Here is a 72089-nt window from a genome sequence, read left to right as displayed (position 1 = left end):
GGATAGTAGGCTGTTTCCAATACGGGGCCTGTATGAAGAGTGCTTCTCTGAACATTTGTAAGTTGCTCACTGTCTACGTGTGTGAGGGTCTCTCTACATTAAATGCTTAAGAGTGGATTTGAATGGGGTTGAGGGTATGAGCATGTTTTGACTTCATTCAAGTTTGCAAAATTGTATTCCAACCCTCTGTTAGCTTTTTTCAAAGTGTTATGGGTATTATATCCTAATTGCCTTTCTTTCTGAGCAATAACATAACAAGGCATAAATTCTTGGGTCATGCTCTTTTTCCTTAGGAACTTGCTATATACCTCGCTCTGAATACTGTGGTAGAAAAGTCTGAAGCTAATTTCTATTATCTTTTTTTATCTCTCATGGGTGCCTGATTATTTTACTTATTCGTTTGTTTGTCTAGCTTGCCTATACTAAAGGAAGATACAGGAATCTTTTTCTTTTGTTTGAAGCTTACAAACTCAATTCACTTTGTATCCACTGCTGCTGGAACATGTGTTCCTATTCCGTATAAGTAATGATACAAGGCATGGGATGATAACGTATTTCTCCAATTTTCTACTGCCTGAGCCAGAAGCCTGAGGGATACCAGCCATACTGGGTCACAAAATTATGTTGAATTACATTCTCCCAAAATTCATGTTCTTTCCGGGACCTTAGAATATGACTTTATTAGGAAATAGGGTCATTGTGGGTGTAATTAGTTAAGAAGAGGTCATACTGGAGGAGGGTGGGCCCTTAGTCCAATATGGCTGGCGTCCTTCTAAGAAGAAGAGTAGAGACACAGAGCCAAACACATATAGAGGAGAGTACCGTATGAATACGGAAGCAGAGATTAGATGATACATCACAAGCCAAGGAACTCTAAGGATTGCCAACAACTAGCAGAAGCCAAGAGAGAGGCATCGAACAGGTCCGTCTCTAGCACCTTCAGAAGGAACCAATCCTTCTGACATGTTGATCCTGGACTTTGAGCCTCCAGAACTGTGAGACGAGAAATTCCTGGTGTTCAAGCCACTCAGTGTGGTACTTTGCTAGGGCAGCCCGAGCAGATGAGTACGGTCATGTTACTCTAATTTCAGGGATTGGCATATCCCAGCATATGCAGTGGTTTCAAGTCCATTGCAAGGGCTGGATTCCTTATGGTTCCTCTGCACTCCAGCTATAGTCCATTGGGCCCCAACCCTACATCTGTGGGGCTCCCATCCTTGGCAAGCCTTGGACAACCAGTTTTGTAGACTACTTTGGGAAAATCCTTTTAGATCTACAGGGGAAGGCATCTGTCCTCGTGTTCTCCCTCACTCTGGTGCAACTTTCATTGCATGTGGTGGGTACTTTTTATATATTTTTAAATGTTTGTTTATTTGTTTGTTTGTTTATTTAGAGCATGAGAAAGCTGGGGAGGGGCAGAGACAGAGGGAAAAAGAGAGAGAATCCCAAGCAGGCTTTGTGTTGTCAGCACAGAAGCCAACGCAGTGTGTGATCCCATGAACTGTGACATCGTGACCTGAGCTGAAACCAAGAGGTGGACGCTTAACCGACTGAGCCGCGAAAGCGCCCTTGAGTATTTTTTAAAATATATATATTTTGGCTTGGGTCCTAGGTGATTCTGTTTTCATGGAAAACAGCATTTCTTTTGTGTCCCCACCCCCTTCCCTTATTTTGGTTTATTTAGGGGGAAAGAAAGAGGCAGTATTATCGTTACTTTGTCATCTTATAACTGCCTCCCCCTGACAGATTTTAGGTGGAAAGTTGCATCTGGAAAATTTTTCAACACGATCAAGAAGATGGGCATTTTAGGATGACTATTTCCGTCGTGGCTTTTTATTCTCTTTGTATTACTTGGCTTAGATTTACAGAAAAATAGCCAAGGTTTTATTCCCAGAATACACATCATCTGACTGATTGGGCATGAAGAGACAATTCAGCAACATACCCCCGGCAGAGGACGCCATCCTGGAATCGTGTTCTCACTGTTGGATAGCCTTGGGTGCACAAAAATCTGAGTGATTCCAGAAACCCTACAAATGTGCTGCAAAGTGACCAGCTTTCTTGTTTTCTAAAAACAAAAACAGAACCCAGTCCTCTTAATTGAAAAGTCAGAGGGTCAAAAACTCAATTTTCAAGGAGTTAAACAATATTTGGCTGTGTAGCAAAGCAGAATACTTGAACGTGGTCCTTGGTGACAGATCCTATGGGTCCCCAGAAGTGTGTCAGCAGAGGAAAGATGAGATGACAATAAAGGGCACAGTTTGCATTGGGCACCTTTTAACCCTTTCCCCCTTCTGTCAATGAGTAGTTATTAACAGGTAAGAGTTGAGAGGCTACAATTACTAATTGAGAGGCTTTGAAATAATCCACCCATTTTGAAGGTGCAGTGTAGGGAGGTATTTCATGAATCATTCAAGGTACAGCGAATGTAGAGCAATTGTTTCCAATTATCCACTAGATCCTGGAGTCACTGTCTGCCATGTTGGACTTATTAAGTGTTAACATCTTTCCCCAGAACAGCCTGTTCAGGTTTTGATTTTGTTTTGTTTTGTTTGTTGTGTTTTGGGCACCCTTGTCAGTCTAATTTTGAATTCTGCTGTGTCTTGTTTAAACTAACCTGGCTAAAACTGATCTTGGTGCTTAGAATCAAGGGGGACGGTGCTTTTGCTACCCATAAAGGCTTCCCTGTAACATCTCGTATTCACTTTGAGGGATTTGGGGAAGATTATTGGAAGTGATTTCCAGCACAGTGTCACTTTTCCTTATCTAAGCTGAATTTCTTTCCTCGGCCATCTCTGTGACTTATTTCTGCCATCCTCACAATTTTTCCTAGCCTTGACAGACTGCGTAATTATTTTTTATCAGCACATTTTACACTTCCATGTTGTTAATAAATATATGGAAGAAAATTAGCACCAGAGGATGAACTGTAATCATATTCTTAAGGCAGTAACTATTAACTTTGTCTGAGGCTGAGGAATGACCATTGATTTCTCTTCTTTAGTTTCTCTCTCTTAACCAGCTCTACAAATCCATAATGGGATTTTATATTTTGCCTTAAGTACTTACCAAGTTAACCCAAAAAGTCACTAAAGTTTTTGGGAAGCCCAAATGGATTTTGTGCACTCATTTTTCCCTTATCTACCTAATTTTAAAAGATGCCTTGAGGAAATTCTCTAACCTAAACCACCACGATCTCCTTAATACAGAGATAGGTATGTCTTTATTGTAGAGAACCTATTTTTTGCAGGACATTACAGCATCACAGCTATTAGCCCTACATTCCTAGCCCATCTCTGGTTGCTGAAGAAGCCCAGGCAGAGGGAGGGAAAGACTACCTTGTCATAGGTTTGCAAGATGGTAGCTGATGTATTTCTATATCCTGAGCTAAAGACGCAGAAGAGTGGATTAATATACATCACAGTTTCCCCAAAGATACTTAGAGATAAACTCAGCCCAGGGCCTTTAGAAAGTTGGATTTACTGTACGTTAAAAAAGGGTTTCTGGGGGCGCCTGAGTGGCGCAGTCGGTTAAGCGTCCGACTTCAGCCAGGTCACGATCTCGCGGTCCGTGAGTTCGAGCCCCGCGTCGGGCTCTGGGCTGATGGCTCGGAGCCTGGAGCCTGTTTCCGATTCTGTGTCTCCCTCGCTCTCTGCCCCTCCCCCGTTCATGCTCTGTCTCTCTCTGTCCCAAAAATAAATAAAAAACGTTGAAAAAAAAATTAAAAAAAAAAAGGGTTTCTGGAAAAATCCTGTCTATGTAATTTTAAATTATGCAGCCTCATGTCTGTATTTCTTTAATCTTTGTCACTTTTTATGTCAAGGCATCCCAAACATGGGTCTCTGGGTTTAGAAAAGGAAGTACGTAGTCTGGAAACAATCTTGGCATGGCTTTATAACTAGTAACATCTCTTTCTAGGCACCCAAATGAATTTGAATTGGAACCAAAAGACATTTCCAGTGAGAGATCAACACAGGGACAGATACAAATGTGTGGCTTGCTGATCTTGGTAAACAGCAGGGAACGGGAAAATTGGTTTCGATGAAATAAGCAACCCTTAGACCTTCTCTCAAGGCGTTCCCTTGAATCCCGCTTCTCCCTGGTTTCTGAAAGAATCGGACAATAGGCATTTCCCGCACCTCTTATGTAGGGGCATGCCAAGAAAACCCAACCATTCTGATTCCCATTTTCTCCGACCCACAGAGCCTCGCAGCATTCCTGATAGAAGCAGTTCCCCTCTCATTTGTCAGCTCTGTGAGACGGCCCTGAATTCTTAACCCCGGTTTTACTACAGAACACGACAGAGCTGATACGCTCCCCTCTTCACAGAACCTCAAGGCTTAGGAGAGGTCTGTCACGTAACTGTGCAAGACTCTTCTCTAGCAGGTGGAACAGCAATACAACTGAAGCGGTGCTCTTGTTCACCCACCCATCTTTATTCCCTTGGATCTATGGAAACCTCTTTAGAAAATTGCTCTGTGGATCCTCATGGCTTCTCTGAGGTCAGAATATGAGAACCATTACTTTTACCTTATTCAGGGAATACAGCCGGTTTAGGAAGATGGAGGAATTTATTCTTTTTTTTTTTTTTTTCCAACGTTTATTTATTTTTGGGACAGAGAGAGACAGAGCATGAACGGGGGAGGGGCAGAGAGAGAGGGAGACACAGAATCGGAAACAGGCTCCAGGCTCCGAGCCATCAGCCCAGAGCCTGACGCGGGGCTCGAACTCCCGGACCGCGAGATCGTGACCTGGCTGAAGTCGGACGCTTAACTGACTGCGCCACCCAGGCGCCCCTGGAGGAATTTATTCTGCAAGCCACTGCAGATATGCAGTGAGGAGTAGAACCGTGTCTTCTGAGCTGAGTTACAGTAATCTGTCCCATGGGTCTTCCTGGATTTCCTTCAAAAGCTGTCTGTTGTGAATGCGCCTCTGTTCTGTAACAGTTCTAGAACTGGAATAATTCTAGAATCCATTGCAGTGCATAGAGGGTTCAGATAGATGACGGAAAGACGAATGGAGATTGCTATTGAACGTTTGTGCTCCCCTCCCAATCCGCAGGGCGAAGCTTTAATCCCCAGTGGGTTGGCATTTGGAGGGGGAGACTTGGGGAGGTTGTTAGAAACCCTCACGAATGAGATTAGTACCCTTATAAGGGGATTAAGGGACTGGAGTTTTTTTTTTTTTTTTCTTTTCTCTCTGCCATGTGAGAATACAATAGGAAGGCAGCTCTCTGCAAACCAGAAAGGCGGGGGGGGGGGGGGGGTCTCACCAGACACCCAGTCCCCCAGTGCCTTGGGCTTGAACTTCCCAGCCTCTGGAACTCTGAGAACTGAATGTTTGCTGTCTAAGCCACCAAAACCATGGTACAGGATTTGTGTTATAGAAGCCTAAGCTGACCAAGACAGAGATCTTCAGTAAAACCTGTACAAATCTTATTTCTGGAAAAGTGGGTGGTGCGTCTTTAGTATCTACTTTATTTCTTTTGTGCACAATTTTCACCAAAAAGATTTTTTTTTTACAAGTTCTTGTCTGAGCCTTAGCCATTCAGCGCTCCCTTATGACTATATTATGGGCTGTGTATGTTCATTTTTATAATCAGATATGTTCTTAGGGACTCGGGGATACATATCAGAGAGAAATAACCATTCCTGTCTTGGCTTCAAGATCACTAGAGAGATTGCTCTCTCTCCCCTCTCGTCTCACTCTCGCTCTGTCTCTAATTATGCAACTAATGGACATCAATCCAGTATATATAGTTAAATAGCACATGAACTCACTCAAATTATGACTAATCCTGCAAAGCACCCGCCCTCCGTTATGATAGTTTTGTTAGATAAGATTAGAACTTTGACAAATGCAGATGATTTCTGGCATAGAGTTGACAATAAATATTTGTTGCCTCAATAAAAAAGACATTCATTTTAGATTGCCTAGTAAGCATATGTGGAGTTTTCTGATCTCCTCTGCTTATTCTCTATACTTCCTCATTCCGAAAATATACAAGATAGACCAGTGGAAGTGTGATTTTTCGATGTATGTTGATAACAGGAAAGGGCTACTATTTAGTGAATGCTGTTTCAAAGACACTAAAATTGATGTCGAGAACTTTACATTATTACATTGGCTTTACAAATTGCTAAGTTTATACTATTGTTTACATTTTAAATATGAGGACTATGGTTGGAAACTGCTTGAGGAATTACAGAGAAGACGTCACAGGAACGAGAACCAAGCCTGGGTTGGTTTCCGTCCAGAGTCTGAGCTCTTCTCATTTTGCTGTTCTGTCTCCATTTGTCAAATCCCAACACCTCAGGTGTGTGTTCGTGTTGACAATAATGGTGGAAAAGGGGGAGAGTGAAAGAGGAGAAAGAATAGCTTTTCCTGACTCTATGGTTTTCCCCTGACATGGCCCATGATGACAGGAGACACAGCAAGTGCCCTGTGTCCTTATTTACATTACGCCCCCAAGCACTTGGCAGATGGACTTCTTTCATGTTTGTTACTGTGCTTCGTGAACGTATCCTAGGGAACCTTATCTCGAATGATGGTCTGAATACATGTAACGGATGACACCCATCTAGTTTTAAGTCTCCTACTTGCCTGTCATATGGTACTTTTGCTCATGCATTGGTGTGTGGTTTTATACATTTACACTTAGAAAGTTTTTGTCTGATGGTTTTTCTCTCCCTGTGGTTATAGCAAGATCTGTCATGTCATGTCTTTCTGAGCCATTGGTGATTTATTATGTCTGTATTGTTTGGGATTTTCTAAAACTGTTCAGACAACCTTACTAGGGTTGCAATGCGAGCGCTGCCTCTTATGTTTTCGCTGTCACTCTTTCTCTCAAGGGGGAGGCACAGAGTTGGGTGTGTGACAGGATGAGGGGGGGGAGGTGCACTTCGTCTCTGTAAAGTTTCAGCTCATAAGGAAGGAGAACTGCTTTAATTAATGTGTCTCCTAGGAAATCTGAGCTAGAGTGGGACAAGCTCATCACAATCAGAGATGTCCCCTACCTAATTAGTGAAATATGAAAGCAGAATTGCTTAAGTCAACCAATCTCACGTTCATAATCAAATGTGCACCCCGAATTTGCATGCGTTCTGACCCAGCCTCTCTACTCTTAATTTATTCCAGGGTCTGGGTGAAAATTACTTCAAAAACAGTTGTCCTCCTCAAGAAATATGCAAGGAGATCGGGTGCCACCTTGGTTAGCTGAGCAGCTTTGTGTTATCATGGGTGTCATCTTTTTCCCCAGCATCATTCCAAGATGCTTTTTATCAAAGTTCATTTGTTCATTTTCTTTTTTAAATGTTTATTTGGTTTTGAGAAAGACAATGTGAGCAGGGGAGGGGCAGAGAGAGAGGGAGACACAGAATTCGAAGTAGGCTCCAGTCTCTGAGCTGTCAGCCCACAGCCTGACATGGGGCTTGAACTCACAAACTATGAGCCAAAGTCAGGAGGTCAACACCTGAGCCGAAGTCAGAAGCTCAACCGACTGAACTTTGGTCTTTAAGGCAAAAGCTGGGCCTTACAGATTTAATAAATCGTGTTTTTTTTTAATTTTTTTTCAACGTTTATTTATTTTTGGGACAGAGAGAGACAGAGCATGAACGGGGGAGGGGCAGAGAGAGAGGGAGACACAGAATCGGAAACAGGCTCCAGGCTCTGAGCCATCAGCCCAGAGCCTGACGCGGGGCTCGAACTCCCGGACCGCGAGATCGTGACCTGGCTGAAGTCGGACGCTTAACCGACTGTGCCACCCAGGCGCCCCTAAATCGTGTTTAACATACAAATATGACAGAAGAAAATGTGAGTAATTCTTGTCCTGAATTTTTTTTTTACTTTTTGACAGCGTTTATTAAATGGCTTTCATTCATAACAGAAATATATAGTTTTGAGTAAAGCCTTAGTATTTTCCGCATGTTTACTCACTGAGCAATTTTTGTTAGAAAGGCAGATATCTCATGATAGTGTTGTCCTGAGAGATTTTGAAGGAAATGGCTTTCTTCCATGTCATACAGCTGCTCAAAATATGTCAAATTGCAATTTGACATTTCCTTTTGTGGTTCTAGAGGCAAGAAAAAAATGTGCTACAGGAACAAAATTTGGATATGTAATTTTGTGTAATAATTTATGGAGTCTACATTTGAGTCTCACGTAGAGTCAAATTTGATCTTCTTTATCCAACAGCTATTTATTAAGCACATGCTTTATGCTAGGTGCTACTCTAGGTGCCTGTAATTCAAGCGGGAATAGAAGCAAAATCTCTGTTCTCCAAAATTTCATTTACATTCTAATTGGGATGGAGGAACCCAGGCAACGAATCAAGAAAGTGTATCCTCTATCAGGTGGTAGTATGTAGGAGTCAAAACAAAGCAGAATAAGAGGCCTGGGGAACGCTGGCGGCTGTTATTGTAGACTAGTGATCAGGGATACTCGAGAAGACACCTAGAAACAGATGGGGGCCATTCTTAACTTATAGCCACTCAGTTTACAAATTAGAGGCCCATGTGTTCAGCAGCTCCTACCACCAAAAGTGGCCCCTGTCTCCTTTTTTACCAAAAGGCTAACCAAATCTCTCACCCTGGTGCCTTCCTAGCTCCTGAAGGCTAAGGTCATCTTCCTATACTTGAAATCGAGGCTGTTTCTGGGCATCTATTCCCTGTCTATCCAAATCTACATCTTTTACCAGATTCTGATGGATTTGCAACTCAGGACTTTGGCCCTAGGAGACAGCAGAGTTCATGTAAAACATTGTTCACTGCTCGGTCAGAGAGAGTAAAAGTCCCGGCTAAATTTCTGCTTTTCTTGGAGTCACTTATTCCCTGTAGCTTTATGTCGGTTTCATGTAGTTTTTGGCAAATGACTTAATTAATCACACAACTACAAACTCTTCTCGATGTTGCAGGGAATCTATCTGTTCAGTTGTTTATCTTAGAGTTTTCCAAAGTGGACTGATGGTTCTCTGGGCCTGATGTACGGGCTGTCCTCTTGAGTCTTCCTTGGATCTTCATCCGGGAAGTTCCTTGTGCCTCTCCGTTGTTCACGGAACCCTGTGTTTTCCTCTTTCGGTTTATTTCTTGTTTTGGTGAAGCACAACTTCTAGGAGCTTGCTAAGATCCTATGGATGAATGTGTTCTTATCGTCTCAAAATATCTTTATGCTGCACTCACACTTGATATGTGGATGAATTAGAGTTCTGGATTAGAAATAATTTCTACAGAAACTTGAAAGAATTTTTTCATTGTCTTTCAGCTTCCAGTGATGCTCTTGAGTTGTCAATTATTTTTCATAGCCCTGGTCTTTTTATAGGTGGCCTATTTTTTTTTCTGGAAATTTCTAGCATCTTTTCGTTTTTTCCCAGTGTGTATTTCCAAGTGATTTCAAAATTATAGGAACTGGTGAGGATATTTTTATTTAGCAAGCTGGACACTTGATGGTATTTCTCAAGGTAGGAACTAATATCTAAGACGTTTTACTATAACTCCCATCTTTTTTCTCTGCCATTTCTTTCTGAAATTCCCAATGTTTGGATATTGGACACTCTGGGTTGATCTTCTAATTTTATACCCTTTCATCTTGGCCATCTCTGAGTTCTTTTTTTCCATTTTTTGGGAGACTTTCTAGGCTTATGTGTCATACCTTCTATTGATATATTCTCTAAATTCCTGCCATTGTAATTCAATTTCTAAGGCTTCTTTCTTATTCACTGAATATTGTTTTTATAGTTTGCTGCTCTTATTTCATTGATTAATGTGTCCTTTTATCTCACTGAAAATATTTTTGGAAATAGTTTTCTCCGCTGCTGTTTGCATTAATTGTGCCTATTTATGCCAAATCCCTTTTATCTTGTTTGTTTTTGTCTCTCTTTGTCTTTCTTTCATTTTGTAGCTTCCTTCAAGTAGCTGTTGATTCCTGTTTGTACATTTGTATATAAACACAGGGCACTGAAAAAAATGTGATTGCTGATGAGTGGCTCTCACTCTAGGGAAATGGAACCAAAACCCAGCCTTTCCACTCGCAGTACCCCGGATGTTAATTTCTGACTCTTTTCAGAGCTTATCAGGTCCTTCAAACAGGAATCGTTCATCTTCTATCTGCAGAATATAAGCTTCTCTACTACTACTCGGGGAGCTACGTGTGGAAGGCATTGGGACCCTCATGGGTCCAGCCTTTTGTAAGACTACCTTTTCCAGGTCCTCTGCCAGGGTGGAGGGATAATGGGCTGCCTGTAGAATTTCATGTTAAATAGAGTTCCTTTAGTACACTGTAGGCTAAGCTCCATCATATCCTTGTATACAATGTTCCTGGTTAGACAGCAGATACTGACTGATCTAATACCCATTTCTGTGACCTGCTTTTTCCTCCTGAAGCTCTTAGAATGGTCTGTCCATGTCTGGTGTTCTGATGACAATGTGTGTGACTATAGTGATCCTCATTACGTTGGAGCTTCTCGTGGGTCTTTTCTTCCTGGCCATTCATGTCTTTCCACAGCTCTGAGAAATCTTTATTATGTCATTTCTTTCGTCTCTCCCTTTTTGCTTTCTCTGTTCTCTTTCTGAAATTCCTCTTAGTCAGATATTTTTATCTCCTGAAGTGATCAACTCTATCATTTCCCTTTACCTCCTATTTCTTTATTTCTCTTTTACTTTTCTTTGGTGCGAGAATGAGATTCTTTGTTTCATCAAACTAGTTTTCCTGCCGAGAAAACTGTCTTTCTTGTTTTCCTACCATATTTGCTTCTGTTTCTTTTTAATGCTGTCCTATGCTTGTTTTGCAAATTAATGCCTTCCTAATTTCACTGAGGCTAGGAATGAGAGGCCATCATTCCTTTAAAGTCTCTTCATGTTATGTTCCATGTCGCTTATCTTGTCTTTCTTCTTCCAGTCTCGTTCCCGCCTCAAGTTTCCTGTTCGTGCAATCCAACTGAGCAAGTGTGATGTTTACCACAATCCTTATGTTGTTCGTGGACCGGTAGCTGTCGATCAATCAGGGAAGTGACACTTAAGCTTTGAGACCCCTGAAGTCAGGTTGGATTTTGCTTTGAAAGCAACACCCATGCCTTTCGTTCTTTTTGTTTAGTGAGGAGTCGTCATTTTACAAAGAGATGTTGGCTGTCAGACATTCTACTGGCCAGGACAGTAGTGAGCGAGAAGATGACTCGTTGTTGTGTACCCTGGCTCTTAATGCATCTTCCTGTGCGCAAGCTTCATCTTCGGTCCCAACTTCTGTTCCTGGTGTTTAGGATGGTTTGGAACCGAGACTCTCCGGGGTTTTGAAGGAAGCTCTCTCTGCTGTTCTAGCTACTTCTACTTTTCTTATTTTTCCATGATTTTACTTATGCTAAAGTGATTGGCATACTTTTTTTTTAAAAAAATCATACATTCCCATTACCTTGATACTAATTCTTATTGAATTCTTTTGAATTTAAGTTACCATATGACTTATAAAAATATTTCCTATTAATGATGCTTATACAAATTTGGTGAATTTCTTTTCTTTCTTTTTTTTTCCATTTCCTTTCATTAGTCAGCATTTCTAATGCCATAATGACTAATATGGTACAGTGGACACCTTTTCTTATTTCTGATTTAAATATAACATTATTAGGGCCTCGCTGATAAGCCTGATGCTGGCTTCAAATAAATATTGTTGATCTAGCTAGTATCTACGTTGTAGTTATTTTGATTCCTAATGATAACATTTTCTAGGGAAAAATTATTATTGATTTAGTTATAGAGTCAGGAGGGAAAAAAACAGCTTCAACTGAATTCTAGAAGCCTATGTTAACTCCAATGGGAGATCTAAGGAAGGAGAAGGAAAGGAAACACTCATAGTGAAGGACCACTTGGCAGGTATCAATGGGGAGACGGGCCTCTGGTAGAGATATGCCGACTTGTTGATTCATCTATGGGATTCAACCGTTCACTGATCTCCCGGGGCTGACAAGCATAACTTGAAAATTAGGACACCATGTTTTGATCAGCTACAGACTAAATAAGGAACTGAAATCAGTTGCTTGAAAGAAATATGACTACAGGGCTTGCGTTTGATCAGCAATCTTCAAATTTTTAGGTGAATGCAAGTTATCTGTATAAAGTTCCCTGTTTGTTCTCCGTAAATTTTTTCTCAGAGAGTGACAATATTCTTTAAACCAGGATGATCAGACCTTGTTTTGTTAGTCGTTTAACCCCTAATTATCCTGAGAAGTCGGTTGCTTCAAGGGGGTTCTGGGGTTTCTTTCCTGGAGACCTGGATGTTTTCAGGCACCGAGAGATGTGATGCAGGTCAAACAGGGACCTCTGTTCAGTCCCAGTTACATTTTGGCATTTCCAGGCAGAGATATTGGATACCCAGGGTGAATAACCAAATATACTTCTTTTCCTCTTTTCTCAGGCCTTCTTGTATTCTTGCTTGGTTTCCTGTGACGACACTTTATTTCTTCTGTTATCATAACCATGCGACAGTCTATGACAGCCCTTCATTCTCTAAATCATGCTTATGCTGGATCTAACCTAGAAAGGGGAAGCCAGTTGGGATGCTAAAATAAATCATGCCAAGATATTATAGAAAACGTTTAGTCTTCTGGGCCCTGGTGAAATTGGTTTGATCTGGCTTAACCAAAAAAAGTGGTATTTACCACATTCTGGAAATGGGCCAGAATTGAGATTATTTTCAGCCTGGGGAAAGAGGGAAGACAACGAAACAAAACACACTCTTCCAAGTTGAGTCGCAAACGGAGCCCAAGACCTAGCTGGACTTGAGCTTGGCTGGGGACACGTCCTCTCTGAGACCCTGATTTTGCCACAGCAATACAACCCTCCTGGATTATCTCTCTGGATTCTTTCCCCACGTGCTCACATACTAGGGGCATTAAGTTTTCAGGGATTTCCGTGTGAACCGTCACGCCGGCCTCAGGATCCGTTCACCTCTTTGGATTTCCCAAAATGACATGTGCAGGCGGGGGGGGGGGGGGGTGTGTGTGCGAAGTCTCCTGGGAATCATCAGGGGCCCAGGCCATCACCACACTGGTTTTGCTTGGCGAAGTAGCAGGTGAGAAGACGGAAGTAGTGAGTTCTCTGCATCCAGCCTCCGCCTCTCCCCTGCCCTACACAGAGACACGAAAGCCAACATTGACTCCGCACGCCATTGGATTTCTCTCCCCCTTATCGCTTTCCTCGGGGGGACAAAATGCTGATGCAGTTGAGATCTCGAAATAAGTGATTTATAACTAAAATGGCCCTCTGCAGTGAAAGGTCTATGAGAGACGGGGAGAATTTATTTGCTGAGTTACTATGCAAATTTCACAATTAAATCTTAACTCAGCTCCTCGGGGAATATCACGGATTACTGAAGGAAAGGGGCTTTGACGCGATTTTTAAAAAGGAAAGAGAGCAAAGAAATAGCGGCCTATCGCACCGTTTCTCAGCTCTCCCCCTCCATGTCCGTCTCTCAGTGGGAATCACTTCGGAGAGAAGCAGGTAGAACAGGGAACGGGGAAGAAATAATCAGGGGAGAGGCAAAGAAACCCACTTTCTATTTGTAAAACTGAATTAATGAATTTTTTAAACCATTTGTCGCTACGGCGTGCTGTCCAGAGGGAATACATTCGCAGACCCGCACAGCCATGCATTCTCTCTAGTCCTTTATTCCTCCCCAAGTGCCCTAATCCCCCTTCCTTTTCTCTGCACGTTACCCCCACTCCCTCTGTCTCCCCCTTTCTCTGCCTCCAGCCCCTCCAGACTCCCCCATGCTGTCGAAGCTGGGTAGTTTGAGCAAGAGACTTCTGTTTTGACAGCCCGTCTCTTGGGTCCCTCCACTGAAAAGGCCAACATTCCCCAGTGCAGCTAAAATCTTTGCCTTGAAACAGCTTCTCCCTTCCCTGAACTGCATGCAAATAGGAGCTCTCTCTGAGCTCCATCGCTCCCCCCCCCCCCGCTCCCCAAGGCTCCTGGGGATCATCCTGGCCCTGGAAAACCACCGCTCTGGGGAAGCCTTCTGCAAGACCCTCGTTCCTCGGATGCTGGCCCACCGGTGGCCGCCAGGCTGTCCGCAGAGCCCTCCCTTCCACGGTATTCGTGCACATCCACCACCTTCTGCTTCTGGAAGGAGGAAAGGCCCTTCCACCCCCCTCCGTGTTCAGCCACACGTGCGGGTAACTGGCGTGTCGTGTCCGTGCTGGCGGATAACCAGTAAGCGCCTTGACAGTAGCCTGGCTCACGAGCTGAGTTTCATCTCAGAAAAGGAAGCCTATTTCCTTTTCCAGGAAAGAGTGAGGGAGGCGGCCAGCCCCCTGCGTACACCGACGGTTGATCGACCTGCAGACTGATACCGGGAGAGCTGTCTGTATCTTAGGAAATTGGGAAAGTGAGGTTGAAAATTTCCATTACTCCCAAGGACCGATTTTTTTTCGTTGATTCCTTTCTTTATGCCCCTTCCCGGATAGAAATCCACCCCAAGGAGTCAGGGCTTGGGCTTTTCTGTGCCTCTAGCTGGGTAAGACACGACCCCCGGACCCCCGGGGCAGCTGACAATTGCCAAGAAAGACCATAAAAGCAGCAAGAACAATGGAAAGCAGCAAACAGGTGTCTTAACCCTGCAGGCCAAACAGAGCAGAGAATGAACCGTCCTGGGCTTTCTTGGAGTGTTGAGCTTTCCTGATTTGGTTGTATTTGGTTGCATGATGCCTCTTAGAATGTCCTCTATTGTGCCTCCTTGGAGTTTATTTCTATGGGGAAAAATGTACATTTTTCCTGGGAATGGAAATAAATTTGTAAATCTTGATAAACTTTAGCAAGATTGATGTTGCTATTATATGAGAATTGATTGGGGGGCATTACGGCCACTGAGATTTTGTTTATGATAACAGCAACAAACAAGCACTGCAAACTTTCCTTATGCCAGGGAACACAACTTTCTCTTTTCACAAATAATGGATTGTTTTTTCCCCATCATGGCTTTTGTATGGATAAAAGTCATAATTCTACCTAAACAGCATTGACGAACAGAAGTTGTACATGTCAAAAGCAGATGTTAGACTGAGCACCGTTGTATATTGTCTAGATATCTTTTTTGCCATGTCCCTGTTACATTTCTATTGTACAGGTTATTTTTCTAAAATCTTATTTAATGGGCTTACCATAGCCCTTGGAGGCAGGGGGGGACAGGCAGGCTAGAAGTGGATTATTTGGAACTCACATTTCATGGAGTGTATTTTTTCATTATAACATAACGTCCTTCCTCTATTCCTAACTGGTTAGGAGAAAATGGAGCTTGTATGAGCCTTTTCTGAGAAATGAATGCAAATAGCAGAGAAATCAACACAAACAGCAGGAATCCTAGGCATTGGTTGTGGAAAGGACCCTCAGGTGTGGTTTATTCTCAGGTGCAACGTGACGTACCAATCCCTCTCCACATGGGCCATTCCTGATGTGGAAGGTCCTACCCACCATGGACACTTTGAGTGACAGGGGCTTTCTGTTCTCATCTCTTAACACACTAGATACTTGAAATATGATTTCTTAGATTGAGCACCCTGGTAACTTCTGCTCATTGGTCCTCACTGTTCCTCTGTTTACCTCACACAGACAGACCGATTCCTCATGTCTTTTGCTCAACAGATATTTATTGTGCCTAAACTATGTGCCAGGCATTGTCCTAGGAGCTAGGCTTCTAGTCATATAGCGGTGAGTATAACAGACAAAATCCCTGTCTTCAGGGGACTTCTATTCCAGAGGAAGAAGATGGTAAAGAAAACAAGACACTTACGTGGGAAGATAGACATAATGCTATTAAGAAAAATGAGGCAGTTGGGGCGCCTGGGTGGCTCAGTCGGTTAAGCGGCCGACTTCGGCTCAGGTCATGATCTTGCGGTCCGTGAGTTCGAGCCCCGCATCAGGCTCTGTGCTTACATCTCAGAGACTGGAGCCTGTTTCAGATTCTGTGTCTCCCTCTCTCTGATCCTCCCCGTTCATGCTCTGTCTCTCTCTGTCTCAAAAATAAATAAACGTTAAAAAAAATTTTTTTTAAAAATTAAAAAAAAAAGAAAAAAAAAGAAAAATGAGGCAGAACAGGGCGGACGGTAGTATTAGGGCAGGGGGTTCTAGATGAAATATTATGCGCTGAGAAGGTGACATTGGAGCAAAGACCTGAAATAAACAGGTGAGTGAGCCAGCCACATAGGTACGTGGAGGAATCCCATTTCAGGCGGGGGGCACAGCCCAGAGCACAAAATTGGACAAAAGAGTGTACCTGGCATGCAGAGGAGGGGCAAATGTCCCAGCAGTTGGGTTGGGGCAGCATGAGCCAGAGAAAGAGCAGTAGGAGAAGATTCTGCAGAGGGAGCACCGGGTGAGGAAGGTGGGCGGTGCCCATTTCGTGCATCTCTGGCTCCTACTCAACTGAGATGCGAAGCCACTGGAGAGTCATGGAAAAGTGACACGACCTGACTTGTACGTAAGGAACTTTGGCTCTGGGGTTAAGAATAGAGCGGAAGAGGGATTCAGGTCAGGAAAAAGTGGCGGAAGGAGACAAATACAGGGGCTATTAGAATAACCCAGTGACTTAGAAGCAGTGGGGATGTTGACAAGGGATAGTGTCTGAAGATAAAGCCAATTGGATGTGGGGTGAGATGAAGAGAGGATTCAGAAATAACACTTGAGCTTTTAGGCTGGGCCGGTGGAAGGATGGAGCCATCTCTTCACTTAGATGAAAAGAGCTGTAGATGCCGCAGAATATGCGGAAATAATCAGAACTAATAATTTCGTTCTGGGCACGTTCCATCTGAAATCCCTAACCCAGGCTATTTCAAATATTTGAAGACGATTGCCGTGTCCAGACAATAAGCAAGTATGTCACTTTCACTATAATGGACATGCGTGTCTCGGAAAGATCAGGAGGCCGTACAAAACTGCACAACAACACCTGTAGGGATTGTGGAAAAAATCAGATTGGGGCATCGCATTCAAAACCTTTTTTGGAGGTGCATCGAGAGCAAAAGAGCACAGTTCACAAGTGTTAAATGCTGGTGGCAAATATGGCATTTTTCCCTGAAAAAAAGCTAGGAGCTCGATAAGTGGGCTTTGCACGTGATGCATTGCAAGGCAGTGAAAAGAGGCTTACCTGAAATCACGAGGAAAGCGGCGAGGCTGGATTGGAAGGGGGGGGTGCGGTTCAGTGCCGGCACCCGAACTTCACAGCGCAGTGACCTTCTGCAGACTTACATCCCGGGGCATATTTTTCTCTGCCTTTAAGATAAAGGTTCTTCCAAGGCGTGCATTCCTAACAGGTCCCTGTTTCATCAGAACTGAACCTTTGAGGCAGCGTGTAGCCTTTTTCTTTAATTAACTTCTGTATTACCTGGAAACTCTGTTTTGGATTTGAAAACCGTAGCGCTGTTTGAAATCGCTCAACCAGCCACGGCAAACACCAACAGGAGCTCGTCTGCAGGATTTAGCAGTTTCCACTTCCAGTCTTTGTATACAGATAGTGCTTTCCTTTTTACATGGACTGCTTGACGTTTTGAACCAGGACACATAGACAGGCTTGGGACGTTGAATGAGTGTGTGCTTTCGTATTCGTTTGGTCGTCTGTACATGCGTGCACGCGTGTGTGTGTGGTGTGAATAGAAAAGTTCACAGATCTAGAAGAACGACCAAAATGTAACTTTGTGCAACGGCACACGTGGCGAAACAGGGTGACTGGTAGATGTTTGAGGTGTGTATATATGAATTCCCATACAGCTCCGCTCAGCTGGAAGCAGTTTTCTGCTTCTCAGGGACAAAAACTCAGCAGCAGCAAGTGAGTAATTCATGGTCGGTTCTCCTAGTTCATCAGTTGCCCTGAAACAAATGTACAACTTCGGAAACGAGCATTATGGGAGAACTGACTGGACTAATACTAATATAGGAAAATGTAGAAAGGCGAGAAACTTAAATCATGTAGAAAACAAATTTAAGGGGACTTTTCATCGGTGGCGTAAGCCCAGTGTAAAAGAGGAGTGTCCGTGGTCTAAGGCCAAGTGTAGCTGGCCAGTGGAGAGGAAGATTCACGAGAAGCCTGGGCTGGACCTCTCACATGATGGAAGAGTTTCAATAACTTCCAGCCTCTAACCTGCTCTAGGACTGAGTCCTAGGCAGCTGAGAGAACTCCCCCTTCCAATGGGATCGCCCATGGCTTTCTGGCCCCAGTGGGGCTGAAGAGTAAGGATTGCTTAGTAATTGCTTGCCCTGTGCAGAGCTTTACCTTGACCCTAACCGGGCACATTAGCACGGGCCCAGAGGCCCAGCACCTAAATGAAATGTCGCTCAACTCTCAAGGAGCCCGTGTCTCAGCAAATAGGAACCACATATAAAAATGAAGACTTGGTCCCATATGTCTTTAAACCCATGACGGTTACTGCTGATATGATACTGCAGGGGAAAATGACTTAGGTTTTTGTTGGGTAGATGGATTTTTGGGGTCTCTCTGTGCAATTTTCTTTAACATAGTGGGGTCTTTGTCACTGTAATGAAAACTGCCTTCAGCTGGAAGGGATAAAAAGAGGAAGGGAGAGAAACAGTAGCAGCCTAGACGCAGAATTTTCCAAATAAATTAGACACTTTTGAGACACGGGATTTGTATTAGAAACACCGATAAAACCTTATCCTTGAAGGTGTGAAGATGCAGGCTCTTAAAATTAATGTAAATAGCAGTATTACTGCCGCAGGCATCAACGGAGGTCTTTGAGAGTGTGAAAAGACAGGTATGGAAGGAGAGGCAGCAAAAGGGTCACATCCAATAAAGGGTGTTTGCAAAATCTTGGGGAAATTTGTGCAGCTTTGCATAATAGCACCTTTCACTCTTACTTCTTCACAGATATTGTACCAAATGAAGCAAAGAGGAAGTAACAAACAGGTGGCTTTGTGCACGTTTCATGGACGTGAACAAATGCAGATTTTTCAGCGTATCTTCTGTTCCGTGTGCGTGTGCGTGTGTGTGTGTGCGTGCGTGCGTGCGTGCAGAATTCTGCGGCTTCGTTAAGCCCGGGACCCAAATCAAGAGGTTTGAGATCTATTCTTAGCCAACCATCGATGTGACCTTCAATTCATTTCCCACCTATAAATATAAAAACCGCTCACCTCTGAGATTTATTGGTCAGGTTAGGTGAGTTGATGCATGTGAAAATATTTTTCAGGCCATAATATGCTGACCGAAGATTATTATTAACGTGGGGATATGGAAAGAGGGAACAGGCACAAGAGAAGAGGAGGATTGCTTCAGTTCATCTAGCTCCCATGGGAAGTGTGCATTTTGCCAGCGAGGGGGAGGGGCGGGGGGACGGGGGCAGCTGGGTACGTGAGAGACGGAGAAAGTGTGCACATGTTCGAGTGTTTGTAAATGCAAGGGGGACAGCCCTTTATTAGGCAAGAGATATGCTGAGTTTCAGGTTTACGTTACCAGGAGACTTGGAAAAGTTGAAACTCAGCCTAACTAGGGCTGCCAATGGCCTCTAATGAAAATTTCCATTTGGAGAGACTAGATGTTGACTTGGCATGACACCAAACAAGCAGCCTGCTGCAAAATTTTACACCAATTGTATTTCTCCTAATTAAACCCTGTCTGACCTCAGCATTAAGAAACAATTTGTTTCAGGATATAACCAGCACACATAAGCAATTACATTCTGTTTGCCCCATTAGCATTATTTGGCTCCTTTCTTTCCAGGGCTGCTAACTGTAGCAAATGCTGTCCCTGAGCCAGAGCTATAAAAAGCCTGGAGTGTTCAGAGGCTTTTTCCCCCATACCAAGAACTAAGAATATCATCATATTTTAGCCAAGCCAAAGATTCTGGGAACAGTGTGCTTCTGTGTTTATTATGAGGGAGTGTCTATATATATATATATATATATATATATATATATATGAATATTTCTTATGAGTTAAAAAAGACTCTACTTATAAAAAACCTGAGGAAGCTATAATAATCCAAGTTGATAATAATTTAAGCTTATCTGGTATGCTATTTTTCATTTTCCCATTCAGCTATGACCCCTTGTACTTTTACTTATTCATAGCTGTCAGACTTGGTAAATTTTGAATTTCAAACCCCCCCCCCAACCGCCCCCAAAATGCATTCTGCAAAGCTTTTGGCAAGGTTGGGGCAAATGTTCTTTTATAAAAGAAGCGTCACCGCGTGTAACAGAGACGTGAAACAGAGAAAGACCTTCAAATGCAGAAACTCTCAGCAGAGCCGCTTATAAAGTTCATTTCAGGGGCAGGTGCTCCCGGCCTGGGATCGAGGAGGTGAGCTGAGCTGGTCTTCTGGGCCCTGCCACTTACACCTGCTGGATCGCAAACTTGTCACCTGCCTGTCTGAGTTGCGTTGCTTCTTCCACAAGATGGGACAGGAGATACCAGAGATATTTCTTCTGGAAGGCTATCGCAGAGATGAGATGAATCGTAGGTGGTGTTTCTAATGGGTCCCCGGAAGTCGCAGACCATTGAATGGATATGAGAACATTCTTCATTCTAACTCCCTTCTGAATCTCGTAGCTGTAGACTTCTCCTGCCATCTTGATCTGGGAGCTGTCATGGGAAAGACAAGGAGGTATGATATATTCCCTACAGGGAGTAGATGGATGGAAATGAGGAAAGGCTACCATATGAGCTGTTGGAGTAAGCGATGAGTAGGTGTTTGTGCTTAATTTTTGTCTAATTTTACCTTTAGAGCCTTGAAAAGAAATCTCCCCTTGGTTTTTCTACCTGGAAAATGGGAATAAAACCATCTCCCCTCCCCCTTCTTATTTCACAGAGGCACTGTGGGAACAAGCCACTCTTGCCAGTTGAGAGCTTCAAGGGTCTCAGGAGGCAGGTGTTACCAAAGGGAGCATGGCTTTGGGTCCACGAACTGCACGGAGGTACGTCAGAGTGGCTCTGTGACACACACTGAAGAGCAAAGCTTCTCTCTGTGAATCAAGAGCACCTTCTGTTGGCAGCTAAGTCTCATGAGCCTTAAAAGTGGAGGTACATCGAAGCACCGAAGCAAACTTACAGGCAACGGAGAACAGAGAGGAAGTTTTTACCGACTTTACTAGGCCATGAGTTGCAATATCTGCCCCTTCCTCTGGTCACGATGAAACCCCACTGTTATAACGCTGCATCATCGCGGTGGCTTGGGAGCCTAACAGAAGCCCTATTTTGAGTCAGGGGGTCTAGAAGGGAGCATATCACAGTGGAGCGAGAGCTAGTCTCTTCTCAGCCATTTACCCGCCACGTGACTTGGACAAGGCTTTCAATGTCACCCGGTGCCGGCCTGACTACATCTCATTTTCCAGGGATCAGTGTCTGCATGTTGTTTCTCCTACAGATTTCTCACCAGCCGAAGGCACCGGCGTATGTATTTGTATTAACCGGTTGGTAGGTCACTGATTCTATAAGAATGGAAGTGCAGATTCCCAGACGCTTGCGGAGGCGATGAGGGGCCGAGGAATCTGCATTCTTAAGAAGCACCCCTAGTGAATGCAAGGAAGTTGGGGCTGAGATGAAAATACACTTGGCTGACATATCTGGCATCCAGAATAGTGTCTGACACAAAGTAGGCATCCGATGATCTTTACTGAATTAAAGATAAATGGCGTAAATGGTGGCCTGGCCTATCCATATCAAGAAAGACTGCCTCACCCAGTGGGAAGTAGAAAAGCTTACTGGTCGGGATGACTCTCCATCTAAATATTAAGGTCTCAGTTTCCTTTCAGGAGGAGAGGAAAGGAGACATCTACGAAGAATCGGGGTAGAAAGCCCCAGAATTATAAAAGGAAATCCCTGACACCGGGCCCCGGTGGCTGGCTTAGGATGAACTACACTGCTTCTCTTTATGATAAGCAGCCCCTGTTCTCTCTGGTCCTTTCCCGACTCTTGATTTTTACTTAATTCACCTCCCTGGTGCCCATATCTGCTCTGTCCTGCTCTTGGCATCTCCAACCATCACCCTTCTCACGTTCCCCCCGGTCCCTGCAACTCCCTCCCAATCCATTGCCTTTTCTAACATTTCACTGACACGGATCTGGCTTCGCCACACACGACCTAATGGCTCATGAATTCACGAGTTCTTCCTATGGGGCTGCCGGTAAAACAAAGGACACCCAGTTACATTTAAATTCCGGATAAACCACACGTATCTTTTTAGTATAAGTATGTCCCCGACTTTGCACAGGACATTTATAGTAAGAAATCATTTTCAGTTCTTCCAATTTAACTGGGCAGCCTGTATTTTTATTTGCTGGGTATCTCTATCTCTGGATGATCTTGCTTTCGCCTTTGGTTCCTGTTAAACTCGCGGTTGTCGACGTCAGCCTCGCCTTCTGAAGACTTACTCTGCGTTGCCTTCTCACATCTGTGTCTACCAAAAGTTTTCATTTTTCTATATTCCTAGTCTTTCGATTCGCATCTTTCTAGTTCTCGTGGCCTGTTTTGGTTTTAATCCACCGTTTCTCTCTAACCAGCGTCGCCTGGAGGGGAGGTTGTTCTAGATGCCTGTTAATACAAGTCTCTGAAATAGACGAGGATACTCTGGTGTAGGCTTTCGCCTCACGACTCGTACCTGGCTCCTAGTCCTGGGGAAAAAATAGAAGGTTAAGAGAAGCAACCTCGTCGCAAAAGGGAACTGAGCTGCGGTGGCACAGCACTGAGTACTATTTTGGAGTGGTCACATCTGCTCGTGACCAGCCGTGATTGCAGCTGAAAACAGGGATATCACAACGGCAAACAGGAATGTCCAACCGTCAGTTCTGTTTCTTATTTCTTGGAAATCGGGAAAGGGTAACCTGGACATCGGTGGGAGATCTTTCTTAAGATCTTGAGGGTGACTCTTTTTTTTTTTCTCTTTTTCTCCTTCCTCTGATCCATTCTGTCATATTTCCTTCATCTTATCACAACCTAGTGATCGTCTCATATTTCTTATTCACTTTTAATGTGTTACATGTACGTGACCCATGCGAGACTTGCTAATTCTCTACATATTTTCTTACTGTCGGGGACTATTCTGTTTTCACTTGATAATAGCCAACACTTAATTCAGTTTCCTCTAAGTGCAACCACCGTGCCAAGCATCATACTATATAGGTGATCTCATTTCGGTCTTACGTCACTCTTATTTCCATGATATAGAAAACAGAAGGGCAGATGCATAAAAGTTAAATAACTTGTGCTGATTTACATAATTTGGTGAAGTCAACCTTTGAATCCAGCTGTAACTGGTATCACAGCTTTGCTTTTAACATTATGTTGTATTTCCCTCCATGTAACTTATACTAGGTTCTAAGAAGAGTTAAGAATGACTGATTATTCATGCTATTTACAATACTTCTTCGAGCTGGGGGTTATAAAAGAATCAAGTGTAATCTGGGTCTGGAAATCCAGGCTAGAGAGATGCACAGTCTTCCGTGAGATCATTTGTGCCTCATTTTCTGCCACAAACTTTCCCCCTGATACTTTTTTTCTAACTGCTTGGCCTTGACCCAGCACCCTACCCAGAACCTCTCACTCATACATACACCTTTGACAGCATCGACTGTTGTCCCCACCATTGGTGGATATTTTTTACCATGTGTAACTGAAATGAATCCCCTCTGTCTCCCTCCAACAGATTTTTCCTTCAGCTACAGGGTTTATAAGATTCTTGAGGATCAGATCTAAATTTGGAGCAGTGACCCTAAGTCTGGAATGTTCCTGAAGTAATAGGATTTTTTTGGAGTTCCACCAAAGTCCAAAGGGAAATACTTTTCTCGCCTTCATTAGCTCTACTTCTGAAAGACATTGACTCCATATTTACCCTGATAGGAAGCATGATAATGGCGGGGGTAGCCTAGAGTTCCAAACTTATTTGGAACCAAAACTTATTTGCATTTGCCCTATCTCTGCTCAGAGGGCCATCTTGCTTCCAAGAAACAGCATGATTTTTTTTAGTTTGTTTGAATCAAGGAAGAGTATGGAACATCTAATATTACGAGGGTATTTTTTTTTACTATGATACATTTCTCTTTGAAAAATTCTGCTATAGGGGCGCCTGGGTGGCTCATTCGGTTGGGCGTCCGACTTCAGCCCAGGTCATGATCTCACAGTTCGTGGGTTCGAGCCCCGTGTCAGGCTCTGTGCCGACAGCTCAGAGCCTGGAGCCTGCTTTGAATTCTGTGTCTCCCTCTCTCTCTCTGCCCCTTCACTACTCACACTCTGTCTCTCTCTGTCTTTCAAAAATAAATATTGAAAAAAAAATTAAAAAAAAAAGAAAAATTCTGCTGTAATCTTAAAATCTTACATATTTTCCATGGAGTATCTTCCTTTCTGGGTCCCTCACTCTCTAAAAGCCGAGGGACTTATTATTCTCATGGGACGATGTAGTGTATCTTTCAAATTCCGTTTGGACTTGGCCTTTCTGGTTAGCTTCAGACTGAGACGTCACAGCCCAATACGAAGGCCATGTGCAACCTGTGAAACTCAGGACACAGAAAACATTTAGGAACCAATAGTGTCTCCCTACTGAGCAACAACACGTGCACATGCACACGTTCTCAGGAGCTGGTATTCTGGGTTCCCACATGAGCAACTCATCCTGAGGTCCGGTCTGCACTTTGAAGGTCAAGTTTCTAGTGGAGCTCAAGTTTCATGTGAGCCCATGATCTGGATATTACCGACATGTGCCAGGATGTCCAAATCCTTGTGATGAGGTCCCCCCTGCAAAACAGCAGACGTGCAAGCTGGCCTTTGGGTAACGCATGGAAACGTGTGTTGCCCCCCAAATGATGTTGCCCTCACCAAGACATATTTCCTTCTGTTCTAGTTCACTGTGCGCAAAGGTCTTAGGGGTCGAGGCACCAGGCAGCCGTTCATCTGGAAAAGGTCATGATCCAATTAGGTAATTGGAAGAAAGAAAGAATACTTCCCAGTGAGGATCCGGGAAGGAGGAAGCCAGAGCTGTATGTAGAAGTCACAGAGTGGAACCTGACGTGTGGTAATTTAAGGAGGCAGAAACCCATATTGGTTAAGAGCCTTGGCTGCTTGGATTTGAATTATGGTTCTACCATTTACACATGCACATCTAGATTCCTGCCCTCGAAAGGCCTCTGTGGCCTATAAAATAAGGATATTTGTATCATCCAAGCAGTGGTTGGTGCCAGGATTAGATGCGATAATTACGCGGAGTGCTTAGCAAAGGGCATGGGGTATAACCAGAGATGGAAGTGATGGTGATTGTGTTAGTTTACTATTGCTGTGTCACAAATTACCACAAATGTACCAACCTCAGGCAACGCAAATGTATTACTCACAGTTCTGTGGGTCATAAATCTGGCAGGGCTCAGATGGGTTCTCTGCGTAGGGTTTTGCCAGGCTGGAATCAAGGTGTTGGCCAGCCTGGGCTTTTCTCTGGAGCCTAGAGGGAAGAATCTCTTTTCAACCTCACTCAGGTTTTGGCCAAATTTAGTTTTCTGCGCTTGAAAGACAGATTTCTCTGATTTCTTGCCGCTGTTAGGTGGAGGCCTCTGTCAACTCAAGGCCACTGAATTTCACCTTCTCATGTGGGTGACCCCATCCTCAAGCCAGGGACAGTAGGTCACATCTCCCTATGCTTTGCATCTCTCTGACTTCTCCTGCTACTAGCTAGAGAATACTCTCTGCTATTGAAAGGATCGCCTGACTGAGTCAAGCCCACCTCGATAATCTCTGCATTTTAAGGTCAATTGACTGGGGGGCTTCAACTATCTGCAAAATCTTCCCAGCAGTGACTCCATCAGCTTTTGTTTCAATAGCCAGGGGACAGGAATCGTGGGGAGGGCATCTTTAGAATTCTGCCTCGGACAGTGAGGACGAGATGATGTTGATCAATGACTAACTTTTTGATTGGCCTTTGCATGTACACAGAGAGGGCCGAAGCTGAGTTTGGAGGTGGACGGTCGAGACTGCCTAATTGTCCTGCATGAGAAAGCAGAATTCTTTATTTGCTCCTGAGAGGGTGGGGGAGAGTTGTAAAATGAGAACTGGATGGAGAGAAAAAGAAGAGTTAAGTCACATGGCAGGGCAACTGAGGAATCAGGGTATTTCATGTTATGTGTGGGGGCTGTTTTTTTGTTGGTTGGTTGGTTGGTTGGTTTGGTTTTCTTGTTGTTTTTGTTTGTTTTTTTGTTTTGTTTTGATTTTTTTTTTTTTTTTTTGCCTATTTGGCTTTTCAGACTTCTCCCTGGTGCTGCATGTGAGTAGCTGTCTGTGAAAATGTGAGAAAATTGAATTCCAAGACTGAGATTATCTAAGCACTACACTGGTTCAGTGGAAGAAGGAGCTTAGAGCTAGAGGCGGCCCTGGGAATCTGTGGAATCTTTCAATGGACATTGTTTTCCCCACAGATGTCGAGTGAGGGTTCATTGCAATCTTTTCCTGCCCTCATGGGGCACAGCAGGAGTAAAATAGTGTTTTAGTTATACTTAAAACATAGAGCTGGGCAGGCAGCTGGGTATCGTCAGACCCAGACCCAATCAGATGAGATTGAGCAGGTATTTCTTCCTCCATTTAACATGTTCATCCATCCATTCCACCATCTGGGAAACATCTCCGTTGTACCCAGGATACGAGACACTCTTTTAGGTATTAGAGATTCTGTGTTGAGCAAAACTGAGTTGCTGGCCTCCTGCAACTGAGCTCTATTGGAGGTGATGGAATGGATAGATAAACAAACAAGTGCTAAATAACATCATTTTAGTTAGTTACAAGTATCAGGGGGAAATAAAGCAAAGTAAGAGAAAGAATAGATGCTAAGAATAGATGCATCCTGTTTTGGATGAGGCGGTCAGGGAAGGTCACTCTGAAGTGACAACAGAAAAATTTCTGAAAAGATCAGGGAAGATGGAGACGTTGACTCTATGACCTCAACTGAGAGGCACAATCAGTATGGACCCCAGGAGGAGGGGGGACAAGTGGGGGGCTCCAGACAATTGTATGACTTGTATTATTTCCTTTCGTGCTAAGCCTGCTTTGAAACTGCTTAGGTAAATGTACCCCCACCTCCCCTATCTTTTGGAACAAGATAGAAAGGTTTTTTTTTTTTTTTTTTTTTTTTTTTTTTGTCAACGTAAACCAAATCTTAGACAACAGTGGATCCCATGAATGCTGGATTGGGCTGAAACCCCAGAACAGAAAACATTGGGACAGAAGGTGAAGATCTCTGTTCATCTCTAGGTAGCACAAGTCAAGAACTTCAGCGTGAGAGGCGCCAGAGGGTGGATGAGAGGCTGCCATCTTTATTTAGAAGGGAGTAGATGACATGAAACATTTTATCTAGAGAGAAGTGAATTAAGGGAATGGTGGCGTTTGGCATTATTGTAGCTCTCACCAGATGCTGAGTGCTGTAGAAAGAGGGACACCATCAAGTCCCCAGCATCCAGCCCAGACCTGCCATGTCCTAGGACCCAATAAATATTTATGAACTATGAGAATGGTGAATGAGCAATAAAAATTTATTTCTTTCAGTGGAAGACCTATTTTTGTGAGAATGAGAGTAAATAATTGTCTAGCGTTCCAAAAGATCCACTTAAACAGTGAAAATCCTGGGTGCAGATTCAGTACCGTGAGGGGAGAATTTTTTAATAATTCAGATTGTTACCAAAGAGAACGCAGTTGCCTTAGGAGAAGGGGGACTCCCCGGCCTTGGAAGTATTTGAATGGGGGGACGGATAGCCTCTGTCAGTTGTGTTAAAGAAGCTCTTCCTCCATTAGTCCACGTTTGTCCATGTTGCATTGGACAAGAACCTTTTCAAGGAGATATTTAGGGTCACCTTGATCATAGGCGTCCCTGGCGCTAACTGTGGGAGGTGGGCAATATGCATTCTGGAAAGTATGGTTGGCCAGGGCTATCACCATGATGGAGTTTGAGAAGATGCTCTAAGTAAAGGAGGACTATCTTGCAGGCACCTGACACCCATAAAATTCATGCTCCCCATCATGCCCTTCCTGGATCACCGGATATCACTTTAACATGATTACTGTTCTTAAAGTCCTAAAGTACTCCCCACTAACACCAGAAAGTGGCAGAATTTCGCTTTTAGCAGTGGTTGGAATCTGCCGTCCCACTGAATGATAGCAGGCTTTTCCTCTTTCTCTTCTTGTTCATGGCCTGTGAACGAAGAATCAATGAAATGAGTTTGGGGGCAGATGAATACCCTTGGGGTGCTGCGGCCCAATCCTCTCCCTTAGACCATTCGCTTTGAACTCTCCTTTGAGCCACCGTTCAGCCCAGTTAATAGCCGCAAGCTCTTCGGGGGAAGGTTTGTTAAAATCATGTCCAAGAAAATAAATATAATGAATGAACAATCTCTGGAGAACGCCTTGACATTTAAAAAAAAATGTAAATTAGTCTCACAAGGATCTGCTATGAAATAGGCAAAGTGCATTAGTACAAATGAGATATTTTTACAGCGATTATAGGAGCCATCTCCTGGGGACCACACCTGAACTCTTAAAAGCTGAACCAAAACCCAGTTGTGTACCCAGGAATCTAGCGTGACAGATTTGAATGTATTCCACTAATAACTCTCCTCACCCCATGCCTGCATTTCAGTGCACGGTTCCCCTGTTGTTCAATGAGCTTTGATACAAGGATGCCGGAGCATGGCTTTGAACTCCTCTGAACCCAATTATATCCAGCCATTTGGAAGTGCCATGGTGGGATGATGGTAGAAGGGTGCTCTCTGAACTAGCACACAGAGAGTTCAAGAAGGAGTTGACTGCAGCGGGTCTGGCAGCCAATTCATACATGGAACTGTGCCGCCAATGGCACTGCTCTCTGCCAGCCTGAAATGAGGATGGAGGATATCAAAGGGAAATTCAATTAGCTGAACCAAAAACGGATCGAGCGAAGCGAAGGGGCAGCTGGTAGCAGCTTCTATTCTTTGATTTGCACGACCAATGTCCTGCTCCTGCGCGTGTTCCTTGCACCGGGTGAGTGTGTTAGAGGAGGGTTCTTCTCCGCAAGGAGGGGAGGCATTTTCCCTCCCCCGAGCACTTCCCAGCTCTTCGGTCACAAGGGAAGTCAGCTCTCCAGGTGAGAATCCCAGGCTTTCTCTCTCCAAATCAGCTTGGGACCAATTAAGATGACCCCAACAGAAAAAAAAAAAAAAAAGAGGAGCCAACAAGCAGGCCATTGCTCTTCTCCCGAAGGGTGGGTGGTTGACACGGTTTCCTTTCCGACAGAGGGCATGGCCCCAAAGAGGAGTAGAGTACCCAGGATAAAAAAAAAAAAAAGGGAGAGTTTTTGTGAGCAAGCTCTAAGAGAAAGAGCTGTATTTTATTTATACCATAAATCTGTTTTGTTTTATGGTCCGACCATAAAGCCTTACAATGACATTTTAAATCTGGACTCCCTAACATGGGTCTGTTTTAGTTGATTGAAGCAGACCTGACCTGCAAGCCCTTAAAGTAGTGTGGCCACTCACACTCGTCCTCTTTAAAGTTTGGAAGGGTCACAGGGTGAGGGGCTAGGACGGTTCATTTCTCAAGTTTGCCGGAGCTAAGAGATCAGTGGACTTTTACAATGCAGCTGTCCCCGAGGGGTGGGACCTGCCCCCGCTCCAGCCCGGGGCCCCCAAGGGAGACATAGATTAGACCCGCCCACCCCTTGTGCTCTGTCATTTGGGCGCCTTTGCCCCATGGCTCCAGCACACCCCCCCCCCCCCCGCCTGCTGTCTTGCCTTCCTGCGCCCTGCATCCGTTTTGGTGACCTCCATCTCGCCAGTCTTGCATCAACCCCAAAGAGAACACTTCAGCTTTTGAGCTCTGAGAGGAAGACACGGGCACCCATCCCTCCTGGAACCACAAGGACCTTGCCAGTCTTGGAGAGACAAACCCTTTATCTCCTCTTTTTGGCCTTTTATCAACTTCCATGCCAAGCTTTCCTTAGTAGATCTAAACTCCCCACATCACGGAGCGGGAGATTGTCTCGTAGTATTTTCAATCCCTGTTCTTAGGCCTGCAATAAAAAGTTAAGAGTGACCTCCTTACTACAGAAAGCCCAGACTCAGAACACAAAGGATTCTTGGTGTGGGAGTGGGGGACATTCCTTGCATTCACTTCTGCCTGAATCAATGTACCAATAACATTTTCTGCCATATTGATATCACCATTTCTCTATTGTATGGATCAAAACGAACACCTCTGACTCCTACCCCCTTCCTCTCAATACATGAGAAAGACTACAGTCCTCCTTCTAGTTTTCCAGTGTGACCCTTACACATTTCCTGTAAGATAGTGAGCACGTCTTTGTTTTTTTTTTTTTGTTTTTTTTTTAATTTTTTTTTCAGTGTTTTTATTTATTTTTGGGACAGAGAGAGACAGAGCATGAACGGGGGAGGGGCAGAGAGAGAGGGAGACACAGAATCGGAAACAGGCTCCAGGCTCCGAGCCATCAGCCCAGAGCCCGACGCGGGGCTCGAACTCACGGACCGCGAGATCGTGACCTGGCTGAATTCGGACGCTTAACCGACTGTGCCACCCAGGCGCCCCTAGTGAGCACGTCTTTGATTCAGCCTGCTTCCTGCTCTCATTCCCTCTCATTGTGCACCCTACCTGTCGCCCCTCTCCGTTTGCGGGTATCATATAGCGGGGGTCTTAGCTCCTACGTGCCAGGAATTGGGCTAAACTCTTCACACAAATTATCTCAGTGTGTCTTTACCAGTGTCCCAAGGGTGAAGGATCGTTATTGTGTGGACGATCTTTTGATTCGCCTTTAATTTTCCTGAATTTGCTGTGGTGTCAGTTTGACTCCTGCATAAATAATACCTTTCATACCCCTGTGGGTTCACATCAGCTGAGTTTCTAGATTTATCTAATAGGTACCACCCCTAGGACAGAGCCGCTAAATGCCAGAGACTTTTTTGACTTCCCCATCTTTCCTTCCGATTACCCATGGTTCTGTCTTTGTTCTTGTTCTCGTTTGTTTGCTTGCTTGCTTTTCCCTTTCATTCTTGTCTTCTGCCCCTCTTTTCTCTCGAATGGTCTTTTCACCTTCCATTCCTTCCTCACCTGTGTCAATCCTTCCATTGGTAGACACTGCTCGTTGCTCACCAAATATTGATTTTCCCTTTTTCCTTACCAATAGAGCCCCAACCGTGCTTGTGGTAGAAATGTGCCTCATTAAAAATATCCCCGTCCTCAGAGTCTTACGCCTTCTGAACTGGTCATGTCATTCAGTTCGGGTCGACACGACAGGAGCAAAAGCTTCTGAGGAGCACCTGTGATGTTTTTGCTTTCCTGACCTTCTTCCCAATCGTTCTCTTTTTTTTTCTGCCTGGAATGTGGCTGCCATGCCCGGAGGCGAAGCAACCATCCTGCAACCAGGAGGAAGACAAGCATATATGAAGGATAGTGGAAAAGGAAACCCAAAGGAGCCTGTGTTTTTTGGTGGCTTTCTCGAGCGGCTGCACCTGTTCTGGAATGCGTATCTCCAGACCTTTTATTTCAGAGAAGAAAAATTGAATTCTCTATGTGGCTAAGTCATTGCAATCGGGTTTCTACATTTAGATAGATATAATTCTGACACGCCATCCTTCAAGGCTAAATTCAAATGCTACATAAATTATGAAGGCGACCACACTAGTCTAAGTCTAACATGGAACAGTGAAGTAACCTCCTAATTTCTCCTGCTTCCCCTCTTTCCACCAACATTCCTGCTATCTATTACCTACTCTGCAGTCGGAGTGCGACTCTAAAAATACATACAAGGTCCTGTCATTCTCCAGTCAGCCATCCAATCACCCGATAACTTCCCATAATCATGCTTAAAATAAAACCCAGTGTCCTTCTAAGAATGGCAATGCCCTCTACAAACGGAGTCTCGCTGTATCATCCCCTTCCGCTCTCCCTCTCCCCCCCGCCCTTGGCATTCTCACAGTTCTGTGAATAATCCAAGTATGTTCTGACACCAGATTCCTTGCGGCTGTTCCTCTGTCGCTTCCTCAGGTCCCTACCTGAGTATCAGTCCTTAGACTTCCTTGATGGGCCCCTGTAAATACCACACTGACCTACACCCTTTCTGCCTATACAATATTATTATCTTCATAGCACTTATCATTGTTTATATCTTATGTTTCTATTCACTTACATTTATTATCTGCCTTTCTTATTCGAAGGTACACTCCATAAATCAGCACCTTCGCCTGCTTTATCCCCCCACAATATCTCCAGAGCTTAGAATAGTGTCTAACACACAGTATGTGGTCATTAAATAATTATGGAATGGATATTGGAAGGAAGGAATGAGGGAGGGAGGGAAGGAAGAAGGAAAGAAGGAAGGAAGGAAGGAAGGAAGGAAGGAAGGAAGGAAGGAAGGAAGGAAAGGAGGGAGGGAAGGAAAATGGACACAAAGAAGGAAAGAAGGAAGAAAGGAAGGAGGTCACAGATCTTGGTTGGGGACTTGAAATGGTTCTACATTCCTTAAGTAAGAGAGAATGAAGGACTGATTTAGGAGCTGCAATTCCTCTGAGGATGTTTTCTCAAGAACAAGTGACAATGACTTGAGATAACATCTCCCCGGATTCCTCCTTACATCAGAAGATGGTAAAAACACCTTGCTGTTGCAGTTGCTGGAGGGAGTGGTGTCAATGTTGCCACAGCAACGGTACATCTTATGTAAAATCTCCGACTTGCTACAGATGTGGTAGGCAGCTTGGAAGGTTTGTTGGGGATTCAAATATATACGCTGTCTAATGATTTTGCTTACCCAATTGCTTACGGTTACTGACAAACGATACGTATAGGGCTAAAACTGCCTTTGAACACCGTCCCCTTGGGGGAAAGACCAAAAGTACTTTGCCGGGAACGTGTCTCAAATGTAGATAACTGTCCTAAAGTCTAGTGCCATTGATCGAAGATGGGGAAGATGACAGTTCTAACACACTAAATAGAAAATGACTTTGCGTCTATCCGTGTGCTACTCTCTTGCTCTGGCTTCCTGTGGTCCCCACCACGCAGGATGTCCTGTTCTTCTCACACACCATATTGCTTCCCTCTTTGGGATTCTTCGCATTCTGTTATCTCGGCGCCCAGATACGGCCAGATATTTTCACAGATGACTCCTTCCTTCCCTTCACATCTCTGTTCAGATAGCACTCACTCGGAGGTCTTCCTTGACCATCTCCCCTAAAATGCTCGAAAATAGCAACTCTTACCTGCCCATACCCCTTTACTTTCCATCCTATGATCTCCTTCATTTTTCTTCGTAACAGGGTTTGCTACCCGTCACTGTTCATATATATATTTATTTGCTTACTTGTTTGTCTCTCTCATGGGAATATGAACTCCATGAGAGTAGGGACATTTTGTTGACTTTTAGGAGGAACATACTATTGTATAGAGACATAACCATTTATTTAGCCATTCAACGGTTGACGGATATTTGGGTTTGACTCAGTCTGGGGTTTTGTTACAAAGCTGTTAAGAACATTTATATACCAGTCTTTGTGTGGATGGATGTTTTTATTTTTCTTGGGTAAATAACCGAGAATGGAATTGCTCTACCATTTTGTAAGAGTATTTAAATTCATAGGAAACTACCAACCTGTTTTCTAAAGTTATTCTAATGTTTTGTGTTCTTACCAGCAATATAGGAGTTCAAGTTGTTCCACACCTTTGACAACCCTCAGAATTCCCATTTTGATTGAGTTGTCTCCTGACTCTCAATGTTTGTTAAAACTCGATGTAAGATCCAGGCGTCTGGGTGGCTCAGTTGGTTGAGTATCTGACTTCAGGTCAGGTCATGATCTCATGGTTTGTAAGTTCAAGCCCCACGTCGGACTCTGTGCCGACAGCTCAGAGCCCGGAGTCCGCTTCAAATTCTGTGTCTGCCCCTCCTCTGCTTGCCTTCTCTCTCTCTCTCTCTCTCTCTCCCTCAAAAATAATTAAAAACCTGGGGCGCCTGGGTGGCGCAGTCGGTTAAGCGTCCGACTTCAGCCAGGTCACGACCTCGCGGTCCGTGAGTTCGAGCCCCGCGTCAGGCTCTGGGCTGATGGCTCAGAGCCTAGAGCCTGTTTCCGATTCTGTGTCTCCCTCTCTCTCTGCCCCTCCCCCGTTCATGCTCTGTCTCTCTCTGTCCCAAAAATAAATAAACGTTGAAAAAAAAAATAATTAAAAACCTTAAAAACAGATTCAACGTAAGAGCAATTACATGAAAAAGATTCCTGCACATTTCATAAAATTGTGGTTGAAATTATATCCCTTACGTTCTTCAAACATAGTCTCTTGCATAGGGAATATTTATTTCTTTGATATAACTAGTGTGAGCTTTTCATTATGAAATGGGAATTTCCATAATGACATAATTCTCATAATATTTCCAATTTTGCATCGGACAGAGGAATTTCAGGGCTGGATTTAATGCTCAATCATGGAAATTATGTTAGTCTAGATTTTTCACATAGGTGTTCTTTTCTGTTTTTCCGTTCAGTGTTTTGGTTTTGTTGTGTACCAGTTTGTAATCAAGGAGTTTCAAATTTCTTTTGAAAGTAAATGGCATATATTTCTTCATATTCAAACATGAATAATGCAGCTTCTGACCCAACACAAGGGAATGCTAGAAATTTCATTAGTGTCCTGACATTATTAGAATGTTTTTGGTCTTCTTGGATTGATAGAGTCCAAAGTGACCTTTATACATAACATGGGCACTAAAGTAATTATTTTCCTGTGTTTCTCTAAATAATTACTTTTTACCTTGAATAAGCAATCATACTTCGGCCAGCATGTCTCAATATAATATATAGTCTTATGCTTTATAAAAGTATGACATTGTTTTCTAAAACACTGCATGAACGTGTTCTTTTTACATTAATCTCTCTCTTTACAGGTAAGATTCTGATGTTGGGAGCCATGTCTCGAGCGCGTTTATGTTTCCCATAACCTGAAAAGAACTCCCTGTGCAGAGTGAAGTGTTTAATACGTGATTCTTAGACAAGTGTCGGAGAAGGGAGTTGTAGTCATCACTGACTTTTTTTTTTTTTTTTTTTTTTACCAGGCATTCATTCATTCGGACGCCCATCTCATCTGGGGTAGATATATGCGAACTGCCTTCAGGAAGCTGAAGAGAGACAAGTAGCTGGAAAGTACAACCACAGTGTTCTCCAAATGGAGTTTCATTTCGAGAACTAGCATGCCTGCGTAGCGATCAGATGGATGAAACGAATAAGAGAGAGAAAATGCCAAGGAGATATGGCTGCACAGGAGCAGAGCTGGGGAGGAGGAACCAGCGACGGGGAGGAGCAGAGGCCCCGAAGCCTGTGGCTGAACTGCGCCCTTACACTGAATACCAGGGGTTAATCTGCCATAATAAAATCAGTGTGAACACTGCCAAAGAGGCCCGAGCAGACCCTCCAGTAAGTAATTAATTCTGGCTGCTTTCCGCTCTCCAGCGTTCATCATTCTTAATGTTACCTAATTGTAAAATTATTCTTCAAACTTTCCTACTATAAAGGAAGAAAATGCCCAGATCTAGCTCGCTTTTCTTGAGGGCATGGGTGCCTCCTGCGTCTTGGTGAAAGAGCCCAAGATGCTGCTAATTAAGGGTGTGCGAACCCTTGAAAACTTTTGATCGGCGTTCATAAAACAGCCTACAAATGGTTCTAGGAGAGCTGTGTGCTTTTCTGCATATGTACACAGAGCTACCAAACCAAGGGAAGCAGGGAAGTTGAATTCACAGCTTCTCTGGCCCTCAGACCCTCACAGTGACCTTGACGGACGCTGAGATGGGGATAGACATAAACGACAAGCATGTGAGGAGGGGAGAGAAGTTCACGGCCTGGACTGTAGTTTCGGCTGCCACTGGGGGTGATAACGAAGAATATCTTGGGGACCATTTCACCTCAAAATTTGCTAAGGCTCTCACCGTCAAGGGCTTAAAATTCATGTCAGTACAGCCAGATAAATAAAATCTTCACCGTTAAGGGGATCTCTTTATCCCGTGTCTTCTTTCTTCAAACAAGATGGCTTCCCTGCAGACGAAGGCATTTCTCTATCCATGGCCGTGGCAGAAGGGACCAAGCTGTCTTTTCCACTGTGATTACCTGCTAGGCTGTAGGCCTTGGGGTCTCTAGGTAGCCTTGGCAACGTAAGTGCAATACACTATTAAAATAATGACTATTTTCTTCCGTCTAGTTAAAAAATAGAAGGAACAGCCTTGGATGGCATTCTGGTCAGGGGGGAAATATCTCATGTGTCTCTGGGGTGAGATATAAAACTGAGGGCTTGACCTCTTTTGGCCATTAAAGACCTTCGGGTCCTCTCCTGTCTCTTTGTTCCTACAAGAGTGGAGATAGTGTTAATTCCGTGGCTGGCTAAATTCTAACCGGGGTAATTATACCGTCACCCTATAATCCCCTGGAGATTCAGTGAGGAAAGTTACTCTTTGATCATGCTCTTAAATCCCACTGTGCTGGGCTTTGTAACGTGGCAGGTGAAGAATGGCTTTTGGAGTTCACATGCCTCCCTCCACTGGGTGAGTGATGCTAATTCTATGTATGTATTCTGCTGAGTGCTTGGGGATCCTTCTGGGGGAAACTGCTGCGGTAGGCATGAGCTATTGTTAGTTGAGTCTCAACAAAAGAAATTGTTGTTCTAGACTATATTCCTCTGATAAATTTTAGTTAAAGCTCCCGACAAATAATTATCAAAAGAATGGGGAAGACTGCTAGAAGTTTAGGATTTCAGTTTGTGTGTGTATGTGTGTGTGTGTGTGTTTGTGCAGGTAAACATAAAATGTATTCTAATGCAACACAATATGTATAAATATAATGTATATATGCAATATAATGTAATGTATATGCGTAATGTACATAATGTATACGTATACATATAACATGCATATAAATATGGATTTGCGTATGTGTGTGTGTGAGCTAAAAATGAGGTCTTTTACATACGCAACCCTTTCGTCATAAAGGTCCCAGTGACCTATTGGGTCATGGTTGTTTGCTACTGATGAACAGTCTCCCATGCTGACATGGCCAGTGAAATGTGGGTTTTGGAGGTGGTACCCAAGCTGGGCACCTTTCAGGTGGCTTTGATTTAGAGCCAAAAATTATGGCTGGAGATACATTAAAATTTTGGTGAGGCAGTCATGGAGACACTAATTACAAACTCCAATGAAACTTTCCAAATGCTAAATTATTAAACTCTTGGGGCGCTTGGGGGGCTCAGTCGGTTAAGCAACTGACTTCGGCTCAGGTCATGATCTCAAGGTTCGTGAGTTCGAGACCTGCATCCGGCTCCGTGCTGACAGCTCAGAGCCTAGAGCCTATTTTGGATTCTGTGTCTCCCTCTCTCTCTGCCTCTCCCCTGCTTGTACGTTGCCTATCTCTCTCTCTCTCTTTCTCTCTCTCTCAAAAATAAATAAACATTAAAATTTTTTTAACAAATTATTAAACTCTTAAAAAGAACCACCTAAGTAGAGAGTTTATAGAGTTTAAGCCTTGGTGAGAAACGAGGGCTTAAATAAACCGTGTGGCCGAACGAGGAACCCACTTGTAATTCCAATGTAACTTTGCACGTAAAGCCACAGACACACTCACACGTATAATTCTAGGAGCAAACCTGAACATGACATGAGATCTTATACTTTGCAGTCTCTTCCTGTGTCTCCTTTTCTTATATTTATTTTGGTAACTAAGTTCAAAGAAATAAGTTAGCAGTTTCTATAATCCTAAATGGTAAAACATTTAAATGTCTGTCACTAAGGGATTTGTTTTATAAGTCAGAATATACAGCTATAACAGATCATGCAGGCCCCTGTCTGTGATCATGGAAAAATAGTAAGAGATCCTGTTACAGCTATGTTTTTATATATAATTACATACTTGCAAAGGTCTGAATTCCCAAATGCGTATGGCAAGAAAAATAAGTCTGGGCAACTACACCAAACCTTAATGGTATTATCTTCCAGTGGTTTGGTCATTTTTATCTTTTTTAGTGTTGCTGAGCATCGTAAGTTACATTTTATAATCACTTTCAAGTACCATGTCAAATGAATTAAAAACAAGGCCAGGAGAGAAAATGCACTCACGACACATGATACATTAGTACATTTTGGGAAAGACGAATTCATTTTATTGGGCTATATCAATTACCGGTCATAAAAATTGGTGGAGGATTGGTTTATTCTGAATACAGAGTTTTATTGAACAGGAAAAAACAAAAACCGCTGAAGAATTGCTCTGAACTGCTCAATCTGTGTAATGAACCTGAATTCGGTGACTTCAAGCAGAAATTTCAACCAAACCCTTCAAACTGACGTACCCTTTGGTGATCACGTGGCCAACGTCTGGGGCCCAGACCTGAGTTGTGCTGCAGCTATAGGGATCCGTCCTCTCTGGGGTCAGGGAGACAGAGAAGGGACCAGGAGGGTTGGGGCAGGGACTTCAGGGGCCACGTGGAGTTGAGGCTTTGGGAATCCTGCAGCTCCCTGTGCTGCTGGCAATAAAGACTAAATAAAATATCAAAGAAATGGCAAAATGTTAATCAAGTATATGCTACTCTCTAGAATCTTATGTAAACTTCTGCTATGAGAAGTACCTTTTAAAATGTCCCCTTACTCTTTTGTCTGAAAATAGGTTGAAGAGCCGGATTTTAGCACGTGACCCTTACGTCAAAGCATTCTTCCAGAACTTTACTTGTATTAACTCATTTAAAACGCAGCACGAGCCTCGCAGGTAGATGCTGTTATTATGCCCCAGATGCCAACACTGGAGCCCAGGGAAGGGAGCCACGTTGCCCAAACTTAGACTCCTAATCTAAATGCCGGAGTCAAAATTTAACTTAACGTTTTCAGTCCGGAGCCCTGGAGAGCACGCTTATTCTAGGAATGGTGGAGAATGGGAACAGTCTTTTCAGATTTTTTCCTGAGATTCTGTATCTTCGTGTGTGAAACAAGTACATTGTCGTTGACTTCACAACCGTGAAGATGGTGTGTGAAGGCTTCTCTAAGCATTCGAAGCAGCATTATTAGTTCCTTGTCGCTCTCAGGTGCGTGGGCCCTGGGCCACTAGGTAGGCCACAGCTATCCCTGTAGAAACACTGTATCCAGATCTTCCTACTTTCTTTTTGCAAAAATCAGCATTGGGTATAAATAATGGGATAGGCTTCCAAGTCGTTTTCTCCACCTTTGCAAGTCATGGTTTCTACCAATGACCATGTTTTTCAAAAAATAAAAACTAAACACGTGATCTGATCAACTATTCTTTTTCAGGTTCTGAATATATATATATATATGCACATTAATTAATTTTTCATACCTAGAATGAATCAGATTTATTGAAAATAGTAATAGTGCATGACATTTAAAACCGTCCTGGAGAAATCTCAACCATAGGATCGCCAGACTTTGAACAGATATGCGATAGGGTCGGAAGGATATGCGCACAGCGGCCATCCTCTTAGAGAGTACCTTTGTGGGGAAACTACGTGAACCCCGCTCAGCAAAGGGGGAACCAGCTGAAATACCCCAGAGGTGGGCTCCCTGCGTGAGACCAGAGATGAAGATTTTTGTTTTGCAGCTCAAACAGAGGGGAAGAGATGACAGCTACTTTCGAGAATGAGAGAAGAGGGTAGAGAAGCCAAAAAAGGTAAAGAAATTTTGTGACACTGCGGTGTTAAAAAAAAAAAAATCACTCTTCTTGCATTGTGCTCAGGATATAAAGTCTATATTCTTTTTTTTTAATTTTTTTATGTTTATTTATTTTTGAGAGAGAGAGAGAGAGAGAGAGAGACAGAGTGTGAGCAGGGGAGGGATAGAGAGAGAGGGAGACATAGAATCTGAAGCAGGTTCCAGGCTCTGAGCTGCCAGCACAGAGCCCGACGCAGGGCTCCAACCCACAAACTGGGAGATCATGACCTGAGCCGAAGTTGGACACTGAACCGACTGAGCCACCCAGGTGCCCCAAAAAGTCTATATTCTTACACGGGCTTCGTGAGGTTAGGGATATTTCAGACACTCAAAGTGGTTGAATGAAGCACCAGCTTCATTCAGAGCAGAACAGAAAATGCACATGAAGAAGCAGAAGCCTGGAAGGCAGGGGAACTCATGAACAGAATCCCCCTTCCCTCTCTTCTCTCCTTGGGTATCCTCAGAAACAAAAAGGAGGGCCTTAGGCTTCAAAATTAAGGGTGTACAAGGGTGGGGAGCCACGAGCTGAGAACACGTAGAACTTAAGGGTCATGTGACATTTGAATTACATTCATAAACACATTTTGCTTAGATCCTTGCCACATGTCACATAAAACTTAGGACAAAGAAGAAATCTTTATTCTGTGGCCTCCGGTTTAAGTTTGTACGATTTTATGGCTTTTGTACGAAATAAAACAAAGCACTTCGCTCACAAGCAGAATTTTGGTCACAGTCCGAGTAACTTTTCAAGTAACTGGAATTTTGCTTTATAGATGATGCTAGTACCTGGCAATGCGGTTTCCTTATGCCCCCAACCTGACATTTAACAGTTTTCTACACTGATGGCCGCATTACAGTGGTCAACCCAGATTTCAGCTGTAAATGGCAAACATATCAACTCACCAGTAATTTACATGATCCCTTCATCTTCCAAGTAGCCCTCGCTTTTCCCTCTGTCTCATTAAATGGCAGCTGCTTAGATTATGCCAAGTGGCATTTTGTGACAGAGGATATAACCGGTGTCATAGCTCGGTCCTCCAGCTATTGGGTACCTGTGAACACGTGGACGTGTGACCTTTGGATTACATCCCGGGCAGCGAGGTATCTGGTGGGCGGGCAGGTGGGGAGGTTTCTCTCAGGGGTCACAGAGCCACAGGCACGGGACTAACTTAAACAGCAGCAGCAGCAGGGGTCAGAGGATCATAGAGAAAGTGAAAGCTAATTTGGGGTCTTTGCCAGTTCACCACTTTCACCATCCCCACCTACTCAACTGGCAACCTCAAAGGGTGTCATTGGCCTCCTCACTACCAGTTACCATGACAAATTTACATCTTTATTTTACTTGACCTCAAATGTGACAATATTGATCTGTCTCTTTGTTGATTTTTATCCTGAGTTTCCCCAGTAAGACTATTCTCTTTGGTTTTTATGTTTCTAACCATTTATCTCAATCTCTGAATGGTCGCTTCTCTTGTCTTCTCTTTTCCATGATCTACTATATTTCCTTGGCTTTAGGTGTCATTCCCAAAACACAACCCGTATTTTTTAAATGCCCCCAGACCGATGTGTACAACTCTCTACTAGATGTCTGCAACTAAGTTACTTACTCTCAATCTTTTTCTCTCCCTCCCTAGCCTCTCACATCGAATACATCACCAGGTTTTATTTATTCTACTCTAGTAATGGTCTTGCCTTAATTTTGTTCTTTAGGGACTGAGTATAGTTTAGTTCCTCTATATCTTTTGCCTGGGATATAATAATAGCTTTCAACTGATGCTTTTTTGCACCCTTCTGCACCATTCCCCATCCGGTGTGAAGGTGTCTTTCTCATATTTGTAGTGGATTCCCATGTCAACGGCTCCCAATAAGCATGCCTCCAGTATTCGTGCCTTTGAGTAGTCGCGCCCTGCACTGACGGGGGCGGGCCATTGGCTTTCTTTGGCCAATCATCTATCAGCAACTGGAGACTCGGTAAGTGCTAGCACACCAGAGCTTGTCCTCCAGAAATCTCTCCTGTCGAGCCCAGCCACCACGTAGTGAGGCAGATGGTCTGGCAGAAGAAGGGCCACGTCATAGGGAAGGAGGGGCCACAACCGGCAGTCAGCACCAGGACCCTAGACATGAGCAATGCGTCTTGGATTTTAGGCCCCAGCCGAGTTCCCAGCCGAATGCAGCGGCATGGGACCTGCCAGCGGACCCCACGTGGAGAACTGCCTTCCAGACCCCTCCCAGGATCATGACGACTTCTACACTGCTGTTATTTTTAGCCATTTAATCGTGAAGAGCTTTGTGATGCAGTAATAGAAAACCAAAATAGCATACGTCCGCTGAAAATCCTTTGTCGGTTTCTAACGTCCTCCGGGTGAAGTTAAAATTCCTTTCCACGCCTCGCCCGCCTTTCACGCTCAGGACACGAGCGGGCTTTGCCCTTCCGCCTCTGATCTTTCCTCCCCCGTAGCCCTGGCTGCACCAGCCACACGTCGCTCCTTGTCGCACCCGCAGCCCGTGTCCTCTGCATGAAGTGCCCTCCGCCTCTCCCACATGCATCTTCTGGATTGCAGTCGCCACATTTTAAACACTTGGTTTGGTTATGTATTTGTTTATTGATTTGCTTCTCCAGTTGAACGTCTCTGGCCTTGGCTTTGCTCTCACACCCCGGCTGCTACAGTTCTATTAAATCCTGTTCTCTCTGCCTGGTTCACCCTTCCTCGCTCGTGCTCCCACCACCCTTTGTCCCCACTTCTGTCCTGCACACTCCACTGTTAGGTTCCCCCTTAGACGTCACTTCCCCGTCAGCCTCTCCAAGCCCTGCAAGACTCTGTCTGGTAGGCGCTCCTTCCGTGATCCGCATTCGTGGTGACTCTCTTACCCCGAAGCTGGTCCTTATCTCGCCTTCTCCTAAGAACCTCTGGACCTCACAGAACAAAAACTCTTAGACCCAGAGAATGAGTCTTCCCCGCTCTTGGGTTTTGTAGAAAGCCTACCACGGAATATGTGTCCCAGTAGATATTTTATCAACAAAGAAATAACTAGACGATCAAACGAATAAGTCAATGCCAGACGCACACCTTGGACTTTTAAGGACAGTTATGGTTTCAAATGTTCCACACCAGGCTCTCTGCATGCACAATTTCACTTGCCACATGTTTGGGTGGAAGAAATAAGATCCCTGTACCTGTAAGAGAGAAGCATAGCAGCGATACTCCCTTTCTTTCTTTGGACTACTCGCTCAATGTAGCCGAAACTTGCATTAACTTTTATTAGCAACCATAGCATACTGTTGGCTTATAATGAAATTGTGGTCAAATAAAATCCCCAGGCCTCTTTCACAGGCACAGTTGTCAAAACGTATAAACAAACGGGCTGAATTAATAGCTGGGAACAGCTAATAGGGAAACCCTATTGCTTAAAATGCAATTCTTTCCGGGCCAAACGTTCACCCATCTTAACAGTAATTGCACGATGCATTTGCAGCTAAGGCCTCATTAAAACTTCATGCTCACCTGTGCTCAAGCAGCACTGAGGATGCGTGTGGGTTAGGGCAACGGCCAGGTGATTGCCTCCTGGGCTTGCCCAATTGTGAATTTCAGTTAGAGCCACACAAGTCTGTGCCTTTGTGCCATGATTTATTATAGGGAGCTTGTATCCCAGGGGAGTTTAAGCAATTCAGAAGCAGCAGGAAGAGACAGGGAGGCAGGTGAGCAAAGAATCGAGCGACCGTTGGAGGTATTGTGACACCTTGTTAATTATTAACTCTGGCAGCAGGCTGTCAGGTTAACCGGAAGGGGAGGGTGGACCTAATTAAGTATCTAAACAGCATTTCTAAGGAGTAGACACAGCCCCGAAATGGGCAGTCTCCCTGGAGTTGGGCATAAGAAATGCCATACACCTCGAGTCCTAGGGGACCTGGCCGCATCCCAGAAGCCCTGGAGTCTAGCTTGGATGTACCTTGTGGCTGGACATGTGACATCCGTCCCCGTTGGAAGAGACGCTGTCGGCTTGATGGCCAATTGTTAATTGCAGGGAAGATGAACGGTACACGGAGGAGAAGGAAAAAAAAGAATTATTCGGGGGCAGTTGTTAGAATTACCATTTGTTCAATGTGACGTCACAGAGGGCACCCTGTGATCTGCTTGATTTTGTATGGACTCAGCTATAAAGCAACCCTTTTCTGCAGGAAATGTTGATATAGGATATACGAAATAAGGTCGAGGGTCTGAAGTGATCAACGGGATAAAATCTAGAGGTTGGCTGAATAGAGAACACACTTCCTCGGAGGAGGCAGAGAGGGAAGGGTTCCGTGGGGATGCACAGAAAGAAACAAACAGGTCTACTCACAACTCTTCTTCCTGAAGGGAGTCATCTAACCCCACTTCACCGTCATCCACCCTTGTAGAATAAGGGGGACCTCAGCTTCACAGAGTTGTCACGGAGGGTAAAGAAATAGCGTAAGTTAGTTTCGCAGGACAACTCTTCTCTTCCTAGCAGGAGCTTGATGAACAACGGGCACCCCACCTACACCTGCCGTAAGCTGGGTAGGAGCCAGCAAACAGGATTTCATGAGGAAGAGTGGCATTAAGATGTCTGAAGGCCACCTCCTAAAACAATCAGAGGACTTCATATCTAATACATGTGGCCACACGCTAAGCTACCTTCCTGCACTGAGGAGCTGGGATGCCAAGTGCACTCCTCACAGCTCAAATGGGCCCTGCGCAGGGACTCTGCTGCAAAGGGCATCTCCTAGACTTGTGCAATGCACGGTCTGTACAACAGGACATCCACTTGGGCTTCCCCTCACAGACCAAGTATTTGTAGATTTTTTTTCTGTTGATGAAAGTGAAATGTAGCTATTACAGGAAACTCAGGAAGTATAGAAAAGCCAAGTGACAAAAAAATTCAACTGCTCATTAACAATCCCACTCGCAGTGTTAACATGTTGGTCCATTTCCTTCCAGATTTTTTTCTTTACATATTGATTTCTGGTTATTTACAAGTTATATATTCTGTTCTCCCTTTCTCATCTTGAGTTTAAAGAAATGGAACTGACTCTTTCGTCATTAAAGTTAAGGAAGAAAGAGAATCTTTAGTGGCTCCCTTTCCGGGACGATAAATTCAGGTGACTTTTATTTTGTCCTCTTCCTCACTCTCTCATCTTTCTGACATAATCTCGAATATTAGAGTTAGTCACCGATAGGGTTTTACATTATTTCTCTTCTTTTTCGGATTTGTTGTTTCGATTTTTACAGGTCGTAAAATGAGCTAAACTCTCAAAACAAGGAGGCAGACACAAAAGATTCACCACTATGATAGGTTTGGAACCCACAAGGAGAGATTATGAAGTTAATAAAACAAAACAGTATTTAAAAAGTCAGATGAGAAATTTGAGACCGGGCTGATAACTCTGAAGCCATACATGTCTCTGTTATATGCAGAGATATTCAAAATTATGCAAGTTGAGATACAGCTGGAAATTTATATTGGGATCACGTTTTCCATTCTTCCTTCTCACCCGGCATCACCCATTGAGTTACAAGGAAATGGTTCCTAGTGGGGTCGGCCGCAAAGATTCTTAAAAATGCATTGTTAGGGGCGCCTGGGTGGCGCAGTCGGTTAAGCGTCCGACTTCAGCCAGGTCACGATCTCGCAGTCCGTGAGTTCGAGCCCCGCGTCGGGCTCTGGGCTGATGGCTCAGAGCCTGGAGCCTGTTTCCCATTCTGTGTCTCCCTCTCTCTCTGCTCCTCCCCCGTTCATGCTCTGTCTCTCTCTGTCCCAAAAATAAATAAATGTTGAAAAAAAAATTAAAAAAAAATGCATTGTTAGAGTGCTCTACAGTTTACAATGCCCATTTATTTCATGCGTGACACGGACTCTCCATAATAACCTTTCAAAGTTAGGAATTATCGTATTCATTTTCATTTCATGTGAGGACACTGAGACCTAGAATGGCTGTTAGTTTCCTAAAACCCCCCAGCTGGGAACAGAACCCCGAGTCTTCCATTCCCGAGTCTTCTCCAAACCTGGACGCTTCCGAGGCAGATCTCCGACTTGCCTGTAAGAACAAGATTGTCAGTGGACTCCATTTTGGGGTCAAGGTTATGAGCTGTTATCCACATGTTGGATGAGTCATGATCTTTATGTGAAGAGATCACATGCCTTATCCATTCACTATAGGTTCTAAGTCTTTTTCCTCTTAAAAGAACAAGAGTCCATAAGTTTATATAACTGTCTGCAGGGTAGATGTATACTGTTTTCTTAGTTTTCTACCGTTTTCTCACTTACTGTTACTTGTGAACTGCCTTGAACACGTTGACACCATCCTTGCAGGAACACAGCACATTAACACAATATTTTGCATTTTTTTCCTATTTAAGTTTGTTATTTCGGAAGAATAAAGGAGTCACTTCTTAAATTTACAGAGTGGGGCTCCCCAGGAGTACCTTTACCTCAAAGTGTGATATGATGCCGAAGGGTTTAAAAAATAATTTAGGGGAGCCTGGGTGGCTCAGTCGGTTAAGCAACCGACTTCAGCTCAGGTCATGATCTCACCGTTCGTGGGTTCAAGCCCCATGTGGGGTTCTGTGCTGACAGCTCAGAGCCTGGAGCCTGCTTCAGATTCTGTGTCTCTCTCTTTACCCCTTCTCAGCTCATGCTCTGCCTCTCTCTGTCTCAAGGATGGATAAACAGTAAAAAATAAATAAATAAATAAATAAAAAAAGAATATCTGGTTCTGTCACCACAATTTTCATCCTTCCATCCTGCACGTAGTACATGTATGTACATTTTCACATGTATATTTCATATTGATGTTTATTTTGTATACTAAAATATATATTCTAAATAATACATTGATAGATTGTATGCATATGATTTATATATTTATATGTAAATATACACTTCGCTGACACTAAAATGGGTTTTGAGTAGCCCAGATTAACCTCACGGTGATTTGCCAAGGCCTTTAAAGCTCTCTATATGCAGTGATGATACTGTTATTCTTTTTTTCTAGGTGCTGAAGAATTTTGATCAAAGTCTCGTCTAAAAGATAAGAAACAAACACTTCAGAAATGTGTACTTTCTTAACAAACTATCCTTTTGTTAAAGAAGTAGGATCAAAAAGAAAACAACCACTTCTTTACGAAAAGGATATGAGTAATGATATTTCAATTCAAAGGAAGAGATTTAAAAATACAACAGGTGATTTTGAGAAATCTGTTATTCCCTTCTGTGTTTTATAACCGGTAATCTACCATAATTTAGGGTTCTATCCCAAGTTCAGTCCTTTTATTATATTAATTGATTTCCAGATCTATTTTCTATTGATCCTATCAGTGTGGCTCCAACTTGAGAAACAGGAAGTGGAAATTTAGGTCTCCGTGCCTTTCCAGAATGTTTCTTGATCTTCTGATATTACAGGTGATGAAAGTCACCTAGCATCATTGCTTTTTCAGTAGGAGGTAAAATTTAAGGTGTAATGGAAAGCGTTTACTGAAACTGAAGATTTTGTTAGGTTAGGACATGTTTGCTGCTGAGAGTAGTTATATTTTAAAGGAACTAAACTATTATAAATACTGTGCTTTCAAACTGATTTGGAATACAAGAGTAAGTTTTCCAAATAAACCATTGTAAAATGCATGTTGTACCACTACTGACATAATCTATAACTGGAACTTTATGATTTTTATGACAGTAAAGATATTTATATATTTTCTTTATATCATGTTATTAAACATGATTATATCAGTTGGTCACTAGTTTATATTTCCCCCACCCCCTGTAAGAGTTAAGAATATTTTCAGAGATCCTGTAAATCTGCTGAAATTCTTTCTTTTTTATTTATTTTTTTAATTCTTTAATGCTTATTTATTTTTTGAGAGAGAGAGAGTACAAGTGGGGAAGGGGCAGAGAGAGAAGGAGACACAGAATCTGAAGCAGACCCCAGGCTCTGAGCCGTCAGCATAGAGCCTGACACGGGGCCTGAACTCACAAACCATGAGATCATGACCTGAGCTGAAGTCAGCGGCTTAACCAACTGAGCCACCCAGGAGCCCCTGAAATCCTTTTTTAACTTGATTTCTCCGTACACATTAAGGGATGTTCACCTTTGTTATGCTTTGACTACATTGGGCAATGGGCTCAGTGCTTTTTATAAATTACCCCCTATAAATCCCACCACTTCTCTGGAAAGCCAATACTATACTTCCCATTTGACAGATGAAAAGACTGAGCCTCAGGTAAGTCAAATGATGGACCTCAAATCATGCAACTAGTATATGGCAAAGCTGGCGTTCGAATCCAGCTTCGTCTGTCTCAAAAATCTGTCTTCGGTTAGTTTTCTCTACATGTTCTTTGCTTCTAACTTCCCCAAGAGTTGAGTTACCCTTATGAAAGCCTTTAGCAAGTCGGTTAAGTAAGTTCTGTCGTTACTCACCACGCGCTTGCTAGAAGTTCTCATCTCCCGGTGGGTCGGATCGGCACTGAGCCCTGCGGTGTCAGGATGCCCGGGCTCCCGGCGTGAAGGGAGCCCTGGGGAGAAATCAGAGGGTGTGTTAACAGGCACTTAACAGAAGTGCCACATTTACGTAGCCACTGACTACATGTACATTTCCTCACCTGTCAATTCCAGCTTCTACCCAATCACATGGCGAGTATGGAAAACACCTAAGATGCGTGTGTCACGGCATCCACCCAATTTCCTACCGATGTAACTAAATCCTCTTCTGTCATTTGCAAAACGGGACAAGCAGGATAAGAATCCCCCATTCTGGCTTTATGTCTTATTTTGAGTTCTGTGGGTACTGTTCTGTTCACATCCGGAGGGTAAAAACCTCTCACTGCGGCTGTTAGTGAGTCAGGTTGAATGGCTAGAAATAGCCTCCACTTTTGCTTTACGTCCTCAGATAATGTAAAGCAGTGCCTTGCCACACTAAATGGCATCCCGGAATCCTTTGGTTTTTTAGGGGCCTGGGGGGGGGGTGTATTCAAGTGCAATGGATACGGGGAGAGCATTGTGACAGGTCTGGGTTAGAATCAGCCCCTCTCCTCTTGGGGCAAACGATGATCCCCTGACAGCCTCAGTTTATGATCTGCAAACGCATGATGGTAACCTCCCAACAAATGGAGTAGACTAAGCGTAGAGAGGTCCCAGCCCAGAGTACAGGTGCCAAAATGCCAGTTACCTCGGGGGGGCAGAGTCCTGTCTTGCCAAGGTGCACAATGACGGTGGATGGCTTTTATGTTCTTGATCTCGCAGTGCCCTCATTTCCTGATGATCGGGATCAGGCTCTTTGGTATTTATCTCCCCGTTGATTGAACGACTAGTTCTGGATAATGGATAATTCTCCATTTCCTATTTTTAGAAAGTGTATAAATATCCAAATTAGATTTAGGCAAAGTGAGCTGCCGTATTTGATGTGCCAAGGACATAATTAGGTTGTTCCGTTTACCTACGCATTCGCAAGCAAACTTCACCTCATTAATCTGTAAAGGGCTTTGATGAACCTTTGAACTAGATAAAAATATGCCAGTCATGGCGAAGTTCTACTCCGTTCTTTGAGAACTTTCAAAGGACTGAAAGTGACTAGTGTATTTGGTTTTATAATATCATCTGCAAGCTCTGATCTCGCTACTCGGAAACCTTCAGAGGATTCTCACTGTCTCAGAGTCAAATAAAAGACATTAGGGCGAGGTTAAAAAAAAAAAGTAAAAAGTAAAAACAAACCAAAACACCTCAACGTGCCAGGAGTCAGAGGAGGTTCTTTCCTTCACCCGCAGTGATTTGGGCAAGATGTGTTGTGTTCTGGGCTTCAGCTGCCTCACTTGGGAAGTAAGGATAACAATTCGAGGGTCAGAGAGAGGCTCGAATGACGTTGTGTGGCCGTGCGCGGAGAATTCTAGGGGTCAGTCTGGTTGTTTAACGAGGCTACAGGAAGCCTCGGGCATCTGACCCTGACGCACCTTCTGACATTCCCTCTCACTACAAGAATGCCCCGTGGTGCCCTCCCGGAACTCACCCATCAAGGCCCCCCCACCCTCCCCACTCCCAGAACAATGTGCACCTACCATAAATCCAGCGCCCACACCCCTGCCAGGAGGACCCTCTGCCCACCTGGCTACCACGGCATTGGACGTGATCTTTACTGGACTTGTCACACGCTGCCTTGTTTCATATTAACACACTCAAACCTGTGTTTATTTAACTGATGGGCCGCCCCTACTGTTCTCTGGATTTCTACCCTTTGTCTTAGGGAGAACAGCCCCCAGGTCTGTCCTCACTGGCCCCCTCTGAGGCCTATCTCCGCCACAGGCCCCTTTCCCTTTATCTCGCTACGGATGGAGCTCGTAGCCTCAGCCTTCGAACACCCCCAGGTGTCCCCGTCCCCAACACACGGTCTCAATTGCCTTCCTTTCCTGGTCCGTGTTAGGAGACGCGGAGCGCAGTGCTGCCCGAATTGAACGTCCTCCCCTTCTCACTCCCCATTTAAGTCACGACCTCAGCCCACAATGCCCCGCAGAAAGGGTTCTTGGCCGTTTCCCAAGATAAGCCCCGGATGTGAGGAATGAGCCCACCAACCCCATCCGAGGGGGGACTCGGAGACTCTGAGCACAGGGAAGCCAGGCTTGAATCAATGTTCCTGCGAGAACACGTGTGCGATGGACAGGCGCACTGCGGGCCGTTACAGCAGACAATTTATCTCCTAGCCTGCAAGTCCCTTCCCTGGTTCCCCATTGGCTGAGGGCTCCAGATGTCGCCTATGTCCACGTAAGGCAAAAAAGTAGTCCGATTGGAATAAATGTACATTCCCTGAGGTGACACCGAGATGCTCCGCCCCTTTTCCCTTTTCTCTTTGGTGCATGTTTATTGAAAAGCCCGCAAAACGAAGCCCACGAAGCAGAGAATGAAGAAGAACCAGGAAGTCAAGTGTCTAAGGGTTTGGGACTCCATTGTGGGGGTGAGTGGGGAGGGTGGTACATATCTCCGATAGGCTGTAAACCTCCTGTTAACAAGATAGCGTAGCTTTTATTTGGTGTTTCTGAAACTGAATCATCTTCATTATTTCTCTCCCTCTATTACCTTGGCCTGATCGTTCTCCCTCCAATTCATTCTAAATCCCTCTGCTAATGACTTCGTTTTCAGAGTCTTTCTCACTGTTACTTCCCTCCCTTGTGGAAAACTTTTGTCTATAAAGAACAGACATCCTCAAAAAAGAAACTCAACAAATGGCCAATATACATGTAAAATTATTCAACCTTCCTAGAAAGCAAAGTAAAATAACTTACAGTGAGATCTATTTTTTTCACATTTCTTATTGGTAAAGTTAAAAAAAAAACCAATGTAATTGTGTTTAGGGCTAAAGAAATGCATCTTATAAGTAGTGGCTTACGTAAATTGGTACCATTTTCCAGAAATCCTGCTAAATCACACATGTGTAATTCTAACCAATTACATTTTAGTAATCTATACTCGTTTCTTATTGCGTCATGTTAATGAGAGCCAAAACTTGGTAACAGGTCTATGACAATAGAAAATTAGCACCCAGGGGCACATGGGTAGCTCAATCAGTTAAACATGGACTCCTGATTCTGCCTCAGGTCATGTGTCACAGTTTTTGAGTTCAAGCTCCACATTGTGCTCTGTGCTGATAGTACGGAGCCTGCTTGGGATTCTCTCTCTCTCTCTCCGCCTCCCTCTCCTTCTCCCTGCCCCTCCCCTGTTCATGCTCTCTCTCTCAAAATAAATAAGTACTTAAAAAGAAAAAAAGAAAGTTAGCCTACATCCATACAATGGCATACCACTGCAATCACTATGAGGATGGTGAACGAATACAATTACTGACATGAAAATGTCATATGACGCAGATCGCAGTGAAATAAATTTACAAAGTGACGTGTAAAAAATTCTTAGTTTAAAACATATTGACTCAGGAACTATTTACGAAGTGCTTACTATGTACCAGGGTACTATGCTAGGTGTTGGGAATATTAATATATTTAGAAAGTTTGGAAGAACATACACAAAAAATTAACAATGGTAAATACCTCTAGGGGCTAAAAATAATTTTCAGGCTTTCTACTATGGATATACATTACTTCTGCAACAACTCTATAATTTATTTTAAAAACCAATGTCTTTAGAATAAACATCAGATTCTTCAATGTCTTGGTCCAGCCCTTTTCTCATAAGTCTGTGCACTTAGTATCTATAATATATATATATTTTTGTTTCGTCAGTCCCTGAATTTCTTTAAAAAAAATTTTTTTTTAATGTTTATTTATTTTTGAGACAGAGACAGAGCATGAACGGGGGAGGGGCAGAGAGAGAGGGAGACACAGAATTGGAAGCAGGCTCCAGGCTCTGAGCCATCAGCCCAGAGCCCGACGCGGGGCTCAAACTCACGGACCGCGAGATCGTGACCTGAGCTGAAGTCGGACCCTTAACCGACTGAGCCACCCAGGTGCCCCAGTCCCTGAATTTCTTAATATTATATCTGATATGATTCTGGAGTGACGGTGGGTGTTTGGAGCCTATGGCCAAGAAAGAATTCTTGAGACGCCTTTGGTGCAAAAAGTGATTTTGTTAAAGCATGGGGACAGGACCCGTGGCCAGAAAGAGCTGCCTCAGTACTGTGAGGAGAGACCAGCTATATACTTGGGAGTTGGGGGGAGGTAAAGGTAAGGGGAAGTTTCCAAAAGGATCTTCCTATGCTAAAGAAGACTCACAGGACCCTGGAGGCCTAGCTATTTTCAAGCTAAGGTGGTTTTCCTCTCCAGCAAAGCGTTAGCATCACGATAGCAGGGAGTTTCTGGAGAAATGCTGGACGCTGCCTGCCTCAACCACCTGTCTCACTTAACCACCTTCTCCTACTTTACTGAACAGTGTTCCTCTTGCCCATCCTGACTTTCATGCCAATCCGTTGCCTTAAGATGTAAAAGTCTTCTGTGTACGAAAGAAAAAGGCAGTTTGATTTTTTTTCATGTAATCCCCATCACTTTTCTATCTGCCCCTCCCCACCCTCAGCTTAGTCCTCTGACAGCAGTGGTTTCTTGTTTCATCAAGGTACAAACTCACGGCCGGGCCCTTTGCTTTATCTGTCTGCCTAGCCCCCATTTCATCTTTCTCTCTATTTTATAATCAGAATACAACAGGGAGATGGTTATCATGGAATGTGTATTGCTACATTCCTTTGAACTGAAAAGTGAAATCACATATTTTCAGGCAGAAGGGGAGTCCAACTGGATCGGTACCTTTGACAAAAAGAACTTATTTTCCTTTACTGTATATAGTAGACCTCTCCTCAATTCAGTGAGCTAAACCTGAATCTCCGAGTGTTGCCAAAAACAAACAAACAAACATTTAAAGCATGTGATAAGATAAAAATATTTTACTGTGTTATCAAAGGACTCTTGAAATGAAAAACTGTTCTATTTTTAACAGATCTTTCTTTGTATATCGTGTATAAAATATTAGCATATTTAGTACAACGTCTTCCAGGTGAAAGAGTAATGGATATAACTAAAAGTCATTTGATAAGTCTTGGTAAAGCCTTTAAGTTTCCTTCCCGGAAACTGAAAAAGAATGGGTTTAGTATCTGGGTAAAGGTTAAAAAAAAAAAAGTCCTTTTGTAAGTCACGTGTTTTCTAATATTTTGTTTTCCACAGCACTGAAGGAGATCCTAAACAAGTTTTCAGCTCATCATGAAAAGGTTTGATCATAGTTCACTTTGTGATATTTGACACATTGCTCAGAGTTCATAAGATTGAGTGACAGTGCTATAACAGAATTCCATTCTCTTCTGCTCACTTATGTCAACAAATGTTTGTAACGTTGCGTCTACAAAAATGAAAATTGAAAATGGATTTAATGGGAATACTGTCCGACTCCAGCAATAACAAACACATTTACCAAATTTAACTTTTATTTTGTAATAATTACTTGTCAATACGTGTGAGATGATAATGTTAACGATAAGCCAGTGCAGAAGAATATGTCAGTACATGGATCCCGATGGCCAGGTGACATGTAAATAAGTACATGAATTTTAATTTACATACCTATGTTAGTGGCAGAGATGAATGATTAAGTATAATGGAACTAGTTCAAGAAGAAAAAGGAACGATGTAAAATTGTTGGCCCTTGCAGACCTTGTTAATATTTTTGATTGATGAGGCTAGATAATAGATTGTTCTGGTTTGTGTTCAACCTAATAGGTTACCAAGAGCAGCACAATCGCGTCATTTAAAAATGACAATAGTAATAGTTAACCATTACCAGAAATTAATCATTTGCAATGATTTGAGCTTATGATTCGAAATTTAGATACCAACCTAAAAAAAATGTGTGATGGCGGACCTAAGTTTTCAAATTCTTCAGGGGGGCAAGAGCTGAGAAAGTTGAAAATGACCGCTATAAAACCCAGTATCCTGCAATTCGTTGGTGCCCAATACATGTTTGAGATGGATTAAATCTAAAGCAATAATTAGCAGAAGGGGTAAACCAGTGATGTTATCTTTTCAAAATCCTGTACAGATGGAGCGTAATTCTTGGCTAATTTCCTCCTGATAAAGAATCTGGTCCACTGGTCATGGTGATGAGAACAGAAGTGACGGCCTTGTTTTCACCTCCTGCCTAGCTCATATGCTTCTCTGGGTTTAATTTAAAAACCTAAAACTAAGTTCCCTTCAAAATTTATCAGTCTTCGGACTATAAATAACTACTCTGGCCAATTAATCTATATACCAGAAGCTTATGTCGACTTTAAAATGTTTTCAAATGTCATCACTGGAACAAAAACAAATAAGCATTGTGCCAAAGAGAAAAATTTTGACACCAAATATTGGCCAGGGAACTCTTGCTCACTTGTGGCTCACGGCCCCACCTTCGCCTACAATTGTCAACATCCAATTTATTCTTTGTAGAGAAGGACACAACATCTCATCTTGAACAGAAGGTGCTCTGATCACGGCATTCTCTGTATAAATTATGGGAACAAATTCTGCTGACCAGGGCTTATTATCAACAGCTTTTTCAGAAAAAAAAAAAAAAAAAAAAGATTGAACCCCCATTAAACTTTTTCAGCATTTCCAGGAAATTGGGATGAATGTTCGAGGAAGGTTTTCGTATGACTCAATCTTATCAGAGCCCATGTCCTTTCATTCTCCTGCTTTCTCCCTCTACTCCATCAGTACCCTTGCAGCCTTTCAAACATGCCTTTCCTCTGCTGGATTTCCCCCGGAGAGTCATGGGGGTTCACTCCTTCCTCCAATCAACCCTCTGCCCAAAAGTCGCCTTCTCCAACAGAGCTTTCCTGACTACTGTGCCTAAAACAACACCCTCCCTCCCCATCACTCGATCGTCATACTCTGTTACTAGTAATTATGTTGACTGTCCCAGGCAGAAGCATATGGTCATGCTATTCACAGCACATATTAGCTGACTTTGCTTTTTATGTGAGTTCCTTGAAGACAAGGGCTTCGCTTTGCTTACTTAGAGTGTCGTCAGGCATGTGGCTGGCCTTTAATAAATATTTGTTGAATAATAATAAAATTAAAATTAGTACCAAAAATTATTCCAGGTCATTACTCTTTGACAACATGAATTTTAAAGATTTTTAATACTTATTGCCAAATCGTTTCCCAGAAACATTTCTTTCAGTAACGGTCTATGATAACTTTTTTGTAACATCAATCAAATATTAAAATACATTTATATCATTAGTAATTTGACAGTTACAATGTGCATTTCCATAATTACTGGCAAGAATGAATTTTTTAACATTTATTGGCCATTTGTATTTCTTTTATGATTATATTTCTGTGATTTTTACTAATTTTTCTAATCAGTGTTTATTATATACCTATTATATACTTGGCAAAATAGAGAGTAAAGACAATAATTACAGGCTATGCTCTCTACACCCCAGAATTGTATTTAGTCAGTGAAAAGAACATATACATAGGGAATAATACATATGAAAAAAAGTTTTGAAGATAGTTTCATTGAGAAATAATTAAGAAAAAAATGTTTAAAAGTTTTGAAAGAATAAGATTGAAACAAATCTGCACAAAGTCCCAAATTGGCAAGGTTTAGTTACTGAGACATACAGCTTTAAAAACTACATGCATGGGGCACCAGGGTGGCTCAGTCAGTTAAGCGACTGACTCTTGATTTTGGCTCAGGTCATGATCTGGAGGTTTGTAAGATTGAGTCTGGCTCTGTGCTGACCATGTGGGGCTTGCTTAGGATTCTGTCTCTCTATCTCTCTCTGCCCCTCCCCTGCTCAACATGCTCTCTCTTTCTCTCTCTCTCTCTTTTAAAATAAACATGAAAAAAATTGTTTAAAGTTTATTTATTTTTTGAGAGAGAGAGAGAGAGAGAGAGAGAGAGAGAGAAGACACAAGTGGGGGAGGGGGGTAGAGGGGGAGGGAGAGAGAATCCCAAGCAGGCTTTCCACTGTTAGCATAGAGCCCAATGCAGAGCTAGAACTCACGAACCTCTAGATCATGACCTGAGCCAAAGTCAGACACTTAACTGACTAAGCCATCCAGGCGCCCAGAAAAAAAAAAACATTTTTTTTTAAAGTACACCCATTGTTTCCTAATTGATTCTGCTACATCTGCAGAGTGGATGGAAAAGAAACAGGTTTTAAAGAAGGAAACCCTGCTCTCCCAATGACCATGAAAAGAGAATAGCGCAGAAAGGAGCCAGCTACAACCTGTCTAATCCTTATTGGAAATAATGGAACGAATTAAAATCAACCGTACCAAATGGTAGCTCTGTTAATTGCATTGCAATTAAAGTGTTGTCACGTGGTGTTACTTGGTGAAGAAACTCAGAAATAACCGAGTCCTGCCTTGCCATAGATACCTCTTGGGGTGAGCTTCCAAAGGAAATAGGATCTCAAGAGAAAGACCGGCAAAGCCGTTCACTGCCTCACATCTTCATTGCGTGGGCTCTGGCCTCCAACCCTAATACAGAACTCCAGCTGCTCCACTGTTCTTGGAACGTTCTTCCTCCCTGAGCCACATGGCCATTCCCAAAACCCAGTCCTGAGTCTCTAATGCTACCCATCAGGTGGCAGAACTAAAGTAGACCTCCCAGGCTGGGAGGAAACTAAGTGAAGAGAGAAAGGGAAGGCAGGGGGAAGACGTCTGCCCCAATGTGAAGTCTTTGCTGTGAGCTTTAGCAAACCTGGCCCCTTACACCCATGATCCGAGGATGACCCTTGAGGCAGGGTAGAGTCCAAAGTGGGAGACAGAGAAAGCTAAAGCGAAAGAGAGATGGTTGGGTTTTCTCTGAGGGGAAATTGCTCTGGTCCTTGTTACCATTCTATTTTCATGGAAGAAAGAGAGGCCGGAGAGGAAAAATCCACACTTAGGAACCCCCATCTTTATCTCTGAAGGTTGTGCCAATATAAAGTCCTAGGGTGTGAGCTATTCAGAATGCAACTCTTTCTCCTTGGGAGTAGGGTGCATGACTCTGACTCCTCTTTGGGGGAGTGAGGAGAAGTGTGGAGAAAAGACCAGAAATACTCAATGAGCTTCTTCTGGAGGTCAGAACTCCCATTTTGGTGAGAGGAGTAGATGGTAGAAGGAGGTACAGGCCAATCATAGGAAGCTTTGCTCTCAACTTAAATGAGGTGAGAATACTCACAGCAAAATTAGGTCTAAAGCTCAGAGAGCTACTATTTGCTGCAAAAGGGTAACACTTGAAATGGAGCCATCTGGGGATTGATTAGCCTGAAATTTTAGAAACATCAAAGGAAACTGAAAGTTAAATGGGAAAACATCAATTCTCTTTAGAGTTAAGGAATTTAGGGAGATAAGAACTATACATCAGAGAGAAATAGTATTGCACATACAGATTTTTCTTCATTTGTTTTCCTTGATCTGAAAGAATATTTAACCTCAAACTAAACTGGAATTTTTAGAATCAGAAATCTGAAAAAAGAATGAACATATAACAGCTATCTGAGTTTCCAGGTTCATGTGCAGAGTCTTTTTTCATTATTCCAAGAGATAATTATATCTTGCAAGAGAGCACATTTATTTAAACATGATAAAGATCGGCCACGAATATAGCTTGACGTATACGAATTTTAAAAACAGCTTCCATGTCTCTGAATAACTGAAGAATTGCATCACCAGAGAAGTCAATATCACAAGTTAGTGATGGCTTTAACCAATCTGCAAATATGTGATCCATAGAGCTCTCAAAAAGAAAGCCTTTTTTGTGTGGTTTTAATATAATCAATTATATCTTGGTCATCCATGGAATTGTCCTGACAGTGTTTTTCAATGATGGCCTTACTTTTCTTGAAGAATGTGGTAAGTTCAGCCCACTCTTATATTCTATTTAGGAATTTTGTTGAGGCATTGTCTCGTATGCCATTTGGTTCCCAGTACATGGAGCTGAGTGTGGAAAAACTTAATTTAGAAATTTTTGCTGGAAAAAGCTTGCTTTTCCCGTGATCATTTTTGTATCGGAGACTATTGATCTTTTCATTTTGGATGCCAGAGAGCTTAGAATCAAATTTGAAAATGACCTATTACAGTTACGTACAACCATTATAGCGGAGGCATCTATTTTCATTTGCCCCTAGTTTTGACTGCCACCATTATTTATTCTTCTCTTGGACACAATTCTCCATCTTCATCATTTCTCTCCTCCTTCCCCTTCTTCTTTCTCTTCTTTTTCACCATCCAGGGGATATATTCTTGTTGTAAGCCCCCCTTAAATCATGATGGACTCATGACAGACAAAAATAAACTAAGTTCCATGGGTCTATATTGAGACCAAAATCGATATCCAAGAATAATTTGAACCAGAACCTTTGGGATCGTTTTATTCAACAATAGTAAACCATTAAAAGTTTTATTGAATGGCTAATTGCACAACATAATGTGGAAAGAACCACATAATTATGAAGATTAGGGTTACAAAGATCTTAAAGATAATTTTACAGATGATGAAGCTAAAGCTCTGAGAGGCTAAATGATTTGCCCAATGTCACTCAGCTAGTTAGTGGCAAAGAAACTAGTGAACATGTATTATTGTATACCCAGTACATAAAACTGGGTCCAATATTCTGTCTTACATCTCTTCTAAGATAACCGGAAGTAGGAGTCTTTGTTAATATATAAAGCGAATCAACAATTACACAAATGAAAATGTGATTTTTCTTTTCCTTTTTTTCAAAACAAGTAAATATGATGATAGTCTAACAAGAAAGCCACAGGAGTGGCTTACAGTTTTAGTGCAATAGGATCAAGTCTGTAGTAGAAATGTTTATGGGGAGCTAAGGGAGGCGAGGATGGGCACCTTGCTTAGCCAAGTAAAGCTAGAGACAGCTTCACAGATTACTGATAGTTGATTTGAGCCTTGAAGAAAAAGTGGGAATTAACCAGATGGAGAAGGCTGGGAATAGTTGGAAGAATGGTAAAAAGAGAACAGGAGGAATAAGCAGGGATCAAAACACGACAGGACCTTTTCTTGCACCCTGTGCAGGGAATAGTTCTTAAGGATCTTCATCAAGAAAGAGTCCATTTTCTTGCTTTCAAATAATCTCTACAGGATGGATTGGAGAAGAGGTGATGGTAGAGGCAAGAAAACCAGTTAGCTGGCTATTATAATAGTTGAGGCAAGAAGTTAGAAGGATCTGCACAACACCGTGGCAATGAAGACAGGGAAGAAGAAATATTTTTGAAAAGTAAGTAAATGAGCCTCAGAATCTACAGTACTTGTGGTCAAATCAGGTTGGTGGCGACGGGGAGAAATGGAGGACAAGGAAAATTCTAGAATGGCTCTCAGACTGATAGCTGCGGTGACTGAGTAAATGGAGACATCACTTGGCAAGAAAGGACAAATGGCAAAAAAGTGAGTTTGCAAGGCAGGTGGGGAGTCCATTGCTAAGCATGTTTGTGAGCTGTTCTTAGAAACCTGGTAGAGATGTTCAGGTCATGTGTGTCTGGACTCCAGTAGAGTAATATGAGAGTAAAACAGGAATTGGGAATTTCTACATGAGATTACTCTCAGTGATTTTTTTTTTCTATTTTAAAGTTTGTTTATGTATTTATTTATTTATTATTTATTTATTTCTTACAGAGCGCAAGCAAGGTAGGGCAGAGAGATGAAAGGAGAGAGAATCCCCAGCAGGCTGTGCACTGTCAGTGGGGAGTCCAACGTGGGGCTCGAACCCACAAACCGTGAGACCATGACCTGAGCCGATGTCAAGAGCTGGACACTTAGCTGACTGAGCCACCCGGGTTCCCCTATTCTCAGTGATTTTTAAAAGGTATTCCCTGCATATTATTTTGCAGGGAAAAAAAATTATCTGGAATTGTGCTATGTGGTTTAGGTCCTTGTGGTTGGTAAGTATTTCCAATAGCATAAAGTGAAATTGCACGGAGAAAGCACATAGAGTAAAAGAACTCTGAGATATTGATCTCCCATATTGAAATGTTGGTTGGGGAAAGAGGTGCTTCAAAAGGCAATTGAGACATAGGCAGAGAGGCAGGAAGAAAATCAGGAGGGCCTTATGCCAGGGAACCCAAGAAAAACATTGGGAAATATTACAAAAATTCAACCAAAAAAATTTTTTTTGTAACACTAACAAAGGTAAACAACAAATAATTTTTAAAAAATGGAATGGGGGGGGGCTGGCTGGCTCAGTCAATAGAGCATGTGACTCTTGATTTCTAGGTAGTGAATTCAAGTCCCATGTAGGGTATCGAGATTACTTAAATAAATAAAACTTTCAGAAGGTGGAATAGAAACTGTCCCTTTGATTTTGGCACTAAGAAGCTCATTGATAATGTTATGGAGTTCAGTTTTACATAGTGTCTTAGACAGTGTAAAGACCAAACTGGAGACAGGATAGATTCTCAATAACTACTTCCAGAACCAACAATGACAGGATTTTCACTGCAGGCTGGCCAAAAGAAATTTGATGGTTTTATATGACTTCTGAGTAGGAAAAAAGGGTCAACGCTTATATGAGTAGCATATACCTGTGACATCAAGATAGCAGCCGGGTGCTTTACATCATGCAAAATCATGTAAGCCTAAAAGTGGGTTGACTTTGAAAACGAGTAAAAAATAAATAAATAAATAAATAAATAAATAAATAAATAAACAAACAATAAAAAAGCTCAGTTTAATGCTTTTCTCAGCCCAATTATTTTACATATTTTTAATCAAGGAAATAAAGATTCAAAGTGGGGAGAAGAGCATGACTGGAACATTATAGGAGGAATTATACATCGCATTGTGTAGTGTGATTCTGGGAGGGTAAGAGGTACCCGATAAATGATAGCCATCAGTATCATTAAAACATTTCTGGAATTCAAATGTTCCGTATTCAAAGGCAAGTTGTGGGACCCAGGTTCCTGCATGATGCGCCTCAGTGAAATGATTCGGGGATTGATCTCGAGAAATTAATTTTTTTCTGTTGGAAGTATGTTCATTGTAACACTGGGATGAATGGTAATAAAGTTGAATTATTGCCCCGATACTATCTCTTTCCTTGCAATCTTGCTATTCTGGAAACATTGTCAAAATTAGTCTCTTAGGCATTTTTCATTCTGTTGTAAATATCGCATTCCCCAACCTCACTCGTACACATATAGCTATTCTCACAAGGGTAAGGACAGACTCCAGAAAAAGAGCGGGTTGGGAATCACTCCTGCTATTCTTTATGTCAGCAAGCAATGCAAGTATTTGTTTAGCAGCCTGTTTTGGTCAATGGCTTGTTAAAGCAATATGAAAACCTATGTAACTATATTACGCCAATAATTGATATAAACATATTAAGGATGAATCACAGTCATACCTTGTATTTTTTCTCTGTCTCCTTTAAGGCCTTTCTCTTTTTACAGTAGCTGCATGTTGGTTCTAGGCTGTGTGCCAGTTGTATCAATTAAACAGTAACTAATTCAAGTACATTTGCAATCTGTGTTTGAAATGCCAGCCCATACTGTAGTTACCAATTAAGCATGAGGCAGATTAATGGATGCATTGTTCTCTTGGGCTAACTCCGCCACATTGTCATTAAGCAGTGAGCCCTAGTGATCCAAAGACTTCCATTCAAAGGGAAAGGGAAACACATGCTTACAAAAAAAAAAAAAAAAAAAAAAAAAAAAAAAGTTGGGTGTTTTATATCAAGCAGAATTCTTTAACAGGAAAGGTGGCAGATAACCTTTTGAAGAGAGAAGAAATTATGGCTGTTTAGTGTTTTCTCAATCCCTTTATTTTGCATAATCTATCAATGGAAAAAATATAAAGGTGCAAAATGGGAAGGAAAATAATAGAAACAGATCAGACAGACAAATGGCTTCTGTAAGTTCACAGTTCTTAAAACAGATGTTCTTTTCAGCTGGCTAGAGTATATCATTATCTCCAGGAACCCTGAAGAGAAAGTACAAAGATCCACTAGGGATCGTGGAAATGCAGCGTATTTACTGTGCAAAATACTTGGCTTTGTAACCCCCAACCCACCATTGCTCATTCAAGGAGACAAATATTTGGGTCAGTGATCTGACCCATTCTAGATTTACAGCCTTATGATATTTAGAACCAAGTGTAACCGTTGCAAAATTAAGCTGTTTGGAGCACTCACTAAGCATGTAGCGATTGTTGTAGTTTGTATTAGAACAAATGGAAAAATGTCGAGAATTTTAAAAGAAGCAATTCATTTGGGTCTCCAGGAAGTGTGAGCTCCTGTAAAAATGTGTCTTCCTTCCTTCCTTCCTTCCTTCCTTCCTTCCTTCCTTCCTTCCTTCCTTCCTTCCTTCCCTCCTTCCTTCCCTCCTTCTTTCCCTCCTTCCTTCCCTCCTTCCTTCCTTCCCTCCTCCCTCCCTCTTCCTTCCTTCCTTTCTTTCTTTCTTTCTTTCTTTCTTTCTTTCTTTCTTTCTTTCTTTCTTTCTTTCTTTCTTTCTTTCTTTCAATTTTCTGGCTGTTGCATTTGGCCACAAATTTAATACCTAAAAAGATACTTAGTGGGGTGCCTGGGTGGCTCAGTGGGTTAAACATACAACTTAGGCTCAGGTCACGATCTCACAGTTCGTGGCTTCGAGCCCCACATCAGGCTCTGTGCTGACAGCTCGGAGCCTGAAGCCTGCTTCGGATGCTGTGTCTCCCTCTCTCTCTGCCCCTTCCCCACTCATGCTCTCTCTCTCTCTCAAAAATAAATAAACATTTAAATAAATTTTAAAAAAGGATATTTAGCTCTTTCTTATTAAAGAAAGAAAATACTCCCTATATTTTTGTTATGTGCCGTTTTCCAGTGGGCGTGATGTGATGAACCAAATGCTGGTCAACCTTCCACGTTTCCCCAGATCTTTAAAGATCACGCACCTAATTCTATCAGTTGGAGAGGTAATATTTAAATTTGACTTAAAGCGCACTACTGCTTTTTAAATCCATCCACTCAACAGCCCTCCTGCATTTCAGAGTTTCCCACCTTGTCCCTGCGACCGCTGCTCTGCCAGACCACAGGGACACCCCAACCGGCACATCCACAGGGCTGGCTCCCAACATTCCGGAACGTTCCTCCCAACCCCACTTTTTTGCCTTTTCCCCTCTCTCTGGGCAACTGGCTCCTGTGCGCTCTGTGTTCAGGACCCAGGAAGACACTGGCCAGTCCTCCCGGTGGGCAGGCGGGAAGGAGAAGAGAGAAGAATCCGTGAAATCCGTGAGGAAGGTTGTCGCTGTGTGATTCATCTTCATACATGGGCACAATGTCTCTGAGTTCAGAAGGGGTGTGTGTGTGTGTGTGTGTGTGTGTGTCTGGTATGTCTTTGTGTCTATTTCTTCAGGGTAGACATGGGATGTAAGCCCGTGTTGTTACAGCTGTCTTAAATGCACTTGGATCATGATAGAGACTTTCCAGTTTGGTTGTCACATCTACTTTCAGTGCACTTGAGAGGAATTTAGGAGAACCGGCCTATGTGGATTTGCTGCTAACAAAGTGTGGAAAGGCTTTCACTTTCTGGTCCCCTCTCGGCCTCCCTCTTCTGGCTCTTCTGTCCCCACCCCCCTCACACCTTCCCCATCCTCTCCCCCCCTCCCCCTCCCCCCATTATTGGCTCATTGGTAAAGGAACAGAAATGTTGAAATCGATATGAGAATAAATTGCCACATGGTCTTTATTGTGGAGGCAAGGTTTCTACAGAAAATCCTTGTAATCAGAAAAGAGGGAAGGCGAGATTAAGCTGATTAAGCAGGGAAAGTCAGAAAAGGACAACTTGAAAGATGAGCTCTCCAACGCCAGAAAAGCATAATCCTCCATGCATGCTAAGTAGAGCTGTCCTCCTTGCTATCAGCCCCTTCATCGGGTGACCTTCTGTTGCATTAGCACACAGCTACTTGATCCAAGGCAAATACTGGAAATTGAAAAGCCAGAATGCCAGCGATTACAGCAGGTATCAATATTATTGTAATGATGCTTCGTTATCATTAAGGAACTTAATTACTCAGGGAGAGTGAGAAGGCCAGAAAGTGAAGCACCCAGCCAGAGCTATAGTCAGCATCTAGATCAGGGCTGATAATTGAGAACCGTCTCAAGTTTAGATTCAAAAATCATCAAAAAGTGACAGAGAGGAGACGGGCTTGAAGAAGACGGCCGTGGACACAGTAGGCTCCCAAAGCGATTGGTTGGCCATTACAATCCCAGACAGGGTTTATTTTAGCTTTTGGAATGCCAATCACAGTATCTGCTGCAGAGTAGGTCCTCTTTAATATAGAATAAAAGAATAAATGAATAAACAAAACAAATAAGCCAATTGAACTTAATCCGGTGCTAAAAATCATTAATTTCGTTAAAAATTAAGATGCAATAGTATCAAGTTTCGAGTACTGATCTTCACCAGTTCAACTTTTTAAGGCAAAGCTGATCTTAGACCCTAACCCCCCTCTCTCTCCCTCTCCGTCCCTCTCTCTCTCTCTTTCTCTCTGTCTCATAGATTTTAGGACATCTTAATGTCTATTTCTTCAGCAGATGCATTTGAAATAATTAGAATTAACCATTTAAAAAGATTGGAGCAAGGGCACCTGGGTGGCTCAGTGGATTCAGTGTCTGACTCTTGATTTCAACTCAGGTCATGATCTTAGGGTTGTGGGATCAAGTCCTGCCTAGGGCTCAGAGCTGGGTGTGAAGCCTGCTTAAGATAATCTCTCTCTCTCCACCCCTACCCTGCTTGTTCTCTTTCTTTAAAACAAATAAAAAATAAAAAAAGACCAGAGCAAAGGAAAGACCAGCCTTTTGTTAACTGCCTTCCAAACCCAGTCTCATTCTTCCCCCCACCCCCTTCTCTTTTTCTGTTTGTAGTTCCTTGTCTGGTGCTGTGACATTATGATTCTGCAATGTAGAATTCAAGCTGGGCACATGTTTTCTTTGAACTCTGACCCCTAAACAGAAATGTGGAGCATTTCCAAACACTCTAGCCCCGCGATTGTGCTGAGCCAAGCCAGAATTAGCCCCAATTATTGACCTACAAATAGAACTGACCCGGCCCAACCTACCTCCCTCAGAGTGCCGCAGAAAATTCATATTTCCAAATTTATTAAATCAAATTTATTTATTTTTGTGTAGGCATAAAGCCAAAGTAAATTTCAAGCTGCTTTTGAATGAACTTTTACAATCAGACATACCATCAGCAAACTTTTCCTATTGAACTTACTGTTAAGCTAGTTATTTCTTTGGCCCATTGGAAAGGAAAGGGAAGGGAAGGGAAGGGAAGGGAAGGGAAGGGAAGGGAAGGGAAGGGAGTTAAAGGAAGAAGGAAAGAAAGAAAGAAAGAAAGAAAGAAAGAAAGAAAGAAAGAAAGAGGGAGGGAGGAAAGGAAGGAGAAAAGGAAAGCAAGGAGGGAGGGAAGGAGGGAGGAAGAGAGAGAGCTATAGAGGGAAAATGTGTTTGGAAAAGGGAAGGTATAAAAGTGAAAGGGAAAACAGAGTGTTTTGAAGGCTCTATAAACCCTTGCAGATTAATTAAGAGGTCAGTCACATTCCAGGGACAGGGGTTGTGTTCATTCCTTGCCCCTCACTCATATTTACAGTTTGGTGACTCTCTGGCCTAGGGATAAGAAAGTACAGAGTGATCTAAGGCATGCTGGGATGTCCATGATTGTCTTTCATGGAAAAACAGATAAATAATCCTAATTAAAATCTGTTTCTTTGGCTAGGTCATGGGAAAGTCAGAAAGCTACTTTTCATGCTACCCAGGATGAATACTTTCAGAACCCACAGCCCGAATCAGATTGTAGAATTTCCCACAAAATTCTTTTTCTAGCAGTTTGCCATTCAGGCCACAGGTGCTGAGACATCTTGCTGCCTTGGAGTTGAGGCTAACTACCTTGGGCCTCAAGGAGAAGAGCAAAATCGTGCTTTGGACCAAGTTGTGCTTTCTTAAATCTTCATTTCCCGCCCCCAAGAGGAACCTATTCTAATATGCATTGACTGTAGGTATGTTTCTTCCCAACAAGGGAAAGCCCCACCTTCTAGAGACCCTAGACCCAAAAGATAATCTCATTGGCTGAAATACATTTTAAAAATCCCCGACACCAGTATTACTCTGTTGTTTTTGTTAGATCCGCATGGCACATCAGAGTCTTGGTTGCATGTTAGACTCACCTGAGAATATGTTGATAAATATCACCCACATCACAATATCCTGATTCAGTTGATTTGGAATGAGGCCCTAGTTTACTTTGATTATTATAAATCCTAGGGTGATGCTGTTAGTTGGTTCACGCTTCCCGATTCTTCCACATTGCTAACCAGGTCTCGCAGTTTCTGGTTTTGATAGCATCATGTTGAGAGAAGCAATGTTTCTCCTTGCATTTGCTAACCCTAAAAGTTCCAGCCCTGGCTGCCTATTAAAGTGCCCTGATGGGATTTTAAGAGATAGGGTTGCTTGGGCCCACTCCAAAACATTTAGTTGGTTTGGAATGGAACTTAGGAATCAGTTTTTTTTTTTTAAGTATATTTATTATTTTGAAAGAGAGAGAGAGCACAAGTGGGGGAAGATCAGAGACAGAGGCAAAGAGAGAGAATCCCAAGCACTGTCAGTGCAGAGCCCAGTGTGGGGCTTGAACCCACGAACCGTGAGATCATGACCTGAGCCAAAGTCAGACACTGAACCTATTGAGCCATCCACGTGCCCCCAGTTTTTTTTTTGTTTTGCAGGTGACATCTTCAAGGGTCATAAACATAAACTGTTAAATGATTTGAAAGCACAGTTACCCTGAGGCTTTGCCAATTCTGTTGGCTGGCTGGTTGGTTGGTTGGTTTTCATTTTGCTTCAACAGCAGAAGGCATGAGAGGCAATGCTTGGTCCTATACAAGATGGGAATGGAACTGAAAGTTTCACATGAAGCTGGGATTTCTTGAAAGGCCACACTTTCTATGACCTGGTGAGACAGAAAAATCTACCAACTGTCAAAGGAAGCTTGGCCGTCTGAACTTGTTCAACATTGGTCCAGTCTCCTGCACGTATGTTTACCTATATGGCAAAGGTTATGGGCAAAAGTAAAGGTGACTTTTATTTTTCCTTATCCACACTACCCTTGACGGTTTCAGTATTGACCTTGTACTAGTATCACAAAGTGAGCTGGAAATTACTTTTCTTCTTGACTGGAAGCATTTACGCATGATCGGAATTATTATTTTTTATTTCTTGTGTGCTTAACAAATGAGCGTGCAAAACAGTTGCTTCCTAGGTTATTTCTTGCTGGGGAGGTGCATTTTAATCCCTTGATTCTATTTAATGTTCCAGGACTATTCAAATTAACCATTGCTTCCTGAAGACACATCGGTAAGTAATATTTTTTAGGAACAAGGAGTCACTTGCTGAATCAAAAGTTGCACTGACTTTTGTTGGTCCCAGAATCAAGCTACTTTTACCATGATCCGCACCAGCAAAATGCCTTTCAAGACCTCTGAGGCCAGGGATCAGCCTCTTGGTCCTCCAGCTGCTGTAGAAGACTCTTGCCTTTGTAGGTGTTCACCAGCCCAAGTGGCAAGCATACTAGGTGTGGGGCTCTGTAATGATATGCTGGCTCCACGTTTCGAGTCTCATAGGTGCAGATCACCTCCCAGATCCTTGCTACAGGGGGAAAAAAATACAGTTTTTATCTTTCTTGCCTTTGGACTTAATGAGAGTTCAGCAAGACTACTGGACATGATCAACATACAAAGGTCAATTGTGATTCTAACATAGCAAATGAGAATTAGGAAATGTAATTTTCCAAAAGTGATAGTATGCACAATGGCATTAAAAAACATAAGGTAACTGGGAATTAATCCTATAAAATGCATGCATAACCTTTTTGGAATAGAGGATAGAGTTTTGTTGAAATAAAATAAAAAATGTCAAAATACATGGAGTAATATGCCAGGTTCGTTAATATAGTAAGTGTTAATATCCTAAATATATCGATGTATCCCATATTGAGCTATAAATTTGATAAAATTTCCTACAATAGCTCAGAACTATTTTGTAAGGAATTTGACAAAGGTGCCCTAAAATTTATATGGATAATCAAAGGTTTGAGGATACTCACCACGATGTTGAAGGAGAGCTGGATGGAGAAGCTTGACCTTCCGGATGCCAAAATACATTATAAAACTATTGTGAGACCGGCATAATTGCTTTAAGGAAAGACAAATATACTAATGGAACAGAGATCACAGGTATAAATACATACACCTTGCAACTTGATTTGTAGCAAAATTGACCTTCAAGATTAGTGGGGAAAGGATGAGAAATAAAATAAGTAGCAATGGAACAACTGGTTATTAATACGAGGGGAAAGCTCCCAAATTAGTATCACATCTGGGGCGCCTGGGTGGCTCAGTTGGTTGAACATCTGACTCTTGATTTCAGCTCAGGTCATGATCTCACAGTTCATGAGACTGAGCCCCACATCAGACTCTCTGCTGTCAGGGCAGAGCCTGCTTGGGGCTCTCTCTCACCTCCTCCCCTACTTGTTGGATCTCTATCTCTGTCTCTCTCTCTCTCTCTCAAATTAAATAAACATTAAAAAAAAGTTAGAATCACATCTTATTCCTGAACAAAACTCAATTCCAGTTTGCTTAGAGACCTTGAAATCTGAAAACAAATTCTGAAATTTTCAAAGACCACATAAGACAATATTTTTATTACTTCAAGATGTGAGAGCATTTGTTAACAAGATACAAAGGGCACAAACCATGTTGAAAACACACATGTGATAACATCAAACCTAAAACCTTCTTCACATCCAAATATCCATAAATAAAGAAGGATTTTAAGGACACGTGGGTGGCTCAGTCGGTTAAGTGTCCAACTTTGGCTCAGGTCATGATCTCAAGGTTCATGGGTTTGAGTCCCACGTCGGGCTCTGTGCTGACAGCTCAGAGCCTGGAGCCTGCTTCAGTTTCTGTGTCTCCCTCTCTCTCTGCCCCTCCCTCCCTCACGCTCTCTCTCTCTCTCTCTCAAAAATAAATACACATTAAAACTTTTTTTTAAAGAAAGAAAATAAAAGAAGGATTTTAAGCTGGGGCAAGATACATGTAGCAAAAATGACTTAAAAAGGTTACTTCTAGATATATTTGAACAAAATCTACAAAGGAATAAGAAAAAGATAAGCAAAATAGGCCAGAGGAAAAGAACCCAAACAAGTAAATGGTATTTCACATACACAATGGAATGGGCAGCACATACTTGAAACACGTAGCTCACTATGGGTAGGTAAAGTCATATAAAACCCATGAGATAACATTTCACATTCATTAAAGCAAAAAAAGAAAAAAATAACATGCCTAATATTATTAGGTGTGGGCAAAGATGTGGAAATCCAGAACTTTTCTAACACTGATGTGTGGCTATCAGTGCAACTATCTTGGAAAACAAACTGGAGACTTCTTAAAAAATTGAACATGGTCATACTTTTCACCCAGTAATGACACTCCTCAGTGAATCCCGTAGGGAAACTCTCCCATGTGCATACAAGGAGGCATGCGCAGAAACGTGCTTAGCAGCGTTCTTCGTAATGTACAAATTTGAGAAGAACTGAAATCCTTGCCAACAGAAAAGTAAATATGGCACATTCATATACTGTAAAGTTATACCGCAGTACGTCCCAAATTTTTCACTTCAAGACACACATAAAAAATGCATTTGTGTGGCACGTTGCTAAAACCTAGAAGGGATTTAGGGGCTTTATATGCGGGACGATCATATATTCCAAGTGGTCTCCGACAACGTTCGTTTGCCCAGGACTCTTTCCCAGTTCAGCCTATCGTGCCGGCGTAAGTACTAACAGTGACTGTTGCACTTTCCAAATCTTCTAGTTTGAACAAAAGATCGTAAGGTCACCCTTGGTCTTTGGGGCTTGGTGAGGTGAATTCCATTGCAGTTTTATTTTATCTTATAAATGCGATAAAGATAAAATACAAATATTATGGAAGCTATTACATGTTGGAATGTTAAAAGGCAAACTCAGGCAGACTAAAAATTTTAAGAGTTTGAGCAAAAATCAATTCTAATCGGTCAAGGCCAAACAGGAAATAGATAGGGGTTCTTGGCCCTCAGGAGTTGGGAGAAAGCCTTTTTTAGAGAGGACACAGAAGCCAAGCAAGGAGATTATTTGATTGGCTATAGGTGAAGCTGTTGCATTTTTTGGGAAAGCCTAGTGGGCTGTTTGTGATAGGTTGTCCTTAGGTTTTGATTTGTTTGAAGCATTTAAAGGCTTAGGTTTTGGGGGGCCTGGGTGGCTCAGTCTGTTGAGCATCTAACTTTGGCTCAGGTCACGATCTTATGGTCATGATCTCCTGGTCTGTGAGTTCGAGCTCTGCGTAGGGCTCTGTGCTGACAGCTCAGAGCCTGGAGCCTGCTTCCGATTCTGTCTGTCTGTCTCTCTCTCTCTGTCTGCCCCTCCCCTGCTCATGCTCTCCCTCTCAAAAATAAAAAAAAAAAACAACGTTGAAAAAAGTTAAAGGTTTAGGTTTTGTTTTGCTTACATGAGCTGCTAAGGAATTAGAACCCCCTTGGTCTAATGGCCTCATTGTTTAATTAATGTAACAGAATACAGGTAAAAAAAAAAAATATATATATATATATATATTTAATTTTCAATGAAAAACTGGAAAATGTTCCTACCATTAGAGGATTTTTTTTAAAGGTGAAATTGTGACTCTCATAAAACTATAAAATGAATATGTGTCGAAGACTTTATCTATATATTAATTAATGCGGGAACCAGTACAATGTTAAAAGAAGTTCGAAGTAGATTCCAAAGGACAGAATCACACATAGGTGATCAGGATGCTGAACTGAATTCACTAAAGATGCACCCAGATCAAGAGGCAAAGGACAATGACATGTAATATTTGAAATAATCTCTTCCATGTGGCAAGAAATCTGTTATATCTCCAACAAACAAAGCTTTTTCACATCTGTATGAACAGAACCATTTGCATGCCCTTTTACCAGAAAGGTCTTCGTCAACTGTCAGTGCTCTACACATAACTTTTATCTCCACAAACTTGCCAAATGGGTGAAAAACACAGACTTCTACAGAATCAGACAACCCAAAAGTGTCTTCTAGAGAACACCAGGCATCCAGAAACCATCTTCAAAGGGCATCCGGAAACCTTTCTACTCCGTTGTTTTACCTAGAGCTAACGTAATCTAGAGTATATTAATTTATTAGACTCACCATTTTGATAACACACATGTTTACATGTGGAAACATTCAGTGAAACAATGGTGGCTCTCAGGGCTCCCGAAGTATTTTGAAACAAAGCCTTTGTATCTTCTTGTCTTTTCAGCTGCACCGTCAATACCAAATAAACACGGTGTTTGTTTAATACCTTGTTTCAAAGTATTCATTTATTACTTTCAATATTTCACACTCCGTAGTTTGTTTTGGCATGTCTTTGTGGAACTAATAATGTTCTAGAAAGCATTTCTCTTGAGGACTTCTAATTAGTGCTCTTAACTGAGCACTCTTAGTAATGTCTGCAGATTCGTCCCTCTGCAGCACACCCACTTTGCTTTTATAATTTTCTAGATCAGGGTTGTGCCAAGCATGTTGACAACGAATCTACTAACAGTCATTCAGTAGTGGTCCTTTCCCATGTCCTACGCTTCCTTGGTCCATTACGTGGTATTGATCATTTCTGTACAGGTTGGTTAAAGGAGTGATTTTAACATCGGGTGAGGCATTTTGTGATCTTTAACTCTTAATTAAACTATCTTAAAACTAGTTCCTCGTGAATAGAGCCTTTCGCTAATGTGGAACATGAAGACATCTGTAAAAGTCTCATCGTTTTGTGTGGATAAGAGGAGTGTTTTCTAGTACAATGCTAATGTCGTTAATTGTTTTCATTGCTTCATTTCATAATTTTTCCATATAAATAAGACATTTAGGCTTAAGAAGAAAAGAATGGATG

The 72089-nt window shown here is 42.6% G+C and overlaps 1 long non-coding RNA gene across 1 annotated transcript; it reads right to left on the bottom strand.

Annotated features, from left to right (window-relative positions):
• Positions 1 to 45424: 45424 nt before the first annotated feature.
• LOC123385727 lies at positions 45425 to 49620 on the bottom strand. Its single transcript, XR_006598691.1, has 4 exons — positions 49391 to 49620; positions 48841 to 49010; positions 48093 to 48187; positions 45425 to 45713 (listed from the first exon to the last, which is right to left on the bottom strand). It is a non-coding gene; the product is annotated as an uncharacterized LOC123385727 (long non-coding RNA).
• Between the last annotated feature and the right edge of the window lie 22469 nt (positions 49621 to 72089).

This window comes from Felis catus, chromosome B2 (genome assembly GCF_018350175.1).
Source record: "Felis catus isolate Fca126 chromosome B2, F.catus_Fca126_mat1.0, whole genome shotgun sequence".
Lineage (NCBI taxonomy): Eukaryota > Metazoa > Chordata > Mammalia > Carnivora > Felidae > Felis > Felis catus.
The sequence above is the reverse complement of the archived record's forward strand: the minus strand, read 5'-3'. Positions and strand labels throughout refer to the sequence as shown.